The following is a 72,089-nucleotide window of genomic DNA, read 5'->3' as shown; positions in this document are numbered from 1 at the left end:
AATTCATTCTAATAAGGCCATCATTACCCTAATACCAAAGCCAAATAGCAGTATCTGAAGCATAGAAAATTACAGAGCAATAAACCCTAAGAATATAGATGCAAAATCCTCAACAAAGTACTATCAAGTAGTATTCAACTGCACATCAAAAGGATTATACATCATGATCAAGTGGGATTAATCAAAGGAACAGAAATATTTTCAATATAGGAAAATCAATTGATGTGATACATCACATTTATAGAATGAAAGAGAAAAAACACGTAATTATTTCAACTGACATATAGTGGTTTGACGCTGTATGTACACTTTAGAGACATGTTCTTAAATCTAATTCATTCCTGTGGGTGTAAACTCATTGTAAGGAGAACCTTTCAGTGAGGTTACTTCAGTTATGATGTGTCCCACCTCAATCAGGATGAGTCTTTTTTTAGCAAATTTTTTTGTCTTTTTTTTTTAAAGATTCGTAGATCACACAAAATGTTACATTAAAAAATATAAGAGGTTCCCATACACCCCAATCCCCACCGTCCCCCTATCCTCCCATATCAACAACCTCTTTCATCAGTGTGGAGCATTCATTGCCTTTGATTAATGCATTTTGGAGCACTGCTACACAGCATGGATTATAGTTTTCATTGTAGTTTACACTCTCTCCCAGTCCATTCAGTGGGTTATGGCAGGATATATAATGTCCAGCATCTGTCCTTGCAATATCATTCAGGACAAGTCCTGAAAATGCTCCCATATCATACCTCTTCTTCCCTCTCCCTGCCCTCAGCAACTCCCCTGGCTACTGTCTCCACATCAATGATATAATTTCTTCCATTGTTAGAGTTACAATAGTTCTATAGTAGAGTACCAGTAAGTTCACTCTAATCCATATTTTATTCCTCCATCCTGTGGACCCTGGGATGGCGATGTCCACTCTACCTCTAAATGAAGAAGGGGCTTAGATCCCACATGGCTGATGAATGTGATTCTTCTGCTTGCAGTTGTAGACTCTCTTGGGTGAGTCTTAATCATATTAATGGAGTCCTTTATAAGAGAATGAAATTCAGACACAGAGATAGAAAACCATGGAAGCAAGAAGCTGAAATTAATGAAACCTGGAAGAGAAGGAAGAGATCAGTAGATGCTGCCATGTGGCTTGCCATGGCAGAGGAACCAAATACTGCTAGCAATTGATCTTCAGGAAGCGAGCATTACCTTAATGATGCCTTGATTTGGACATTTTCCACTGTGAGTGAATAAATTTTCTTTGTTTAGGGAAACGGACTTTGGCCCAGTGGTTAGGGCATCCGTCTACCACATGAGAGGTCCGTGGTTCAAACCCCGGGCCTCCTTGACCCGTGTGGAGCTGGCCCATGCGCAGTGCTGATGCGCGCAAGGAGTGCCCTGCCACGCAGGGGTGTCCCCCGCGTAGGGGAGTCCCGCGCGCAAGGAGTGCACCAGTAAGGAGAGTTGCCCAGCGGGAAGGAGGGAGAAGCCTGCTGAGGAATGGCACTGCCCACACTTCCTGTGCTGCTGACGACAACAGAAGCAGACAAAGAAACAAGACGCAGCAAAAAGACACAGAAAACAGACAACCGGGGGAGGGGAGGGGAATTAAATAAAAAAAAAATTCTCTTTGTTTAAGCTAATCCATTTCATGTTATTTGCTATGAACAGCCTAGAAATTAAAACAATACACAAAAGACTATTTACAAAATTCAGCATCTTTCCCTGATAAAACACTTATAAAACTAGGATAGAAAGGAACTTCCTAGTAGAACTAGGAATTAGCAGGGCATATATGAAAAACCCAGAGCTAAAATCACACTCAGTGGTGAAAAATGGAAACTTTCCCTTGAAGACCAAGAACAAGACAAGGATACTCACTTTCAGTGTTGCTGTTCAACACTGTACTTGTGAATATGCCTGTCCTTTTGCCAGTGCCATGCTGTTCTGATGTCTGTGGCTTCATAAAAGTTTTAAGAATGGGAAGCTTGAGTCCTCCAACTTTATTTTCCTTTTTCAAAGTATTTTTGGCTATTCAGGGCCCCATATAAGTTTGATGATTGACTTTTCCATTTTTGCATGAAGGCTGTTGGAATTTTGATTGGGATTGCATTGAATTTGTAAATCATTTTGCATAGAATTGATATCTTAATGATATTTAATGTCCCAATTCATGAACATGGAAAGTCCTTCTCTTTATTTAAGTCTTCTTTGATTTCTTGTAGTAATGTTTTGAAGTTTTCTGTGTACAGGTCCTTAATGTCTTTGGTTAAATATATTACTCATAGATTGCTCATTAATAGTGTTAAGAAACATACTGATTTTTACATGTTGATCTTGTATCCCACCACTTTGATTTATTTATTTATTAGCTATTGTTGCTTTGTTCTAGATTTTTTGGGGGGACTTTCTATATGTTAAGATCATGTCATCTGCAAATATTGAAAGTTTTATTCTTCCTTTCCAATTTAGATGGCTTTTATTTTTTTCTTGCCAAACTGCTCTGGCTAAAGCTTCTAGCACAATGTTGAATGACGATGATGACAGTGGGCATCCTTGTCTTGTTCCAGATCTTAGAGGGAAAACGTTTAGTCTTTCACCATTGAGTATGATGTTAGCTGTGGATTTTTCATATACGCCTGTGATGGTTAGGCTATTGTGTCAACTCAGCCAGGTAATTGTGCCCAATTGTTTTGTCAAGAAAGCACTGGGCTAACTGTAATACAAGGGCATTTATGGACTTTAGTCACTATTGATTTTACTGCAGTGGTAAATCATCTATAGCTGATTAAATTACATCAATCAGGGAGATTGCCATCAGCAGTGAGTGAAGCTTAACCCAATCAGCTGAATGCCTTAAAAGGGGAAGTGATTCCAGCATTGAGTGAGAATTTCCCAGCTCATCTTTGGATAGTCAACGTCTCCCAGAACTCATTAAGATCCTTCATTGGACTTTCATTGGAGCCCCGGTTGCAGCCTGCCTGTGCAACCTGGACTTGTGCATCCCCAGGGTCACGTGAGAGACTCTTATAAAATCACATATTATTGACAGATAATCTCTTGTTGATTCTGTTTCCCTAGAGAACCCTGACTAATACAATGCCCTTTATCATGCCGAGGAAGTTTCCTTCTATTCTTATTTTTCTAAGTGTGTTTTTTTTTTTAAATCAAGAAAGCATGGTGGATTTTGTCAAATGCCTTTTCTGCATCAAAGGAGATGATCATGTCTTTTTTCTCCCTTTGTTTTGTTAATGTAGTATATTAATTGACTTTCTTATTCAACCACCTTTGCATACCTGAGATAAAACCCAGTTGATCATGCTGTATAATTATTTTAATGTGCTGTTGGATTCAGTTTGCTAGTATTTTGTTGGAGATTTTTACATCCATATTTGACCCAACCTGTGGATCAGTCAAACCAAGACCTGAGGGAGGGAGTGGGAATGAAAAGGGACAAGAGACACAAAGAATGGAGACAAGACAGGATTCTGATCAAGTCTCGTTTATTGAGGGTCAATCAGGGGTATTTATAGCCAGGGATGAATGAGGTTTTGCGCCACAGATCTGATTGGTCCACGTCACGAAGTCTTTTCAAGGACGTTTCAAAACAACCGTCTGAGTGGCATGAGGATAGAAACTTAATTACGACAGCGAGGGTGGGGAAGCGGAAACTTAACCGGGTTAGTATCTAAAAATAGCGCTTAGCAACAAGATTGCCAATACAACACCAGTGCCAGAGGCAGCTTCCCACAGGTCCCCCTTTTCTTTAATATTTTTAGCAGAAAAGGAAGACTGACAAGATGGCCCATTCTGGGGGGACTGTGCCTGTCTTAGGTCAGGGCTGGCAAACAGATGATCGCATTAGACCTTACCCGTCATTGAGAATCGTGGCAGCTAAAGGCCACGTCTCTGTCTTAGGTGGTTGTTATCATGAGAATGCCTTGCCCAGTTGCCTGTCATTGACTAACCAGTCCAGTGCCTCAGAAGATACTGACGAGATATTCATGGCCTGGGATCAGGCCTATTGGCTGGATCCATTTGCAAGTAATGGTCAGACCCCTCGTCATAGTCGGCCATGTCCAGTCTATGATAATGGACCTGGATGGGCTGCATTTTTATGGCATCCAGTTGTTGCTTTAAAAAGGCCATAATCTTGTTAAAGAGAATAGGTCCTAGTGATAGAAGTATTAGTAAGTCAAGCAGAGGTCCCAAGAAAGGGAGTAGATAGGGCAATAGTCCATTCATCCCATTCCACAGGGGGTTGTCGGCCAGCTCCTTTCTTCTTTTCTCCAGGTCTTCTTGAAGCTTCTTAACTTTATCTTGAACAATGGCAGACTTGTTGGCATAAAAGCAGCACTGTTCAAAGAAAGTAAGTAGAAGGGATCTGTCCAGCGTGGTCCAGTCACTCGGAGTGCCGGCGTATAACAGAAGTGCTCCCACGATGGTGATGAAGCTGCATAGAAGGATTCCAGGGGAGCTGCACAGCTGCATTGGTTTTAGCGTTGGTTACTTTCCTGCAAGAAAACAGTATTCATCTCAGGCAGAGTCCTCTACCCTGGATAGATTGTTATTATTCATTTGTTTAACCAATCATTCCGGCAGCCACCTGGCTGCATCTAGTTCTTTTGAATAGATGCATACTGATCCTCTGCCCCATATTAGGATGGGATCGGGTCCATGCCAGGTATTATCCATTGGGTCTTTCCACAGAACTGTGGCATGGTTAGTGCCAGGGTTAGAGTGCCAGAAGCGCTTGGCTGCAGAGTGTCCCTTTTGGTCTAAGCTTAAAAAATTTAAAATGAAAAGAGAGTGGGATAATAGATTTTAGGGGGATCCTCTGGCAGGATACCACTCCCCCTTTTTAATTTTTTCAATGGTATTTTTTAGAGACAGATGCGCTCTTTCGACTATACCTTGCCCTTGGGGGTTATATGGAATGCCTGTGATGTGTTTTATGCCTAAACGCTGGCAAAATGTGGTGAATACATGGCCAGTATATCCGGGGCCATTATCTGTCTTTATCTGTTGTGGGGTTCCTAATACTGACATGGCAGTTAACACATGTGCGATAACGTTTTTTCCTGCTTCCCCTGTTTGTGGGGTGGTGAAGATAAAGCCGCTAAAGGTGTCAACTGTGACATGCACATATTTTAGATTACCAAATTCAGGAATATGAGTTATGTCCATTTGCCAGAGGGCATTAGGTATCAGACCACGGGGGTTTACTCCTAGATGAGGTGTAGGTAAAAGGGTTACACAGGAAGAGCATCCTTTAACAATCTGATGAGCTTGTTCTCTGGTAATTCTGAAAATGAGCCTTAAAGTATGTGCATTAATATGATGTAGGTGATGGGCTTTAATTGCCTTGTTAACGTTTTCTTGATTACCTGAATTGGGCGAACCTTGGTCAACAAAGCACATTAGCCATGTGGCCTGATCAGCTAAATGATTCCCTTGGGTGAGGGGACCCGGAAGATTGGAATGAGCTCTGAGGTGACTAATAAAAAAAGGGTGATTCCTTTTATCAATAAGAGATTGCAGTTGAGTGAACGAAATAGCTGCCTCCGAGACGTTTTTTATTTGAGCGGCCATTTCAAGTAAAGGGACTGACTGAGCTATATAAGCGCTATCCGAAGCGAGGCACTTCGGAATGCAGAGAACACAGCTATGACAGCTTGTAGTTCTGTAAGCTGTGCAGATTTTGAATGAGTTTGAAACCGGACAATTTTGTCATTAAAGACGTAAGCAGCCATTCCCGAGGAGGACCCGTCAGTAAATACTAACAGGGCATTAGCAATGGGTTGCATAGATGTTCTTGTAGGGAATACAAAATCATGGGGACTTAAAAAATGAAGAAGCTTGTCAGTGGGGTAATGGCTGTCTATTTTCCCTGTATATGACGCACAGGTGATGGGCCAACAGTCGGTGGTTTGGAAAAGCCAATCGACCTGGTGCTTAGTATACAGCTGGATAATAGTATCAGGTTCTTTGCCAAAGTAGCGTTTACTTTGATCCCTACTTAGTATAATAATGTCTGCAATCGCCTGATAATAGGGGTAGATTATTTTGGCAGGCAATGCGTGTAGGTGAACCCACATTATGGGAGCAGCTTGCCAGAACACTGCAGTGGGTGTTAGGAAGTTTGACATATGACTAGAAGCAGGGGCTGATCATAGTTTATGGCAGTGACGAATTGCGATTGAATAGCCTGTTCCACTATTTTGAGGGCTTGACGTCCGTCTGGGGTAATATTTCTTGGGGAGTTAGGGTTGGGATCTCCCTGTAGGACGTTAAATAATGGTTTTAGATCTCCCGTAGTTAATTTTAAATATGGGCTGAGCCAATTTATGTCTCCCAGGAGCCTTTGAAAATCATTAAGGGTTTTTAATTTATCTAGTCGAAGCTCTACCTTTTGATTCGTAATTCTGTTCCCCGATATTTGGAATCCCAAGTAAGTATAGGGATTTGTCAGCTCTACCTTATCAGGGGCAATTTGAAGCCTGTGTACTTTCAAAGTTACCTCTATATCATGGTAGCACTTCAGGACGTCCTGCCCATCTCTGCCAGCCATCAGAATGTCATCCATATAATGTATGATATAAAGATTTTTCCATTTAGTCCTAACATTTCGTATGGCTATGTCTACAAATTTTTGGCATATGGTGGGGCTATTGGCCATGCCCTGAGGTAAAACTCTCCACTGGAATCTTTTCATAGGCTCCTTAAAATTGACAGAGGGAAGGCTAAATGTGAAAAGTTTCTGATCATTTAGGTGTAATGGGATGGTAAAGAAGCAATCCTTCAGATCTATAATGATTTTATAATAGCCAAAAGGAATAGCAGCAGGAGATGGAAGACCAGGTTGCAGAGTTCCCATATGTACCATGGTTTTGTTCACTGCCCGTAAGTCCTGCAATAAACGCCATTTTCCAGATTTTTTCTTAATGACAAAGATAGGTGCATTCCAGGGTGAAATTACTCTCTAAAATATGTCCTGCCACCAGCTGTTCCTGTACTAACTGCTGTGCAGCTTGTAGTTTTTCAAAAGATAAAGGCCATTGATCGACCCATACAGGTTCATCTGAAAGCCAGGTGATTTGGTCTGCATGGGGTACAGGAAGATCAACGACCCCTAGGCTAAATTTCCCAGGCCCCTTTTGCTGTTTTGTCCCTTTATAGATAGGGGTTGAGCAATGCCTGATTCGGATTTTCCTAAACCTTTTCCCGGTTTAAACCTTTGTGAGAGCATTTGAGCTGTGACTATATTGTTGGGACTACACATGAGAAGCCCTATTTGAGAAAGCAAATCCCTTCCCCAAAGGTTAATGGGGAGTCCCGATATCACATAGGGTTGTATAGTTCCCTGATTGCCTTCTTGTAAAATTTCCTCACTCTTCTTAATAACATTTGCCATCACCGTGTCCCTATGGCGAATACTTAAAATATCATTAATGAGATTCCAATATGAGAATGCGGTTACTGGGATTCTTTCAGGGCCAAAAGTTTTGTAAAAGTCCTGTAAAGCATCCCCTACTCTTTTCCATCTTCTCTCATCAATAGTTCCTTCTTGAGGAAACCATGGACATACTTCCTTCAAAAACTCAAAAAACCTCAATAACTGTTTTACTTTCACCTTTACTCCTCGTGTCTTTAATGCCTCTTGGAGACCCTCTACAAATGTCTCATGCTGGCTCATTTCTTGCCCCATGATCTCCGATCACTTACCGAGGCTTCAACCGAGAGGCAGGTTCCCTCGAGGCGTCCTCCGATTCTCACGTCCTGGCTGGCTCCTCGATCGGCATTCCTCGCTTGATCCCTCGCACTCAGGTCCCTGTTTGGGCGCCACTTGACCCAACCCGCAGATCAGTCAAACCAAGACCTGAGGGAGGGAGTGGGAATGAAAAGGGAAAAGAGACACAAAGAATGGAGACAAGACAGGATTCTGATCAAGTCTCGTTTATTGAGGGTCAATCAGGGGTATTTATAGCCAGGGATGAATGAGGTTTCGCACCACAGATCTGATTGGTCCACGTCACGAAGTCTTTTCACGGACGTTTCAAAACAACCGTCTGAGTGGCATGAGGATAGAAACTTAATTACGACAGCGAGGGTGGGGAAGCAGAAACTTAACCGGGTTAGTATCTAAAAATAGCACTTAGCAACAAGATTGCCAATACAGCACCAGTGCCAGAGGCAGCTTCCCATGCATATTCATTAAAGAAATTAATTAGTCTGCAGTTTTCTTTTTTTCCCTAAAAGCAGTGACTTTTATTTATTAATGTTAAGTCACTTAAAATGATATCTGGTACATTTAAATGCTCATTAGTGATCAAATCCATATCAACAGATACCCAATACCTCACAAATGTAAGTCACTTAGTCACAGCCTCATGACAACTCCCACACCAAAACAATACTTTATTTTATAATTTTGACCTATTATTACTCCTATGTTATGATTGTATCATCTGCAAGTGCACAATTTTGAAGAAAAATTTTAACCAGGGGTTGCTCCTAGAAAATAAATTTTTTTAAACGCCATATACATGTTTCAAAACTCCTGGATCCCAAGTCCATCTTTGAACTCTAGGGCTGCTGGTATCATGTGCACTACACTATCTGATTAGCTTATTAATTCTGCATAAATCAGGTCAATCAATGTGTCAACTTGTAACAGACTGTGCACTTTAAGTGAACATTGCAAAATATTTCCTTTTCATTATCTGATGTCAAACAATGAAGTAAATCTCAAAAGTATATACTGAAAAACAACTTTACATTTACAAAAGATTGTTTCCAAAATTTATTAATCCAGGTAGCTAACTCATGGATTTATGCAACTTTATTGAAGAAAAAAAATCACTTACTAGCAGAGCTGTTTGTTGATCATCCACTAACAACTTGCATTGTTTATTCAGTGCTATATTAAACAGTGTATTGGAAGACAGATTGATACCTCCAAGCTTCCCAACAATTTAAGAGAAAATTATGAAATGTTTGAGACCATATTTTGGAATCAAAAGGTGTTTGATTTCCAATTTCCTTTCTCTATAGAACAAGAACAGGCCATTCCTTTGTTGATACGCATAAACTGCATCACATATTCTGTCTGCTGATGCTATAAATTCAACACCAGTTCTCCAGCCACATCAGTTATGAGCATAAAATATATCATGTAACCTCAAATCTCTAACAGTGGAAAGTGTAAACAAGAATGGATGCTGCTAGAATAATGCTGCTTTGATTTCATAACTGAATATCCATCTCCCTCTGCCTCAGATGACTTCTTCAGCATGTTAGAGCTGAATGGTTTTAGTCTCACAATCATGATAGAGTAAAGACATTGGTCATGTAATACACATGTTCCATTAAAAAATTTTTTTTGAATGTTGGCAATCTGTTCTCTTGTAAATTTACAGTTTCTAGAAGCAGTTATTGTCCAAAGCTGGATGAACTTAAGTCTTCTCAGATGAGCATGTCAATGAATGGAGGGAGATAAACAAAAATAAAATAAAAAAAGATGAGGTCTGATAAGGTAGCAAATAAAAAGGAACAGCTATAATGCTGGTTTTTCTGACTTTAAGGTAGCACCACATGGCATACTTCTGAGTTCATTCCTGAGATATTCTGTGATACTTATGTTTGTCTGCTTTATAGGTCTGACAATCTCTGGCATGGCTTTGGGTTTGGATCATATAGCAGTGAATAAATGGATAAAAAGTTGTCAGGAAGTTTTTGATGACTGATTTAATCTCTCAATTTTTTTACTTGTAATTTTTTTTTTTTACAATTAAAAACATTTTATTGTGGTAATACATATACAATTCAAAATTTCTCATTTATCCACCTTCAAACATTCAATTTAGTGTTATTAGTTACATAATACATACATTGTTCTACCATCTCCACCACACATTACCCAAATTTTTTATCACCTCAAACAGAAACTCTGTACCCTTTAAACAAAGACTCCTAGAATATCTAGAATATTTGCTTATTCTAGGTATTTCATGTAATTGAAATCATACAATATTTATTCTTTTGTTTCTTGCTCATTTCACTAAACATGATGTCTCATCTAGAGTCAGTATAGGTTGTTCATGTGTTTATGGGAAACTGTCCATTTCATCTAGGTTGTATAATTTGTTGGCATTTGGATGTTCATTGCATCCTCTTATGATCCTTCTTATTTCTGTGGGGTAAGTAGTAATGTTTCCCCTCTCTTTTCTGACTTTATTTGCCTCTTCTCTCTTTTTTCTTTGTCATTCTAGCTAAGAGATTGTCAGTTTTATTGATCTTTTGAAAGAACCAACTTCTAGTTTTGTTAATGTTCACTATTTTTTTTTTTAAGATTTATTTATTTCTCTCCCCTTTCCCCCACCTCCCACCTGGTTGTCTGTTTTCTGTGTCTATTTGTTGCGTCTTCTTTGTCCACTTCTATTTTTGTGAACAGCACAGGAATCTGTGTTTCTTTTTGTTGCATCATCTTGGTGTGTCAGCTCTCCGTGTGTGCAGCACCATTCCTGGGCAGGCTGCACTTTCTTTTGCACTGGGTGGCTCTCCTTACGGGGTGCACTCCTTGCGCATGGGGCTCCCCTATGCGGGGGACACCCCTGCGTGGCACAGCACTCCTTGTGCATATCAGCACTGCGCATGAGCCAGCTCCATATGGGTCAAGGAGGCCTGGGGTTTGAACCACGGACCTCCCATGTGTTAGATGATCACCCTAACCACTGGGCCAAGTGCGCCGCCCCCACTATTGTTTTTTATTCTTTATTTCATTTATTTCTGCTCTAATGTTTTTTTCTTCTTGCTTTGGATCTAGCTTGCTGCTCTTTTTCTAATTCCTCCAGGCGTGCACTTAGGTCTTTGATTTTAGCTCTTTTTTCTTTTTTAATGTAAGTATTAAGGGATATAAATTTACCTCTCACCACTGCTTTTGCTGCATCCTATAAATTCTGATAAATTGGGTTCTCTTTTTCATTCATCTCAAGATATTTACTGCTTTCCCTTGTAATTTCTTCTTTGACCCACTGATTGTTTAAGAACGTGTTGTTTACCTTCCATATACTTGTGGATTTTCCAGTTCACTGCAGGTTATTGATTTCCAACTTCATTCCATTATGATCAGAGAAGATGCTTTGTATAATTTTAATCTTTTAAAATTTATTGAGAATTGTTTTGTGATCAAACATATGGTCTATCCTGGAGAACTCTCTATGTGCACCTGAGAAGAATGTATATCCTGCTGTTTTGAGGTGCAATGCTCCAGTTTTGGCAGTTTGTCTCTTGTATTTTGCACCAAGGTTAGGTTCATAAATATTTATGTTTGTTATTTCTTCTTGGGGGATTGCCCCTTTTATGAATATGTTATGTCTTTCCTTGTCTCATATAAATGTGCCAAGTCCACTCAATGGGGAAGAAATAGTCTCTTCAACAAATAGTTCTGGGAAAACTGAACATACACATGTGAGAAAGTAAGTGGGCCCCAAATTCACATGGTACACTAAAATAAACTCAAAATGGATCAAGGACCAAAGCATAAGAGCTAAAACTATAGAACTCTTAGAAGAAAACGGAATAACTGGAGGACCTTGTATTAGGCAATGGATTCTTACACTTTACACAAAAAGTATAAGCAATGAAAGAAAAAAATAGATAAATTGGACTTCATCAAATAATCTTTGGGCATCAAAGATTATCAAGAAATTGAAAGACAATCTACAAAATGAGAGAAAATAGTTGGTTAGCAGATATCTGAGAAGTATTTAATATCAAGAATATAAAAAGACTCCTACAATACAATAAAAACATAAAAATCCATCAATAGATGAATGGATAAACAAATTGTGGTATGCATATACATACAATGGACTAATACTCAGCTGGAAGAAGGAATACAGTATTAATATAAATGATAAAATGGATGAATCTTGAAGATCTTCTGTTGAGTGAAGCAAGCCAGGCACTGAAGGACAAATATTATATGACCTCAGTGATATGAATTAAGCAAATAGAGCAAACTCACAGAGCTAGAGTCTGGAAGAGAGGATTACAGGAGACAGAAAGGGAAAAGAAAGTTGTGAGTCAATGCCTGTATGGGCAAAATCTATGATAAGGTGGAAGGGTGTAATTGTACAGTGGATGGGCATAACAGTGGTGCAGTGATGCTATTGGGTTGGGTGGGGCTGGCCTGTGAGGGAGGTAGGGTAGGGAGGGTGGGTTGAACTGTTCATGGCACTGGGGGGAGGATTGGAGGAAGGAGCAGATTAACTGTGGGGATTTGTGGGTATGTGGTTGAAACTACAACTTTAGGAATGTTCTTTTGGCAAATATGGCAGGGGAGGGTTGTGGGTTTAAAGTGTTGGATGTAGGGGACATGTGGGACAGGGTACACATGGGTAAGGCTTCTAGGGAGTATGTAGTGTTCATCTCGTCATTGTGAGTTGTATCAGTGGGTGGAGACTCACATAATGAGCAGGAAGGTGTTGGACTCTCATCTTGGGGAGTCCTGCTATGATCTCAAATAGAGAGGCAGGAGTCTCTTGAGAGCATAGGCAGTGTCTAATAGGGGATGACAGGCCAGTATGTCAAGCCCTCAATATTGTTGCAAGTAACTATGAATCTTGTCCTTCAATGAATTAATCTTGGTGGTTACCATGAGTCCTGAAGGAAGGAGGAGGGATGCGGCGGCTTGCTCGGTCGGTAGAGGTGGGGTCTGGCTGCGGACGAGGGGTCGGTCCAGCTTTGGACGAGGGGTCGGTCCCGCTTGGGACGAGGGGTCGGTCCCACTTGGGACGAGGGGTCGGTCCGGCAGCAGACAAGGGGTCGGTCTCACAGGGGTTGCGCGGTTCAGCTGACGGGGTCGCCCAGCAAAGCCGGCGACGAAGGGGTCGAGAAGCAGGCGATGAAGGGGTCACCCGGAGAAGCAGGCGACGAACTGGGGACAAGGGAGGCCAGGCCCTTGTCGGGGGCTCTCAGGACAGGAGGGCGCACGGCAGAAGAACTACCATGGAGACAAGGTAAACATGCAAGTCCACTTTATTGAGGGAGAGGCAACAGTTTTATAGGGGCTGGGGAAGGCTGATTGGTCGAAGCCACGCCCTGTTCTGATTGGTTGCCGGCAAAAGGTCAGTAGGCGGTACTGGACAGGGGAGGGGTGGTGATTAGGGATTGGCTGTCGCTGTTGCTGGGGGAAGGGGCAGGGTTTAGGGATTGGTGGCTGCTGTTGCTGGGGTGGAGGGCAGACTTGAATTTCCCGCCCATGCCTGGCTGTTGCTGCTGTCGGGGGAGGGGAAAAGGGTAGACTGGAATTTTCCGCCCTGCACCTGCGCAGGGAGAAAGAAGAAGAAGGGTGGCACCCCACAGGCATCGTGTGGCGCCATCCGGGAGGAGGGGCGGCCACGGAAGCATGGCTGCCGAGAAGGGGAGACCCGAAGGCACTCTGCGCCCATGCCGAGCTCCCTTCAGGGGTGGCGGTGAGTCCGACCAGCCACCCTATTATGGGGGCAGCGGCTTGGCCTGCCGCGGCTGCTCCCCCGCCAGGCCAGCAAACCACACTTCAGCCCGAGGGGTGACTGCAGAGGGAGGTATAGAATAGAAGGAACATGGGACATTTTTGGGGTGATGGAATTATTCTACATGATCTTGCAATGATGCATACAGACCATGTTAAATTTCATCAATATCTATAAAAGTGTATCATCCAAAATGTAAACCATAATGTAAATCATTGACCATGGTAAGTAGCAATGTTTCAATATTTGTGTATCAATTGTAACAAATTTACCATCCACAGGTAAAATGTTATTAGTAGGAGAAAGGGGAAAAGGGGGAGGATGTTGGGTATATGGGAATCACCTATATTCTGTACATGATATTTCTGTAACCTAAAGCTTCTTTGAAGACAAAATGAAAAAAACTAAGACACTGGGAGAATAAACAGAAGAAAATGTCACTGTACCTAAAATACAACAGATCTTAGTAATGAAAGATATAATATGTCAACAAATTTTTCAAATTTTATATTTTTAAATTATTTCAAATTAAATTTTTTTGTATGTTATTCATTATTTTAAAAACTATCATTATTATATCATTTTCCTATTAATTGTATTTGGTTATTTTATTGGCTTCAATTTTGAAGAATTTTTTAAAAAAGATTTATTTTTTATTTATTTCTCTCCCCTTTCCCCTACTCCTGTTTTCTGTACTCTGTGTCCATTTGCTGTGTATTCTTCTGTGCCCACTTGCATTCTTGTCAGTGGCACCAGAAATCTGTGTCTCTTTGTTGTGTCATCTTGCTGCATCAGCTGTCTGTGTGCACAGTGCCTCTCCTGTCTCCTGGGCAGGCTGTGCTTTTTTTGCAAGCGGCTGCTCTCCTTGCAGGGCGTACTCCTTGTGCATGGGGCTCCCCTATGTGGGGGACACCCCTGTGTGGCATGGCACTCCTTGCATGCATCAGCACTGCATGTGGGCCAGCTCACCACATGGGCCAGGAGGCCCAGCGTTTGAACCCTGGACCTCCCATGTGGTAGGCAGACGCTCTATCAGTAGAGCCAAATTCTCTTTCCTTGAAGAAGTTTTGGATCACAGAAAGGTTACAATTGAGGCAGGGGAAGATCATTGGTGCTGGGTGTCAGTGATGGGGGTTGCATGGGAAAAGGTTCACCTGGAGCATATCTATAAGGCATATGAATGTGTTCAAGTGTTTGTGGGGAATTGTCACAGTGGGTGGAGATTCACACAATAACCAAAAGAATATAGAATTCCCATCCTGTGGAGCTCTGCCACATTCTCTAATGGGACAGCAAGAATCCCCCAAGTACATGGGCAGTGACTAGTGAAGGAGGATGGATCATTGACGAGCCCTTAATAATGATGACTGTACTTAGTAACTTTTACTTTTGAAATTGAAACTTAGACTAGTATTATAGGGTGCCTAAGAGTTACTGCCTGAGAACTTCCTTGTTAAGCCAATTTCAGCATACAAATGCTCTACCTTCCCCCCAGTATGGGACATGACTCTGACACGGGAGGGATTATTATCAAGCACCAACTAGCAAAGCAATTGGAAAAAGACTTTGACCAAAAGGAGGAAAGGGTAAAGACAAATGAATTTTTTTTAAAAAGATCTATTTATTTATTTATTTCTCTCCCCTCACCCCCCCCACCCCGGTTGTCTGTTCTGTGTCTATTTGCTGTGTCTTCTTAGTCCGCTTCTGTTGTTGTCAGCGGCATGGGAATCTGTGTTTCTTTTGGTTGCGTCATCTTGTTGTGTCAGCTCTCCATGTGTGCAGCGCCATTCCTGGGCAGGTTGCACTTTCTTTCGCGCTGGGCGGCTCTCCTTACGGGGTGCACTCCTTGCATGTGGGGCTCCCCTATGCGGGGACACCCCTGTGTGGCATGGCACTCCTTGAGTGCATCAGCACTGCGCATGGGCCAGCTGCACACGGGTCAAGGAGGCCTGGGGTTTGAACCGCGGACCTCCCATGTGGTAGACGAATGCCCTAACCACTGGGCCAAGTCCGCCGCCCCCAAATGAATTTATGTGACTAAAAAACTTCACAGTGAGTCAGGAGGACATTCCAGAGGTTATGCTTATGCACATCTCAGCAGGATTTCATTCACTGCGAAAGTAAATATTGCCTCAAGTAGCAGGGCTCCTGAGGCCTCTGAAAACACCCAGAAACATATAGGCAGGGCTGATAGCTCAGGAACTTGGCACCCTGCCAGTGGGCCCTACTTTGGAATTTATGCTCCCTAGAGTGACAGAGTTGGACATAGTTGTGATTTTCCTACACATGCCTCTTCTGCCCCTTCTATTGAACCTATAGTTAGTACTAGAGTGGATATGTGTAGGTCAAAGAGACTTACATCTTTGGGCTTTCCATGTGACAGTTGGGCTTTGAATCTCAACAGTGTTGCAACACATACTCACCAGTTCATTGGTCTCATCCAGGGCAACTAACAAGGAAATGATGATGGACAATCATCATCCCAAGGAACAGAGAGTTTCTGCAACTGCAAGCAAGATAGTCCCCTCCATCACCCCCGTGGGATCTAAGCCCCCTCTCAATTAGAGGCAGAGTAGGCATCAGCATCCCAGAATCCTCAGGATTGGGGAATGAATAACGTACTAGAGTAGACTTACTATTATTCTAATGATACTAACAATAGTAGAACTGTTATTGATGTGGAGACAGTGGCCACTGGAGGTTCTGAGGGGAGAGAGAGGGAAAAATAGGTGCAATATGGGGCATTTTTGGGACTTGGGAACTGTCCTGAATGACATTGCAATGACAGACACAGGCCTCTATATATCTTACCTTAACTTACAAAATTGTGCAGGAGAGAGTGTGAACTACAGTGTAAACAATAATCCATGCTTAGTGGCAATGCTCCAAAATGTGTTCCTCAATTGTAACAAGTGTACCACACTAATGAAGGATGTTGTTAATGTGGGGAAATGTATGAGGGGTAGGAAGCAGGGCACATGGGAATCCCTCATATTTTTTATGTAACATTTATGTGAGCTAGGTGTCTTTAAAAAAATAAAGTATACTATAAAAATGGGTAAAGTACTTGAATAGAGGTTTCTTTAAGAAGATATACAAATTGTCAATAAGCACATGAAGAGATTCTTAACTTCAGTATTCATTAGGGAAGGGCAAATTAAAACCACAATGAAATACAAACTTATACCCATAAGAGTGGCTATTATTTACAAAAGGAAAATATTTAGTGCTAGAGAGCTTGCAGAGAAATAGGAACCCTCATACATTGTTGGTGGAATGCAAAATGGTGCATGGAATGTTAAGTCATTCCTCAATAAGTAAAACAGAATTACCATATGACCTGGGAATCCTACCCAAAAGAATATTTCCAAAAGAAATGGAAACAAGGATTCTGACAGATATTTGTATGTTGGTGTTCATAGCAGCATTATGTGCAATAGCTGAAAGGTGGAGGTAAATGAAAGGATAAAAAAAGGTGGTATATGCATACACTGCAATATTACTCAGCTTTAAAAAAGGAATGAAATTCTGATGCATGCCAACACATGGATGAATTTTGAATACATCCTGTTGCATGAAATAAGTGATACACAAAGGGATAGATATTGTGTAATTCCACTTACATGAAATAGCTCAAATATGCAGACTCATAAAAATAGAAAGTAGGGTATAGGATTCCAAGGGTGGGGAAGGAGGAATAGGTGTTTATGCATAATGGGCGTAAGGAGAAAGTTCTGGTAGTGTGTGATGGTGAGCATAGCACAACATTATGAATGTGATTAATTCCATGAATGGTTTGCTTGAGAGTGGTAGAGATGGTAAGTTTATGTTGTGTATATGTTTCCACAATTTAAAAAGAGCAAATTATAACTCTAACAAAGAACACAAAAGAAGAAAGAAATGGAAGCACATGTCATGTTTCTGGAAGGGAAGACGCCACATCACTAAGATGTCAACTCATTCTAAAGAAATTTATCAATATAAGGTGACTTCAATCAAAATAATAACAGGGTTTTCTGGGGGCGATAAGGGGACAGAGAGAGAGTAAAACTAATTTTACAGTTTGTGTGGAAAAGCAAGATCCAGGAGAATTTTGACAATGAAGAGAAATGAGAAGAAACTAGCTCACCAGATAATAAATATGCCATAAAACATAAAAAATAAGAAATGGTGTAGTATTGGCTGTTCCAGAAGCCATAGAAGATGCTTATGATGGTAATTAACTACATAAAAAGCAAAACTTTTGTATGTCAAGAAACCATCATTAACAAAGTCAAAATGACAAATGAAAACACAGGGTGAAATATTTACAATTCACATCAGAAAGGACTCATCTTTTTATAAAAATAGTTTTTAGAACACAATGAATAGAAACAAAACAGAAATATGGGAAAATTACAGGAACAGACAGTTCACAGATAATACAAACAGACTTAAATATATGAAAAGATGTCCAACCTCATACAAAATAATGGACATAAAAATGAAAATTATTGACCTGCCATTTTTAACTGATCAGATTAGCAAAATCCCAAAATTCAACAAATTTTGCTGGAAATACAAAGTTCCTGGTGAGAGTGCAAATTTGTACTTTTACTATGGAGGACAATTTGGAAATATCTATTGAAACTGGAAAGAAATATTTACATTTGATCAAGCAATTCTATTTTTGAAAAATTACCCTGCAGCTCAGTAGCACACATTTTAAGCAAGGTTATTCACTGCAGCTCTATTAGAAAACAATCATGACTTCTGGGAAGATGGCAGACTAGAAAGACATGGGACTCTCTTCTCCTCCAGAAAAATAGCTAGAGAACAGGCAGAAACAGCCTAGAAAAAGATCTTCTAGGGCTTAGGACACCAAGCAAAGGCTGGACACTGCCCAGAGGAGAGAGGGACAAAGGAGGAAAATTTGACTACAGCACTGTGAGTTGAAACCAGGGCTGCTGCTGCTGGCACTTTAGAATTTTCAGGCCTCTGAGCCTGCAGCTACAGACAAAGGGGGCTCCAGGGATCTAGCACCCCAGGAAAGGGGAGAGAGAGGGACACAGCCTAAGGCTGACTCAGCTTCTGACCCACAAATTTGGTCTGCTGTGTCCCCCCATCCCTTCCAGGCTGGGTGGGACCACACCATGGTTTGCCCTGGTGTGGAGAAATCCGACCCTTTCAATCTCTCTAGCAGAGATTGTTTGTTGAGGATGCACCTCCCAAGAGAAGTTACAATTGACCCCACAGAATTAAAAAGACTCATAAGAGGATATATCCTCTCCCCTTTCATTTCTGATTGTATTTATTTGCATCTTCTCCCATTTTGTCTTTGTTAGTCTTGCTATGGGTTTGTCAATATTATTGAAATTCTCAAAGAATCAGCTTTTGGATTTGTTGATTTTTCTCTATTTTTTTTCTCAATTTTATTTATTTCTGCTCTAATCTTTATTGTTTCTTTCCTTCTGCTTGCTTTGGGAATGGTTTGCTGTTCTTTTTCTAGTTTCTCTAGTTGTTCAGTTAAATCTTTGAGTTTAGCTCTTTCTTCTCATTTAATGTAGACATTTAGGGTTATAAAAATACACCAGATACAAGATATGGGCTCTAGTTAGTATTAATATTTTAACAATGCTCTTTGATAATTTGTAACAAATGCTTCACAGCAATGTAAGTGTTTGGTGGTGGGAGATGAATGGGAGCCTTGTATGATGCTATATGCATGCTTGTTTTGTAAATTCACAAATTTTACTATACATTTTTATTGATGTATGTTCATGTATAAATGATACACTTCAATAAAATTTTATTTAAAAAAAGAGGATATTATGAGAAACTGTATGCCAAAAACTAAACCTAGATGAAATGGAAAAATTCCTAGAAATGCACAAACAACCTAAACTGATGCTAAAAGAAATACAAGAACTTAATAAACCAATTGCATTTAAAGAGATTGAATGCATCATCAAAAATCTCCCAGCAAAGAATAGTACAGGACCAGAGGGCTTCACGGGTGAATTCTACCAAGCATTTCGAAAAGAATTAACACCAATCCTGTTTAAATTCTTCCAAAAAATTAACGAGGAGGGAAAATTATCCAACACATTTTATGATGCCAACATCACCCTAATACAAAAGCCACATAAAGATACTACAAGAAAAGAAAATTACTGACCAATTTCTCAAATGAACATAGATGCAAAAATGCTCAATAAAATACTTGCAAATCAAATCCAACAGCATATCAAAAGACTTATACATCACAACCAAGTGGGATTTATTCCTGTTATGCAAGGTTGGTTCACCATAAGGTCAATCAATGTAATACACCATATTAACAAACTGAAGGAAAAAACCACGTGATCATCTCCATCAACACAGAAAAGGCATTTGACAAAATTCAGCATCCTTTATTGATGAAAACAATTCAAAAGACAGGAATAGAAGGAAAATTCCTCAATCTGATAAACGGCATATATGAAAAACCCACAGCCAACATTGTACTCAGTGGGGAAAGGTTGCAAGTTTTCCTTCTAAGATTGGGAACAAGAAAAGGATGCTCACTGTCACCATCGTTATTCAGTGTTGTATTAAAAGTTCTAGCTAGGGCAATTTTAGAAGAAAAAAATTTAAATACATCCAAATAGGAAAGGAGGAAGTAAAACTCTCACTGTGGATGACATGGTCCTGTACTTAGAAAGTTCTGAAGTATCCATGACAAAGCTACTTGAGCTGATAAATGAGTTTGGCAAAGTGGCAGTATACAGGATCAACATGCAAAAATTGGTAATGTTTTTGTATACTGGTACTGAACAATCTGAGGAAGAAATCTGGGGAAAAATTTCATTTACAATAGCAACAAAAAGACTCAAATACCTAGGAATTAATTTAATTAAAGAAGTACAGGGTCTATATGCAGAAAACTACAAAACAATGCTAAAGGAAATTTAAAAAGATCTAAACAAATGGAAAGACATTCCGTATTCATTGATTGGACAAATAAATATTGTGAAGACATCAATCTTACCCAAACTGATTTATAGATTCAATGCAATAGCAATCAAAATCCCAAAAGCTTACTTTACAGAATTAGAAAAGACAATTACCAAATTCATTTGGAAAGGAAAATGCACCCAAGTAGCCAAAACATTCTAAAAAAGAAGAGCAACATAGGAGGAATTTCACTGCCTGACCTTGAAATATATTACCAAGCTAGAGTGGTGAAAACAGTATGGTACTGGCATAAAGATAAACACATCAATCAGTGGAATAGAATTGAGAATCCAGAAATAAACCCTCACTTATAGAGTCAACTGGCTTTTGACAAACCTATTAAGTTAATGTTTTTTTTAATTGATTTTGTAAAAATATTACATTAAAAAAACAATATGAGGTCCCATTCAACCCTACCACCCCCACCCCACTACTCCCCCCCCCAGCAACACTCACTCCCATCATCATGATACATCCATTGCATTTGGTAAGTACATCTCTGGGCGTCTCTGCACCTCATGGTCAATGGTCCACATCATGGCCCATACTCTCCCACATTCCATCCAGTGGGCCCTGGGAGGATTTACAATGTCCGGTGATTGCCCCTGCAGCACCATCCAGGTCAACTCTAAGTCCCAAAGGCACCTCCACATCTCATCTCTTCCTGCCATTCCCCATACCCATATCAGCCACCATGTCCACTTTTACCACTCCACTCCAATGCCACCTTTTCTCTGTGGACCTTGGATTGGTTATGTCCGTGGCATCTCTATGTCAAGAGGAGGCTCAGATTCCACATGGATACTGGATGCAATCCTCCTGCTTTCAGTTGTAGGCACTCTAGGCTCCATGGTGTGGTGGTTGTCCTTCTTCAACTCCATCTTAGCTGAGTGAGGTGAGTCCAATAAATCAGATTGTAGGAGCTGAAGTCTGTTGAGGCTCAGGGCCTGGCTATCATATTGTCAGTCCAGAGATTCAAATCCCCTAAATATATCTTAAATCCCAACACCAACTACAATTCCAGTAAAGTAGCGTGAAAGTCTTATGAACTGGACTCAGATGGAATCTCTTTTCATAAGTTAATGTTAATGGGACAAAAACAGTTTCTTCAACAAATAGTCCTGGAGAACTGGATATCTATAACCAAAAGATTTAAAGAGGACCCCATCTCACTCAAGATTCTACTCAAAATGGATCAAGGACCTAAATATAAAAGCCAGAACCATAAAGCTACTAGAAGAAAATGTAGGCAAACATCTTCAACACCTTGTAGTAGGTGGTGGTTTCTTGTACCTTACACCCAAATCACATGCAAGCTAAGAAAAAATAGATAAATGGAACCTCCTCAAAAGTATAAACACTTTTGTACTTTACAGGACTTTGTCAAAATGGTGAAAAGACAGCCAACTCAATGGGAGAAAATATTTGGAAATCACATATCCGATAAGGTTTACTATCCAGGATATATAAATAGATGTTACAACTCAACAACAGAAAGACAAATGACCCAATTAAAAAATGGGCAAAAGTCTTGACATTTTGGACATTTGTCCAAAGAAGAAATACAAATGACAAAAAACACATGAAGAAATGTTCAACATCACTAATGATTAGGGCAATGTAAATCAAAACTATAATGATACATCATTTCACACCTATCAGAATGACCACTTTTAAAAAGACAGAGAACTGCAAGTGTTGGAGAGGATGTGGAGAGATAATAACACTTATTCACTGTTGGTGGGAATGCAGAATAGTACAGCCACTGTGGGGGACTATATGGCAGTTCCTAAAGAAGTTGAATGTAGACTTGCCATGTGACGCTGCAATACCACTACTGGGTATATACCCAGAAGAACTGAGAGCAGTGACATGAAGACACATATGTACACCAATATTCATAGCAGCATTATTCATGATAGCCAAAAGTTGGAGACAATCCCGGAGTCCGTCAACCAAAGAATGGATAAGCAAACTGTGCTGTATTCACACCATGGGATATCATGCAGCTGTAAGAAGAAATGAAGTCATAAAGTATATGACAACATCAATGAACCTGGAGGACATTATGTTGAGTGAAGCAAGGCAGACACAAAAGGACAAATACTGTGTGATTGTGTTACTATGAACCAAATATATGGTATGACTAAAAAAATTTTGTATTTTTCCAGTACATTTAATTGAGAAATGGGATAAAAAAAGAAAACAATCCCCAATTATCTATCAGTAAAAGACTGGTTAAATAAATGGGGGCACATCCATTCAAAATAGCACCAAATTGTAAATAATGAATAAAGAAAGTCTCCTTATACTAATATAAAAAATCTGCAAGACATGATTATTAACTAAGGAAGCAAGTTTCAAATCCTATTAAATAGTATGCTGGAGAACAGATGTGGCTCAAGTGGCTGAATGTCTGTTTCTCACATAGGAAGTCCCAGGTTCATTTCCCAGTCCCGCCTAAAAACAAAAAAAGAAACAACAAGCAAAAATGAAAAAAACGACTCAGGGGAGCTGATGTGCCTCAGTGGTTGAGCTCTGACTTCCCACATACAAGGTCCCAGGTTCAATCCCTGGCCCCTGGTACCTCAAAAAAAAAAAAAAAAAAAAAAAAAAAAAGGAGTAAGCTATTGATGTAAAAAGGAGAGATGATAAGAATACATATGCACACACACTTGTATTTGCTTAAAGAAACTCTGAAAGGAAAATAGAAACAGTTTTTCTGGTGGTAACATGAGAGAGGAAATAAGGAACGGGGAAGGAAGGGAATGAAACTTTTCACCAGGTACCTTTTTATTTTGTTGCTTTTTTTGAAATCTTATGAATGCATTATCAGTTCACATAAACAAATAAAATTTTAAGTAATTTTTAAAACTAAAAAATGTAACTAACAGTTTAGGATATTCTAAACAGAAAATTAATGGAAGGAATCAATAGGAAAAACTGATAGATTTTACTATGTAAACATGTAAAGCATTTGTACATTGAAAATGTTGTAAAGTGACTCAAAGTCAATTATATAAGAAAACATCCATCCTCACAAAACATGACAAAAGTGAAAATTAAACAATGGCAAATATAAAATTTGGAAAACATTAACTTTTTATTTTAAAATAATCTTTGATTTATAAAAAGAGTTGAAATAATAGTACAAATAATTTTAATATACCCTTAGTCCAATTCATGAGAAGTTAATATTTTGCCACATTTTCTTTATCATTCATTCTCTCAATGGATAGATATTTTTTTCTGAATTTATTGAGAATAAGTTGCAGAGATGATGATTCTTTACCTCTAGATACTTCAGTGAGTAATTCCTAAAACCAAGTACTTCTCTGATGTGTGCACAGTACAGTTATCAAAGCAGGAAGTTAACAATGATAAAATTCAGAAGAGATGTAATGTGGGGGCATTTTTGGGACTTGGAGTTGTCCTAAATGATGTTGCAGGGACAGATGCTGGACATTATATGTCCTTCCATAACCCACTGAATGGACTGGGGGAGAGTGTAAACTACAATGTAAATCCATGTGGTGCAGCAGTGCTTCAAAATGTATTCACCAGATGCAATGAATGTGCCACAATGATGACAGAGGTTGTTGATGTGGGAGGAATATGTGTGTGTGTGTATGTGTGGGGTATATGGAAACCTCATATTTTTAAATGTAACATTTTTTCTAATCTATGTATCTTAAAAAAAAAGACAAAAATGTCAGAAAAATTCTATTATTTAATCTACAGATGTTTTGCCCCATTAATGTCCTTAATCTAGTCCAGGATCCAATCCAGAATCACATACTGCATTTAGTGATCATGCATTTTTAATCTCCTTTAATCTGGAACAGTTCCTCATTCTTTGTCTTACATGAACTTGAAACTTCTGAAGAGTCTAGGATCAATCTTTTGTAGAACGCCTTTCAGTTTGCGTCTCCTTGATGTTTTTTTTTTTTTCATGATTAGACTCAGTTCTGTTGGAAATACCACAGACATGATACTGTATGCCTCTCAAGTGCATCATACAAGGAAGCACATGCCATCAATTTGTCCTATTATTGGATGTTAACTTTGATCAGTTGTTTAAGGGGTTATTTTCCAGGCTTCTCCACTTGAAAGTTACATTTTTCCTTTATAATTACACAGGAAGATAATTTGATATTATGTAAATACCTTATTTCTCACAAAAAATGTTTAATGATAGTGTTCCATTCTCTCATGGGGAAGATGACTGCATACAGAATTTCTGGAGATCAACCTGACATTACGCATCAAAAGTCCTTATACCCACTCAGGGGACCTGAGTCTCTGGACTGACCATGTGATAGCCAGGCCCTGAGCCTCAACGGACCTGCAACTCCTACACTCTGGTTTATTGGACTTACCCCACTCATCTAACATGGAGGTGAAGAAGGTCAACCACCACACCATGGAGCCAAGAGTGCCTGCAACTGAAAGCAGAAGAATTGCATCCATGTGGAATCTAAGCCCCCTCTTGACATAGATGTGGAGTGGACACAACCATTCTAAGGTCCACAGGATGGAGGAATATAGTATGGAGTAGAGTGGACTTACTGATATTCTATTCATGAACTATTGTGATAACTGATTGAAGGAAATGTGGCATTGGTGTGGAGAAAGTGGCCATGGTGCCTGCTGTGGGTAGGGAGTGGGAAGAAGAGATGAGATGTGGGGGTGTTTTCGGGACTTGGAGTTGTCCTGGGTGGTGCTGCAGGGACAGTTACCAGACATTGTATATCCTCCCATGGCCCACTGGGTGGAATGTGGGAGAGTGTGGCTATGATGTGGACCATGAGGTGCAGCGGTGCTCAGATGTATTCACCAAGTGCAATGAATGTCTCATGATGATGGAGGAGGTTGTTGTTATGGGGGGAGGAGTGGGGTGAGACGGGTGGGGGGTATATGGGGACCTCATATTTTTTGAATGTAATATTAAAAAAATAAAGACAAAAAAAGTCCTTATACCCTATAACACAGTAAATTTGCTATAGGAAGCAGTCTAAAAGAAAATTCAGAAATATAGCTAAACTTTCTATTCAAGAATATTTACCACAATTTTATTTATAGTAGTTAAAAATTAGAAAAAACCTAAATATCTAAAAAGAAAAATGGTTATTAAAGTTATACTACAATATATCCATAAAAGGATATGTTTTATAGTCATTTATAATGGGGTGTTGGAATATGTGCATCACTTAAAATAACTTTAGAAATAACACATGCTGTGAATTTTCCATCAACCCACATGTCTTCTGTCAGGGATTAGATTTGAACCCACCTGCATTCTAAATTCAAGGATCCAATACTCAGCCCCTATCTCTCATCTGGTTTCATTGTCCTGATCCATAGCCTCTTCAGGGCCTTCTTCACCTCAGCATTTCTCAGGGAGTAGATGACAGGGTTGAGGAGGGGAGTGACCACCGTGTAGAACACAGCCACCATCTTGTCCACAGACAGAGTGGCAGAAGGTCTCAGATAGATGAAGATGATGGGCCCAAAGAACAAGACAACCACTGTGATATGGGAGCCACAGGTGGAGAGGGCCTTGCGCCGCCCTTCAGAGCTTTGTGTCCTCAGATGAAGCAAGATGACCACATAGGAGGCTAGGAGGACCACAAAGCTGATCACAGACAGGGTTCCCCCATTAGCAACAATCAGCAGACCGATGAGGAAGGTGTCAGAGCAGGCAAGTTTGAGCAGGGGAAGCACATCACAGAAATAGTGGTCGATCACATTGGGGCCACAAAAGGGCAAGTGGAAGGTGAGAAGGATTTGGGCAAAAGAATGAACAAAGCCCCCCAGCCATGCGATTCCCACCAGGACAGCACACACTTGCTGGGTCATGATGGTGGTATAGTTGAGGGGCTTGCAGATGGCCACGTAGCGGTCATAGGCCATAACAGTGAGCAGGAATATCTCAGTACCACCAAAGAAGTGGATGAAAAAAAGCTGTGTCAGGCAGCCCCACAGAGATATAGCTTTCCTTTCAGCCAGCAAGTCCGAGATGAGTTTGGGGGCTGTAGTAGAGGAGTAGCAGATCTCCACAAAGGACAGGTAGCTGAGGAAGAAGTACATGGGAGAACCAAGACTTCTGCTGGTCATCACTGTGAGCACAATGAGGAAATTCCCCAGCACAATTGCCATGTACAAGAGCAGAAATATCACAAAGTAAACTCTCTGTATTTCGTGGTTGGAAGAAAGTCCCAGAAAAATGAATTCAGTTACATTGTATGTGTAAGCCATAAGTCACCACCAGCAGACAGTAATTTGGGTGGGGTGGTCTGAAATGATACAAAGCAAGAGACTGTTCATTGGCATGAGTGTGTGAATTTTATAATAAACCCTGGCATATCTGAGAAGCTTGTGAGCCAGACGTCAAAAAGATGAGTAGGGGTTAGTTATGTGTAGAAGAGAAGAAAATTCCAAGAAGGCAGAAGAACAAAGACAAAACTGTGAAAATTCAATGTGTATGGCTGGAGTAAAGGGGATAATAGCAAAAGAAAAATCTTAAGTTTGTGACCAGTTTATGAAAAACTGTTATGGGCTTTGGAGTTTATCCTGCAGATAGTGGAGAATCACCAGGAATGTTAGTCACCCAGAAAGTAAAACCTCTAATGGAAACAGACCCAGGAGTGCAGCCTTTGAGATTAGTGCCTCATTTGGAACTAACCTCATTTGGGAGGAAACACATGGAGCAGCAATTTTTAGGTATCTTTGAATGTTTTTAATTGTCTTCCACCTGCAGTTTTCCCTCATCTCCCTTCCCTTTTCTCCCTTATCATCCTCTGTTGTCGGAACTGCACTCACAACCTCTCCACCCCCCTCTTCAGAGTTTTCAGAAGATATGTCATGTCTGCACCACCCTTGATACTCAGTGCTCCCTTTACCTCTGCTTTACCCCTGAATTATTTCCATCTACAATTGGTCAATGGATAAGTTTTTCCCCTCACAAGGGTCTTGCTCATTCCCTGCTAAGTTCTTCTCCAAACTGGTACCTTCATATCTTCCAATCATGTGCCCCTAGTTGTGACAAAGGTCTGAACCACTCTTTCTGACTGTCACTTAGGCTCTGACTTATCCTTCTTCCCAGTCCAGTCCTCCAGACACTCAGGGCATCACCATGACTTCTCACTGACTGGTGTGAAGCTGTCCCCATCCATGCTAGACTCTGTCCAAGGTGGCTGAGGTCTGTGTGTGTCAACACAGCCCCTCACACAGCTTCTGGGATGAGAAGCCAGATGACTTCCTCTCATACCACAAAGCTCCTTCCCTTGGCTATTAGGACAAGGTCAGGTGATTCAGGACCATGAGCCAGAAGGAAATCACTGGTAAAATTTAAACCACAGAGGCAAAGAATAGTAATAGAGACCAGCCTTACCTTCTCAGATCAATAGGGGGTTTTTACCAAGAGGTTAGGCTGTTCATGGAAGAAAGGACTGCTAGGAGCCTGGGCTCCTGAGTTCACATCCAGGGTTCTTCAGGTAATATCTATGTGATATCTAGAAAGTTATTTTACCTCACTGTAACATGGAAATAGTAATACCTACCTTACACAAAGTCCTCACTGTAACATGGAAATAACAATGCCTACCTTAGAGATAGATGCCTTAAATCTAGTCCCAACCCTATCCGAGGATATGTTAGGTCCCTTCCTCTGTGCTGACTTGGGTTATTCTGGAGATGAGAATCCAACCCCCCAATCCATAAACACCAACAATCAGTGGCATCTATTTTCTCAGGGCATTTTGGGATTACAGCACTTACTATAAATTATCATTGTATTATATGGCAATCTGCCCCATTGAACAGTGAGCTTCCTGAGGATAGGGCTTATATTTTGCTTGCCATTCAATCTTCAGTGCCTACTGAGGTGCCTGCCAAAATAGCATCCAATAAATGTAATTAAAATGAATAAATTAGCTACAGGAGATATATTTCTTCTTTAACCGTCTTAGCAGAGAACTAGATACATTGCAATTGTTTCATAAATACTGAAGGAACAAAGTTCCCCAAGGACTGAGACCATGTTCTCTCCATGCAGATTCCCAGTGCCTATACTGTGCCTATTTCAGGGTAGGTGTTCAGTCAATTACCTGACTATGGGGAGAACACTTTTTAAGATGCTGTATGCTTCACATAACATTCACTTTACTTGCAAAGTGGAATCATAATGTTCAATGCAAAAGAACAGATGGTCACAAAACAAACTTACGCCAGTGTTTCTATGGCTATGCTGTTCTCAGCTCAATTACTTTTTCTGTTCCAACCACAGAAATACAGATAACACCATGAGGGGACATGAATGTGGCTCGAGTGATTGAGTTCTCACCTACCACATGGGAGGTCCGGGGTTTAGTGCCTGGTGCCTCCTGGAGAAGATGAGCAAGACAGTGAGCTGGCACGATGGGCAGGTGCAGTGAGCTGATGCAACAAGATGATGCAACAATGAGATACAAAGAGGAAAGACAATGAGAGACACAAAAAGCAGGGAGATGAAGTGGCTCAAGCAATTGAGCCTCTCTCTCACATGGGAGGTCCCAGGTTTGGTTCCCAGTACCTCCTGAAGAGAAGACTGAGCAGTCATAGATAGCACGTAGTGAATGGACACAGAGCAGACAGCAAGCACAAACAAGGAGGGGGAGGATAAATGATTAAAAAAATAAATCTTAAAAAAACCCAAATAACATCATGAGGACAGCCCTCAATTCACCCAGGTTTCCCAACTTAGCCAACTGAGAAGCATAGTATCTAAGATACCAACCAGTATTCCTACCTTGCTGAGTCAGAAAGCTGTGAATCTGCAATCCCTGCAGCCTCAGCTAAATCAATTCTACCCAATTTAAACATCTATCTCTTCTGCTTCCCAGGTGTTCAAAAGAGAAATAAGAACCCTGGCAGCTTAGCCTTGAGTTCAACTGCTCAAGAGACACCAGGGAGAGCCATGATGATCACTGAGACAGGGTTGGTCCCCAGTGAGCCATACTCTTTCTCCTTTCTAATCAGGGAGACTGCCTCATGGGAAGCAGGACTAGCTACAAAAACCTCAAACTTCCTTTTGGAAACAGTTTTAGAACCAACAGGAAATGTGAACAAATGAAATCCACCTATGTTCACAGGTACCTGCTCTGGATGAGGCTCATGCTGCTCAGTAGTTAATTAGATACAGCTTCTGCTGACCATGAGTTCAGTCATGTGAATATAAATGAAATGACACCACTCAAAAGGATAGGTCAAAGGAATAGAGGATACAAGTGTCAGGAAATGGAAATTGCATTGCTTTGGTGTGGACAAGGGTGTAAATCAGCAGTTCTAAACCAGGGGCAGTTTTGTTTGGTTGTCACCACCTAGGGAGGGAGGAGTGCTACTGTCATCTAGTGGTACAAGATCAGGGATGCTGCAAAACACCTCCCAACGTACAGGGCAGTCTCCCACAGCAAAGAATTATCGGCGTCAAATGTCAATAGTGCTGTTGTTGAAGTAGCCTGGTATAGATGAAACAAAATTAGTCTTGAATTGATAATCATTGAAACTGGGTTTTGGGTTATTACACTGCTCTGATCACATGTATATATGTTTGAAAATTTCTGTAATAAAAGATTTTTCAAATGCCATAAGCACTCTTTGTAAAATGCAATGTACTCTATTGTCAATGCTATTCACACATATCACTAATTCAGACTTGATTAAAATTAGAGTTGAAATAAGATGCCAAGGTTTCTACTAATGATTAATAAGAAAATTTGGATGAGTCGTTTGAAGATAAAAGTGGTTTTGGCACAATTGCTTTAGAAAAGGCAAATACTGATTTAGCCATTATCCTGTGTTTAGAAAGAAACAGGAAAAAAGTTTAGCAAATATTTCCATTCTGTCACATGTTATCATGAAGTTGAATTTCTGTGAAACCATTTCAGCCAAAATGTTTTATATATTGAACATTTGGTCTAATAAATCTAAGGTAGATAGATTTTTAAACATGAGTCAGTAAGCATTTGTTAAAGGAAACTACATCTGTTCAAATGTTATGGTAGAAGATTGCATTTGTTCACCTAAAGTTATAAATTCAGTTTGTCATAAGATGATTTTATTTCCTCACCTTGTGACAAGTAAGCTTTTGAGTATACCCTTACTTCTCTAGTTTTAGTAGATTCTTTTAGAATTAGAAAGGTATCAATACACTTTCCTTGTAAAAAGTTATTTTGCAGGTAGAATAAAAAAGTAACTATCAGTTCATACTTTAAAAATATTAATGTGTACAAGACCTCTCAAAGAAGATTTTATACATAATAGATAAAAATGAGAATCGACCCAAATGTCCATTAACAAGAGAATGTGGGGAGTGGACGTAGCTCAAGTGGTTGAGCATCTGCTTCCCATGTATGAGGTCCTGTGTTCAGTCTCCGGCACCTCTTAAATAAAAAAAACCAAACCACACATACAGTGGAATACTTCTCAGCAAATAAAAGGAACAGACTACTGCAACCTGAAACATGGATGAATCCTCAAAAACAAGTTGAACATTCAGGAGCAATTACCGGACATTGTAAATCCTCCCAGGGCCCACTGGATGGAATGGGGGAGAGTATGGGCCATGATGTAGACCATTGACCATGGGGTGCAGAGATGCCCAGAGATGTACTTACCAGGTGCAATGGATGTGTCATGATGATGGGAGTGAGGGTTGCTGGGGGGGGGAGTGGTGGGGTGGAGGTGGTAGGGTCGAATGGGACCTCATATTTTTTTAATGTAATATTTTTACAAAATCAATAAAAAAAAACCAAAACATGTTGAACAAAAGAAAGCAGCCACAAAGGGTACACACTTTGTGATTTCATTTATATGAGTTCAAAAGCAGGTTAAACTAATTAATATTAATAGAAATTAGATCAGTAATTGTCTGTAGGGAAAGAGGATTGCCTAGAAGAGATCATGACAGAGGTTTCTGGAGTGGTAGAATTATTCCACATCTTGGTTGGGCTGTTGGTTATATGGATGTATGCATTTGTGAAAACATATAGGATTGTACGCTGAAGGTCTGTGCAGCTTATTTAGCTGAGGTGGGAAGTCACAAAGAAGTGAGCACTTGGCTGAGAGAATACCTAAATTTGTACCCAGGCTTTGTACTTTATTTATTGGTGCCGAGATTGCTGGTGTTTCTCAATACTTCCTTCTTACATCCACCTGGAATAAAATTACATTACCCAGCCTCCTTTGCAACTTCAAAGGAGGGAATATCAAACTTTTTTTTAGTCTCTTCCTCCTACCCGATACTGACTAGTAATGGCCAGTAAGAAAAAAATGAGAGGACTTGTCATGGGGGAATTTCTGGGAAGTATTTCCCCAAATAAAAAGAGTCCTACCCATGTGAGGATATGATGCCTGGAGATTTGGTACCCATCTTGAAACCATGAGGGGGCAGTCAAGATAAATGAAAAGGCAGTAACCCAGAGTGCTGCCATCACAGAGTTAATAAACCAACCCTGGATATATTGGCCTCTAAACTTCTTGTTGAACAAGCAATAAATATCGTTACGGCTTAAGCCAGGGATCAGGAAACTTTTTCTGTAAAGTGTTAGATAGAAAATATTCTAGAATTTGCAGGCCATACAGTCTCTGTCACAACTAATCTACTCTACCATTATAGCAAGCAAGCTGCCTTAGATAATACGTAAATTATCGGGTGTGACTGTAGTAGCTTAAAACTTTATTATGGACATTGAAATTTGAATTTCATAACATTTTCATGTGTCACAAATTCTTTTTTCTTTTTTTAACAATTTAAAATGTAAAAAACATTCTTAGGTCGCTTGCCATGTAAATCAGGAAGCGGGCAAGATTTTGCTTAAGGCACTGTTCATCTGATTGTATTATAACTGTATTCCTAGTAAATGTATTTCTTTTTTTTTTTCTTTTTTTTTATTGACTTTGTAATAATATTACATTAAAAATATATATGTGAGGTCCCATTCAACCCCAGCCCCCCACCCCACCTGTCCCCCCCCCCCCCCCCCAGCAACACTCCCTCCCATCATCATGACACATCCATTGGATTTGGTAAGTACATCTTTGGGCACCTCTGCACCTCATAGTCAATGGTCCACATCATGGCCCATACTCTCCCCCATTCCATCCAGTGGGCCCTGTGAGGATATACAATGTCCGGTGATTGCCTCTGAAGCACCATCCAGGGCAGCTCCATGTTCCAAAGACGCCTCCACCTCTCATCTCTTCCTGCCTTTCCCCATACCCATCAGCCACCATGTCCACTTTTCCCAATCCAATGCCACCTCTTCTATGTGGACATTGGATTGGTTGTGTCCATTGCACCTCTATGTCAAGAGGAGGCTCAGATTCCACATGGATGCTGGATGCAATCCTCCCACTTTCAGTTGTAATCACTCTACGCTATATGGTGTGGTGGTTGTCCTTCTTCAACTCCATCTTAGCTGAGTGTGGTAAGTCCAATAAAACAGATTGTAGGTGCTGGAGTCTGTTGAGGCTCAGGACCTGGCTATCACATTGTCAGTCCAGAGATTCAAATCCCCTAAATATATCTTAAACCCCAACATTAACTGCACCTCCAGCACATTAGCATGAAAGTCTTATGAAGGGAGATCCCATCTGAGTCCAGATTCATCACACATAAACACCATTTCCAAAGAGGGGCCATCTGACCTGGTAGTTAACCCCATCGGCCATGACCATAACTCCCATGGGTCTCTTTAGCCCTCAAAGGAACCAATATCTGGGGGTTGTATCTGCTTTATCTGTCTCTCTGACTCTGCTCAGTTGTGCATGAGGGCAAACCTTCTGCCAGCCTCCAGACTCTTTTTTAGAAACTCGTAGCCATATAAACTCATTTCTCCTTTCCATTTCCCCCTTACTTTAGGTCAAACAGCATTTTAAAGTCATGTTATTTTATGTAGACAGGGATATTCTGCTGATCCACATTGAACCTTCCGTATAAGGTCATTTTCCAGTTGCATCATCAGTTGGTAGTTGATAGTGGTCCCTCGGTGCCAGGGAGGCTCATCCCCGGGTGTCATGTCCCACGCTGGGGGGAAGGCATTGCATTTACATGCTGAGTTTGGCTTCGAGACTGGCCACATTTGAGTAACATGAAGGCTGACAGAAGGAAATTCCCAGGCACAATGTTGCTCTAGGCCTTGTTCTTATTTTAGGCTTATCAGCTCACAAGCATAGTCATTAGCATCAGGGGCTCACTGTTGAACCCTCACTCCCTCCCGGTCCCCGCCGCTGCACCTGGGAGACTGTCGCTGCTCCCCTAGGGACCACGACAGAGCACCACTGGCCAGGAACCCAGTAACCCCCCTGCTGTGGTTTTTAATTGTTACCACTATGAGTATATCCAAACATTACCATGCACCCTGGACATATGTTCTGTACAGCTCCCTGTCAGCCATATATCACCTGTCAATGGCATCCCATAGCAGTATCCATCCATTGCCATTGTTGAAACACTCTGTGATCCAGAACTCCCCGAAATTTGAAGCCCAATATAATGTCAGGGTCCCTTACTAAGGAATGGCATATAGCGATGGGTTTAAAGGTTAGATAAAGAACACGTGTTTACTTGGAAAAAATTCTACATCTTATCTTTTTCTTTCCCCCCCCCCCTAATTATTCAGCTTCTCTTCACAGGAGCCCTAGACCACAGCAATGCATATATATAATGTACAGCACTCCCATACATCCACCACAAAACCTTTTCCCTTCCACAGTGCTACTCTTACACCCTATTCACATCATATTTACTTAACGTGATGTATAGAGTCTGAGACACTAGCTTTCTAACAAGGTGACATCTGTGCTTACATTATGGTGTATACTTTAGGATACACAGTTTTTTACATTCTTAGTTATCCTATGTTTTACATTATGGTTTACATTATCAGTCTGTTATCTCCTATATGTTATGGTGTAATATTACATGTTTTATATCCATCCTTGTGTACTCTCAAGAAACTCCTCTCTTACCCCCCATTTACCTTGGTTCCACACATTTAACGTCCATTTTCCCTTCCACCTTGGTGCCCACAGTGACAGCCAACCTCCGTTTCCTGAGGAGCCACTTCCAGATATAGATGGAATAGTGTTCAGGGCCTAACTTGCTCAACTGCCCCAATGCCCTGGGAGCCACCCTTTCTCTCGAGGGATACAGTTCCCTCTATTGGATGGCATTAGTCCTCCCCAGGATGTGGGTCCACCCCCACTCTCACTACTTGGGTTTCTACCCCATGGTGTCACTCACTCTGGCAGAATGAGCATTTAGACATTCCTCAGGAGCCCGTCCTGCATCAGACCCTCCCCTCCGAGCATTCTAAACAGGTAACCCTCTTTATTATATTTTGATATGATTTTCTCGGCATTTTACTCTCCACCAACACCTGACCCTCTCCTGTGTTCGTATGCAACCCCTCCCTCCCCCCACTTTTGGGCAATGTTACCCATCCGTGCCTCCCCAGCCACCCTCAAAACCGCAAAGCCCCAACCAAAGGCAACCCCTTGCCCCCCTTTTATCTCTTCTTTGTGTTCATACTTACCACCATCTCGTCTTAAATTCCACCCCTGCAGACATCGGCTCACATCCTTCCTCCACCCTCCGATTTCCTGTAAGCCTATCGTTCAGTCTCTTGCTATCTAGGGCAGCTTGGTTATTTCATATCATTGAGGTCATGTAGTATTTGTCCTTCAATGCCTGGGTTGCTTCACTCAACATAAGGTTCTCAAGATTCATCCATGTTATCACATGTGTTTGTAGTGTGTTTGTTCTTACAGCCAAGTAGTATTCCATTGTGTGTATATACCACATTTTATTGATCCACTCATCTGTTGATGGGCATTTGGGTTGATTCCAACTTTTGGCAATAGTGAACAATGCTGCTATGAACATTGGTGTACATATATTGGTTTGTGTCCTTGTTTTCAATTCTGCTGGGTATATACCCAGCAGTGGTATTGCTGGGTCATATGGCAAATCTATGGCTAGTTTTTTTGAGAAACTGCCATACTGACCTCCAGAATGGTTGGATCCTTCTGCATTCCCACCAGCAGTGGATGAGTGTTCCCCTTCCTTCACATCCTCTCCAGCACTTGTATTCTTCTGTTTTTTTCATAGCTGCCAATCTTATGGGTGTAAGATGGTATCTCATTGTAGTTTTGATTTGCATTTCCCTGATAGCTAGAGATTTGGAACATTTTTTCATGTGCTTTTTTGCCATTTGTATTTCTTCTTCGGAGAAGTGTCTATTTAAGTCTTTTTCCCATTTTTTAAATGGGTTGTTTATCTTTTTATTTTCAAGATATAGGAGTTCTTTATATATGCAAGTTATAAGTTTCTTATCAGATATATGATTGCCAAATATTTTCTCCCACTGTGTGGGCTCCCTTTTTACTTTCTTGACAAACTCCTTTGAGTTGCAGAAGGCTTTAATTTTGAGGAAGTCCCATTTATCTATTTGTTCTTTTGCTGCTCGTGCTTTTGGTGAGATATTAATAAATCCATTTCCTATTACAAGGTCCTGTAGATGTTTCCCTACACTGCTTTCTAAGGTTTTTATGGTCTTGGCTCTTATATTTAGGTCTTTGATCCATCTTGAGTTGATCTTTGTATAAGGTGTGAGATGGTAATCCTCTTTCATTCTTCTACATATGGCTATCCAGTTCTCCAGACACCATTTGTTGAATAGGCCACTCTCTCCCAGTTGAGAGGGTTTGGTGGCTTTATCGAATATTATGTGGCTGTATATGTGAGGTTCTATATCAGAGCTTTCAATTCGATTCCATTGGTCTATGTGTCTCTCCTTATGCCAATACCATGCTGTTTTCACCACCGTAGCTTTGTAGTATGTTTTGAAGTCAGGTAGTGTGGTTCCTCCAATTTCGTTTTTCTTTTTCAGTATGTCTTTGGCTATTCGGAGTCTCTTTCCTTTCCAAATAAATTTCATAGTTAGTTTTTCTAGTTCCTTAAAGAAGGCTGCGTTGATTTTTATTGGGATTGCATTGAATGTGTAGATCAGTTTTGGTAGGATAGATATCTTATTAATGTTCAGTCTTCCTATCCATGAACAAGGAATAGTCTTCCATTTATTCAGGTCTTCTTTGATTTCCTTGAACAATCTTGTATAGTTCTCGGTGTATAAGTTCTTTACCTCTTTAGTTAAATTTATTCCTAAGTATTTGATTTTTTTATTTACTATTGTGAATGGTATTTGTTTCTTGATTTCCTCCTGATCTTGCTCATTATTGGTGTACAGAAATGCTACTGATTTTTGCGCATTGATCTTAAAACCTGCGACTTTACTAAACTCATTTATGAGTTCTAGAATCTTCGTTGTAGATCTCTCAGGGTTTTCTATGTATAGGATCATGTCATCTGCAAATAATGAAATTTTGACTTCTTCCTTTCCAGTTTGAATGCCTTTTATTTCTGGTTCTTGCCTCAGTGCTCGAGCAAGTACTTCTAAGACAATGTTAAATAGGAGCGGAGACAGTGGGCATCCTTGTCTTGTTCCTGAGTTTAGAGGGAAGGAGTCTAGGATTTCTCCATTGTAAACAATATTGGCTTTAGGTTTTTCATATATACTCTTTGTCATGTTCAAAAAATTTCCTTGTATTCCAATCTTTTGGAGTGTTTTTATCAAGAAAGGGTGCTGTATTTCGTCAAATGCTTTTTCTGCATCAATAGATATAATCATGTGATTTTTTTCCTTCAATCTGTTTATATGGTGTATTACGTTGATTGATTTTCTTATGTTGAACCATCCTTGCATACCTGGGATGAATCCCACTTGGTCGTGGTGTATAATTCGTTTAATGTGTTGTTGAATACGATTAGCAAGTATTTTGTTAAGTATTTTTGCGTCTAGGTTCATTAGAGAAATTGGTCTGTAATTTTCCTTTCTTGTGATGTCTTTGTTTGGCTTTGGTACTAGGGTAATGTTGGCATTATAGAAGGAGTTGGATAATGTTCTTTCTGTTTCGATGTTTTGGAATAGTTTCAGCAGGATTGGTGTCAGTTCTTTCCGGAATGTTTTGTAGAATTCACCTGTGAAGCCATCTGGCCCTGGACTCTTCTTAGTTGGGAGATTTTTAATAACTGATTCTATCTCTGTGCTTGTGATTGGTTTGTTAAGATCATCAATTTCTTCTTTTGTCAATATGGGCTGCTTATGTGTTTCTAGGAATTTGTCCATTTCCTCTAGATTGTCATTTTTGTTGGCATATAGTTTTTCAAAATATCCTCTTATGATAGTCTTTATTTCTGTGGGGTCAGTGGTGATATTGCCTTTCTCATTTCTTATTTTGTGTATTTGCATCTTCTCTCTTTTTTTCTTTGTTAGTGTCACTAAAGGTTTGTCAATTTTGTTAATCTTCTCAAAAAACCAGCTCTTGGTCTTGTTTATCTGTTTAAGTGCTTTCTTATTTTCTATTTCATTTAGTTCTGCTCTTATCTTTGTTATTTCCTTCCTTCTTCTTCCTGTTGGGTTACTTTGCTGTTGTTTTTCTAATTCCTTCAAATGTGCAGTTAGTTCTTCAATTTTTGCTCTTTCTTCTTTTTTGATATATGAATTTATGGCTATAAACTTCCCTCTCAGTACTGCTTTTGCTGCATCCCATAAATTTTGGTATGTTGTATTATCATTATCATTTGTTTCAAGGTAGTCATTGAGGCGGCGGGAGGGGTTGCTGCTGCTGAGGCGGCGGTGGCGTCTTGGAGGCGGTGGCGGCCCCGCCGGCCCCAGGCCGCTCGGCCTCTCGGCTCGCTTCCCACCCTTGTCTGAGCCCGCCGGAGCCCGCGCCGGCCAACGCCTGCCCTATGAGTGTGTCACTGGTTGTCATCCGACTGGAGCTCGCGGAACACTCGCCCTTCCCCTCCGGCTTCGGCTTCAGCGCCGACGCTGGGGAAATGTCTGATGAGGTGATTAAAAAGAAGACACTAGCTTCAGCTGTAGCCTGTTTAGAAGGAAAGTCACCAGGAGAGAAAGCAGCAGTCATACATCAGCATCTTGGCCGTCGAGAAATGACAGATGTAATCATTGAGACCATGAATTCCAACCCAGATGAATTAAAAGCTTCAATGGAAGAAGAAAAGTCTTCAGAAGCATCCTCCACTGCAGAGAAGAGTAGAGATCATAGTAAAGAATGCATAAATGCTACTCCCGATTCTCCATCCAAACAGCTTCCCGACCAGATTTCATTCTTCAGTGGAAATCCATCAGTTGAAATAGTTCATGGTATTATGCATCTATACAAGACAAATAAGATGACCTCCTTAAAAGAAGATGTGAGGCGCAGTGCCATGCTGTGTATTCTCACAGTCCCTGCTACAATGACCAGTCATGACCTTATGAAGTTTGTCGCCCCATTTAATGAAGTAATTGAACAAATGAAAATCATCAGAGACTCTACTCCAAACCAATATATGGTGCTGATAAAGTTTAGTGCACAGGCTGATGCAGATAGTTTTTATATGGCATGCAATGGCCGCCAATTTAACTCAATAGAAGACGATGTTTGCCAGCTCGTCTATGTGGAAAGGGCTGAAGTGCTGAAATCTGAAGATGGTGCCAGCCTCCCAGTGATGGACCTAACCGAGCTCCCCAAGTGCACAGTATGTCTGGAGCGCATGGATGAGTCCGTGAATGGCATTCTCACCACACTTTGTAACCACAGCTTCCACAGCCAGTGTCTGCAGCGCTGGGACGACACCACGTGTCCCGTTTGCCGGTACTGTCAAACTCCAGAGCCAGTAGAAGAAAATAAGTGTTTTGAGTGTGGTGTTCAGGAAAACCTTTGGATTTGTTTAATATGTGGGCACATAGGATGTGGACGATATGTTAGTCGACATGCTTACAAGCACTTTGAGGAGACCCAGCACACGTACGCCATGCAGCTCACCAACCATCGAGTCTGGGACTATGCTGGAGATAATTATGTACATCGACTGGTTGCAAGTAAAACAGATGGAAAAATAGTACAGTATGAATGTGAGGGAGATACATGCCAGGAAGAGAAAATAGATGCCTTACAATTAGAGGTGCACTCAGCTAAACACAAAAGTGGCCAAACTTACCACAGAGCTCAAAGAAGAGCAGGAAATGAACAAATGTTTGCGAGCCAACCAAGTCCTCCTGCAGAATAAGCTGAAGGAAGAGGAGAGGGTGTTGAAGGAGACCTGCGACCAAAAAGATATGCAGATCACCGAAATCCAGGAGCAGCTGCGTGATGTCATGTTCTACCTGGAAGCACAGCAGAAGATTAACCATCTGCCTGCTGAGACCCGGCAGGAAATTCAGGAGGGACAGATCAACATTGCCATGGCCTCAGCCGCAAGCCCCGCCTCTTCCGGAGGCAGCGGGAAGCTGCCTTCCAGGAAGGGCCGCAGCAAGAGGGGCAAGTGACCTTCCGAGAAACAGATATCCCTGAGGCTGTTTTCCCTGGCACTAAGGGGGTGTGCTGGAACCTATGGCTAAATGTAAGGGCGCACTCTAAATAAGTACATCAAGTGAGGATCGACCCACAGTTGTTTGGATCTTTTATTTCCTAGTGTGTGATTTAATGAATGTAGAGGGATGATGACTAGAAGAGCTGATGGAAATGGGCAGTTTTTAAAAGGTGGCTGCTTTTTCAACCATAATAGTTCACTAACCTCAAACATTCTAATGACCATTTTGCCTTCCTACTTGATAGATGCCCCAATTCTGCTGTACATTTTTCTGTTGTATTTTTTGAATTGGTATGTTTGACCCTGAGTTCTGGGGTCAGTTTAAGACATTACATTTTTTTTGTAACCGCAAAGGTAATGTTAGCATGAGAACACCAAGCCTCCCTGTGATCATAGCGGCACTATAAGAGAGCTTCCCATTGGCTCCTGAGGATTTATGAAAACACCCTAATGTTAGTCTCATGTCTTTGTCATCCACCTCTTCCTCTGGGGGATCAAAGAATTTGTTTGAATGTTATATGAAAAGAGGCTGGGCCTGTACCAAGCACTGGCTTGTCACCAACAGCCATCTCTTCCTGCTCTAGGGCTAGCCAGGAAAAACAAATGACCCAGGGCAGAATAAGTAGACCTAGTGTAGGAAAAATGGTGGTGTTGCCACTTTACTTTTGGTGATTCCACACTTTGTTTTGAACTTCAAATAAGAAGGTTCAGATCTCAAAGTGGATTACCTACCATCTAGCAAGAAAAGGAGGCAGATTTATAATCCACTTGAAAATGTAGAGTGAGGCCTCTGACCAGCTGATAGTTTATTTTGCTGGGATCAGTGTTTTCTGAATGTTTACAGAAGATTGGGCTGCATGTTCAGGTTGCGGTCAGAAGGAGCTTGGGCAGATTTTCAATTATGCTTTCAAGATATAGCCAGAGGGTGTTTATAAATCTGAAAATTAGAATGTAAACAGAGCCGCCTTTAAAACTGCCATGTAATGCTTGTGGCCCAACAGAGGGGCTGTGTGCCATTAACATCAAATAATTTGTAATATGTAGTAACTGAGCAAAATTAAAGTAAGATCCATGTTGGAATTTAGTTTTAAGAAAAGAGATAACAACATACTGTTATATGATGGATTTTTTTTTTCTTCCTCGTAATTAGCCAAAGTGTTCAAATTATCATATTTTGGAATTGGTTTTTAGCCTGAAATTAGACTTCACCCCTAAACAGTTTGATATAGCAACTGTATATTAATCACCATTTTTGTGGGATGTGCTGCAGCATTTCCTGAATAACCTTATGTGTAACTTTGCGAAACGAATGTACTTACACATTCTCAATTTTTACTTAGGGCAGACCAACTCTGTAAGTCCACCTTGGACTTAGATACAGGTATCTTAAAGCAAGAGTGGGAAAGTAAAGCATAACCTAATTCTCTTTCCTATAGAGATTCTATTTTATTTAAAATCTATTTTTACACTAGTTAAAATCCTGCTTTTTTGGCCAAGTACTCGTCTTGCATGTCTGACCTTGCAGAAGCTGGGGTGGATTGTAGCATACTAATTAAGAGAATTAGAAGTGGTTTATAAAGCTTGCTGGCTCCTCATTTCTCTATGATCTCCTCCATTAAAGCAGCCATGGCACCAGCTGGGAGAGCAGAGGTTTTTAGCAAAGGTGGGATAAATGCTTTGAAAGACTATGCCCAGAGGAATGAGCAAATAGGCAAATGTTTCCAAATTACTTGAAGGTTAAAAAAAAAAAAACAGGAAAAACAAAATCTTATCAAGATATGTAAAGACTGTTTTTTAAAACAGAGTCATGTGTTTTGAATTTGAGAAAATTACTAAGATAGGAGCTGTTAGTGTTTTGTTCAGGTTGGAATGAACCACTTAACATATCTGTAAGACTTTAAATGATGAAGTTGCATTAAAATAACCAAACTTTGAAATTAAAAAAAAAAAAAAAAAAAGTTAGTCATTGATTTCTTTTGAGATTTCCTCTTTGACCCTCTGTTTTTCTAAGAGTGTGCTGTTTAATTTCCAAATCATGGTGTGAAATCTGGGCTTCTGTCCCTTGCAAATCTCCAGCTTGACTCCACTGTGGTCAGAGATAATGTTTTGTATGATTTCAATCTTTCTGAATTCGTTCAGCCTTTCTTTGTGGCCTAGCATATGATCTATCTTGGAGAATGATCCATGTGCGCTTGAGAAAAATGTATATCCTGCTGTGTTTGGGTGTAGCGATCTATATATGTCTATTAGATCCAGCTCCTCTAATATACTATTCAGATGTTTTGTTTCTTTGGTGATTCTCTTTTGAGATGTTCTGTCCAGAGTTGATACTGGTGTATTAAAATCCCCCGCTATAATTGTAGATGTATCTATTCTTTCACTTAGTTTTTCCAGCGTTTGCCTGACATATTTAGAGGCACCCTTGTTAGGGGCATAGATATTTATGATTGTTCGATCTTCTTGACAGATTTTCCCTTTCACTAAAATGTAGTATCCTTCTTTGTCTCTCACAATTGTTTCACATTTAAAGTCTATTTTGTCTGATATTAATATAGCTACTCCTGCCTTTTTTTGGTTATTGTTAGCTTGTATGATTGTTTTCCAGCCATTCACTTTCAATCTCCATGCGTCTCTGGGTCTAAGATGTGTCTCTTGTAGACAGCATACGGATGGGTCATATTTCCTTATCCAATGTCCCAGTCTGAATCTTTTGATAGGTGAGTTTAATCCATTGACAGTCAGTGTTATTACTATCAAGGAATTATTTGTGTTAGCCATATTTTGATTGGATTTGTGTTTGTCATATTTTGTTTGTATATATATTTTTTGTCTTTTTTTTTGTTGTTGTTGGTCTTATACTCTCCTCCAACTCTGCCTTTCCTGTTTTTTCCTTTCTTCCTGCAGAACTCCCTTTAGAATTTCTTGAAGGGGAGGTTTCTTGTTGGTATACTCTTTCAGTTTCTGTTTGTCTGCGAATATTTTGAACTCTCCATCATGTTTGAATGCTAGTTTAGCTGGATAGAGTATTCTTGGTTGGAAATTTTTTTCCTTTAGTACCTTGACTATATCATACCACTGCCTTCTTGCCTCCATGGTTTCAGATGAGAAATCAGCACTTAATCTAATTGAGCTTCCCTTGTATGTGATGGTTTTCTTTTCTCTTGGGCTTTTAGGATTTTCTCTTTGTCTTGAGCATTGGATAATTTGACAAATATATGTCTTGCGGTGGGCCTGTTGGGGTTTATGACTAGTGGAGTGCGCTGTGCTTCTTGGATATGTACATCTGTCTCTTTCAGTAGATTTGGGAAGTTTTCAGCCATTATTTCCTGCAACACTCTTTCTGACCCCTTTCCCTTCTCTTCACCTTCTGGAATGCCTATAATACGTATGTTTGAGCGTTTCGCATTGTCATTCAGGTCCCTAAGTCCTAATTGGATTTTTTCTATCTTCTTATTGACCCCTTCTACTATCTGTTTGATTTCTGATGTACTGTCTTCCACATCACTAATTCTCTGCTCTGTCTCTTCTAGTCTGCTGATATTTGCTGCAAGTGTATTTTTGATTTCTTGAACTGTGGTGTTCATTCCCATCATATCTGTTATGTTTTTGCGTATGTCTGCAATTTCCCCTCCAAGTGATGTCTTCATGTTGTTAGCCTCTTTCATTACTTCGTCAAATTTGTCGGTGATAAATGTTCTGAGATCTTTCATTGCTTGTGCCAAGTTTTGCTCCCCTTCGTGATTATTGGTTTGTTGATTGGATTCAGCCATGTTTTCCTGATTACTGGTTTGGTGTAGATTTTTGTTGCTTTCTGGTCATCTCTTTATCTTGACGGATTTAATCAGTTCCTTAGCTTCTTTGTCTGCTCTTGGAGGTTAATTAGCTGTTATTTTTGCATAGGTGTTATATCTTCTCTTTGTCCCTTTTTTCTTCTTATTCTAGTTTCTTGTTGTTGGTTAAGTTCACTTTAAAGGAAAGTATTAGTGTTGGGGAAAGGCAATTGTGTAAGCTAGGGAAAAGTGTAAAGTAGTATTGGTGATATATGTTAACAAAGCAAGAATATGAGATCTGGGAGGATGGAGGTTAGATTCATGTAAATTGTGTAGAGTTATAGCAGTAGGTAGAGTACCTATTATGAGGTAGATGATTGAATATGGGAGGAATATGGTATGAGGTAAAAAGCTATTGATTTCGTGAGAGAGGGAAAGAGAAAAGAAAGGTAATAGTTTCAAGAGTGGATAACAGACAGAAAACAAAACATAGGTATTAGAAATTAAGACTTAGACCCTTCGTGGATCGAAGAAAGGGAGGTGGGAGGTGTAATATAGGAGAGCCAGTAGATGGTGACGGATATCAAGATGTAGGGGAAAGAGGATAGTGTAGGTAGCCTAAATCAGTTCACACAGAAATGAGGCAGTGAAGGATGAGCAAACCCAGCGAATGTGAGGTGTTTCCTGCCGCACCTATTGTATAATTGAGTTAAAATAAACTAAGTAGAATATGAGGGACAAGAGGGAGAGAGACAACAGAAAAAAAGGGAGAGGAAAAAAAGGGGGGGAGGAAGGGACGAGAGGAAGAAAGGAAAAGAGGGTGGACAAGGGGTGGGGAACAGGTAGGGGAAAGAAAGAAAAAAAAAAAAAACCAAAACAGAGATACACGAACCAGAATTAAAACACCCACTACACAGCACCTACCACACACAAAAAAAACCCTTAAATAACTGAGTAAAAAAAGACTTTGGGGGCTACGCTGTGAGAGAAGACACGGGGATAATGCGGTGTTAGCAATCAGGAAATTGAAAAAAGTAAAGAATAAGTCACAATGAAAATAAAAACAAAACAAAATGAAACGATAAAGAAAAAATGCCAACGTTGAAGGCTAGGGCATTTAAGGACCTCAGATGGACCTCAGTGCGTGATGGATTCAGGGATGGAAAGTCTGAGATAATGAGGACTCAAGAGGTGTGAGTCTCTGTAGTGTGGGCCACCAGAATTTAGGGAATTCAGACCTGGCAGCCTCCAATCTGGTCAACAGGAAGACTGGGAGCCCCGCAGTGTAACACAGCCCTCAGGGATCCCCCCAGCTGGGTGCCAACCCTATGGGGGAAGTCAGATCTGCAAACTCTATATTGTGACTGAACCCTGCAATTCACTTACTTTGCTGGACTCCTTAGTATGTTATCTTTCACTTCAGCTTTTGGACAGCTCCCGTCCTGTGATTCCAAACCACTACCACTAGAGGGCGCCTCTACACCGCAGCCACTTTACTAGTACAGATCCGAAGCCCGGCCTGTGACCCCGAAAACAGATTCGAAAACTGGATTTCTCAAGCTTCGCAGAATATTCCCTAATCGGCTTCCAGACGTGTCCCCCCGCCCCTTGCCGCAGCCTAGAACAATTTTCCAATTACTTCTCTTTATTGCCTACAGCCTATTTGGGTTGGAGAACGGTTGCCGGGCTTTTGGGGGCGGGGCTTCAGGCGGAAGGGCTGTTTATATTCTCACTCAAAAGTTTCTCCCGCCTCACAACAAAACACCGTCTATCTTCCCAAATCGATCCACAAAGGCGATCTGTCACATCAATCTGTCAACAGTTTGCCCAGAGCTTGCGAACTCATTAGCCCTTCAGAGCCATCCAAAAGCGGAACCCCAGGACAGGACCGCGGTTCCCCCCACCCCCAACAGGGAGGAGCCCGTGCGCGGGTCTCACCTGCGGGCAATAGAACCCAAATTATATCTACTAGACCAATCCTCTCCGTTACCTTTCCACCCGATCGATGTCCCGGCACTTCTGCCCTGCAAAAATCCCGAAAAAGCCTCGCCTTGGAGAACCTGCCGCCGCGCCCAGCCGTCTCTTCCCGGGACAGACCACAAAGGCAAGTTCACTCAGTGACCATCTTGTCTCCTCTCAAATGTATTTCTAACTACATCATTCACCTTGTCTCAGTTCCCAGATCAATTGTAGAGAAAGAGAAGGATCATATAAAATTTTTGGATAAATAGTTCAATGACAGCTTTATTACATTTCACCTTCCAGATATATTTGCATTCTAACAATGACACTTTCCCATGAAATGAAATTCCTAACATGGAATGTCAGGCATTAGAATCAGGTTAATGGGGTGATGGGACCAAGTGAGGTAGAAAAGCCTTCCTGGGACTCTGCCAAGGACTCACTCTAAGGAGAGAAAAAGACAAAACATGAGTCTCTATCTCCAACTGCCACAATCTTTACACCATACCACAGCAGGCTAACACAGAGAAGTGATATGAATGGACCCAAGGTCACATGGCTAGCAGATGACAGAAGGGAGAATTCAGTCCCGGTGATTTCTCTCTAAAATCTTTGTATTACACTAGAGATCACTAAAGAAGAAAAGGAAAGTAGCCCATTTTTAGCACTTCTGAAGTGCTTACAACTGTGAGAGGGTGTTGATTGGTATCATACTGGAATACTGTAAACCATAATGGACCCATGGTTTGTAGCTATATTTCAATATCTGTACATCAGTTGCACCAAATGTGACATCCACATGTAAAAAGATCCTTTCTGGGGAAGGGGGAAAGGATTTGATGTTGGGTATATGGGAGTTCCCTATATTCTATATGTGACTTTACTGTGACCTAAAACTTTTTTGAAGACACACAAAAAAAGGATGTAGACATTGAAGAAGAAATGGAAGAGATTGCTTTGCTACTATATATACAGGACAACACCTATTTCAGTGATGAAGGGCAAAATATAAAAAAAAATTTTTTAAATGATATTTTGCATTTTTTATACCCCAATTTATTTTTTACTCTATTTTAGTTTTTCTAAATTATTATGTATTCTATTTCTAATCTTTAAACCTATCATTACTATTTCATTTTCCTATTAATTTAATTTGACAATATGTTAGACTTCATTTTTGAAGAAATTTTGGGTCACAGAGGGGGTCAACTATGGCAGGGGAGGAGCATTGATGGGGGATGCATGGGTGGGAGGGAGTTCTCCAGGGGATGAATATAGGGTATATAGAAATGTTTGGATGTTCGTTGGGTACTGATATAGTGGGTAGGGTTTCACATGACAACTGAGAAAGTGCTGAGTTCCCATCCTGGGAGGCTCTGTTGCATTCCCCAATGGAACAGCAACAATTTCCCAAGTGCAAGGGCAAATACCAGTGAAGAAGGATGGTCCAATGATGGGCTCTCAATACTGATGGCTATGCTTATGAACCTGTGTGATTGATTGAAATTTCAACTAGCCTAGGGCTGCAGGGTGCCTAAGAGTTACCTCTTCAGAACCTCCATGTTGCTCAATGTGGCCACTCTCTAAGCCAATTTCAGCATGTAAATGCATTACCTTCCACCCAGTGTGGGATGTGACTCCTGGGGATGAGCCTCACTGGTGCTCAAATATTACTACCAGTCATCAGCTGGTGATGCAACTAGAAAAAGACCTTGAATAAAAGGGGGAAATGGTAAAGACAAATGAGTCTGTATGGTTAAGAGACTTCAAAATGAATTGGGAGGTCATCAGAAGGGTCATGCTTCTGCAATTTCAGGAGGATCTCAGAGACAGCCAAAGATACAACCCCAGGTAGTGGTGCTCTTTAGGGCTACAGAGACACCCAGGTGCTATGGTCATGACGGATGGCTCTGGAGTTCAGTGCCTTGCCAGTGGGCCTTACTTTGGAATTCGTGCTCCTGAGTGTGATGGAGTTGGACTCAGATGTGACCTTTCTATGCATGCCTCTTCTGTCACTTTTACTGAACTTGTGGTTGGTGCTGGGGTTGGTGTATGCTCAGGAGACTTGAATCTCTGTACTGTTTATGTGCCAGCTGGGACCTGAGCGTCAGCAGTGTTGCAGTACCTACTCTCCAATGCATTGGACTTACCAAGGTCAGCTGGCAGGGAGGTGAGGATGGACAGCACCACACCAAGGAACTGAGAAAGTCTACAGCTGCAGACACAGGAGTCCCATCCACCAGCCATGTGCATCAAAACCCCCTCTCAACTGAGTGGTGGAGTGGGCATTGCCACCCCAGGGTCTTCAGGATGGAGGAACAAAATATGGATTAGAGTGGACTTACTGGTATTCTACTATAGAATTATTGTAACTCTAGCAATGGAAGAAATTATATCATTGATGTGGAGACAGTGGCTGTGGGAGTTGCTGAAGGCAGGGAGAGGGAAAAAGAGGTGTGATATTGGGGCATTTTCAGGACTTGGAGTTGTCCTTAATGATATTGCATGGACAGATGCAGGGCATTATATATCCTGCCATAACCCACTGAATGGAATGGGTGAGAGTTTAAACTACAACATAAACTATAATCCATGCTGTGTAGCAATGCTCCAAAATGTACTCATCAAATGAAATGAATGTACCAAACTAATTAAAGAAGTTGTTGATGTGGGAGGAGTGGGGGGTGTGGGAGTGGCGTATATGGGAACCTCATATATATATATATTTTAATATGTTTTTTATTTATTTGCCCCTCCCTCCTTGTGACTTGTTGTCTGCTCTCTGTGTCCATTCACTGTGTACTCTTCTGTGTTTTTACTTGTCTCCCTTATTGTTTGTCACCTTTCTGAGTCGGCTCTCTGCAGCGCTTGTGGGCTGGTGGCACTCTGCATCATGTAGGCAACACTGCCTTCACAAGGAGGCCCTGGAATGCAAACCCAGGGCTGCCCATATGGTAGACAGAAGCCCACCTGATTGAGCCACAGCTGCTTCCCTTATATTTTTTAATGTAACATTTTGTGTGATTTGTGTATCTTTAAAAAAGATAATAAAATATGAATATTAAAAAATAAAATACAAAAAACAAAACAAAACAAAAAAACTACGACTAGGTTAACTTTTACTCCATTCAAGGTTGACTAAAATTGCGGTCACCCCTCGGGCTGAAGTGTGGTTTGCTGGCCTGGTGGGGGAGCAGCCGCGGCAGGCCAAGCCGCTGCCCCCATAATAGGGTGGCTGGTCAGACTCACCGCCACCCCTGAAGGGAGCTCGGCATGGGCGCAGAGTGCCCTCGGGTCTCCCCTTCTCGGCAGCCATGCTTCCACGGCCGCCCCTCCTCCCGGATGGCACCACACGATGCCTGTGGGGCGGCACCCTTCTTCTTCTTTCTCCCTGCGGCGGAAAATTCCAGTCTGCCCTTTTCCCTCCCCCCGACAGCAGCAACAGCCAGGCGTGGGTGGGAAACTCAAGTCTGCCCTCTACCCCAGCAACAGCAGCCACCAATCCCTAAACCCTGCCACTTCCCCCAGCAACAGCAACAGCCAATCCCTAATCACCACCCCTCCCCTGTCCAGTACCTCCCACTGACCTTTCTCTGGCAACCAATCAGAACAGGGCTTGGCTTCGACCAATCAGCCTTCCCCAGCCCCTATAAAACTGTTGCCTCTCCCTCAAAAAAGTTGGACTTGCGTGTTTACCTTGTCTCCGTGGTAGTTCTTCTGCCGTGCGCCCTCCAGTCCTGAGAGCCCCCAACAAGGGCCTGGCCTCCCTTGTCCCCAGTTCATCGCCTGCTTCTCCGGGTGACCCCCTTGTCACCGGCTTCGCTGGGCGACCCCATCAGCCGAACCGCACAACCCCTGTGAGACCGACCCCTCGTCTGCTGCCGGACCGACCCCTCGTCCCAAGTGGGACCGACCCCTCGTCCTAAGCTGAACTGACCCCTCGTCCGCAGCCAGACCCCACCTCTACCGACCGAGCAAGCCGCCGCATAAAATGACATTGCATATTCTGTTACTCTGTTCATTCTATTTTATTTTTCATATTTTCATTTTTATCCCACCCCTGAGTTTCCTTCTTAACCCACAAACTCCTATGGCATTTTCCACCTTTGCATTTCTGAGTGTGTAGATGATGGGGTTCAGCATGGGGGTGAATACTATGTAGAACACGGCCACCCGTTTGTCCTCAGTGAAGGTGGAGGAGGGCCGCATGTAGAGGAAGAGGGCAGGTTCCAAGAACAAGATAACCACCACGATGTAGGAGGCACAAGAACTTTGCACCTCCCCTCTGCAGAATGATGATGTGGGAGGACACCAAGATGAGGTGGGAGAAGGCAGTGATTAAGCCGCTATTGGCCAACACAATAACCCCCTCCACAAAGGTGTCAGTGCAGGCAAGATTGAAAAGGGTATACAGATTACAGAAGTAGTGATCAGTCACATTGGACCACAGCAGGCAATTGGACAGTGACAAGGATATGAAGCATGGAATGATTTATGCCCCGCCCCCCTCCCAGATATAAACCGGTCACCAGAAAGTGAGACATAGCCCAACTTATGATGGTTTTGTAGTGCAGGGACCTGCAGATGGCCACATAGCAGTCATAGGCCATTACTGTGAGCAGGATCATCTCAGTGACCCTGAAGGAGTGGGAAAAGAAGATCTGAACCAGACAGCCTTCCAGGAACATGGACTTGCTCATTGCGAGTAAGTTTGTGATGAATTTAGGGATGATAATAGAGGACTACCTGATCTCCACAGGGACAGGAAGCTAAGAAAGAAGTACAAGAGGTGTGCAGACTCTTGCTGACAGTGACTGTCAGGAAAATGAGGCTATTGTCCACTACCATGGCCAGGTGTTTGTTGGGAGGCTTTTGATGATGGGAAAAACACCACAAAGCATACTCTCTGTACCCCTGCATCCTAGAAAATTTTGGTGATAGTTACCTCAGTCATATTATTTGACCTGACCATGGACTCCATTCAGTTGTTCTATATGCCAGGGAGTGAGAGGCCTGCAATAAAAAAAACAATTATAATACCAACTCAACTTGTTAATAACACTTTAGAGGCTATAAAACTTCTTTTAGTTAATATATACTCATTGAGAAGAAGTTAGTATTAATCACCTAACAACAGTGCACAGATTAGAAAATTAAGAGAAATAGTTATTTACTCAAGATCAAACAAAAAAAAAAAGGTCATTTTTTAACTCAGCACTAGGCTTTCTGACTTTCAATCTAGGGTTCTTTCTATTTCATCACAGGATACTGTGAATTTGGGGTGCCATTCATAATATTCTATATTTTGGAAATTTGATTGGGATTGCATTGAATCTATTAAATACTTTGGGTTGTATTGATATCTTAACAATATTTACTCTTCCAATCCATGAACGTGGAATGCCTTTCCATTTATTCAGATCTTTGATTTCTTTCAGCAATGTTTCATAGTTTTCTATGTATAAGTGCTTTACATTCTGGGTCGAATTTATTCCTAGGTGTTTTGATTCTTTTAGTTGCTATTGTAAATGGAATTTTTTTCTTGATTTCCTCTCAGATTGCTCATTACTGGTGTATAGAAACACTACTGATATTTGTGTGTTTATCTTGTACCTCACCACTTTGCTGAATTCCTTTATTAGCTCTAATACCTTTGTTATATATATATTTTGGACTTTTATATATATAGGATCATGTCATCTGCAAATACTGAAAGTTTTATTTCTTCCTTTGCTATTTGGATGCCTTTTATTTCTTTTTCTTGCCTAATTGCTCAGCTAGAACTTGTAGACAATTTTGAATAATAGTGGTGACAGTGGTATCCTTGTCTTGTTCTAGATCTTAGAGGGAAAGCTTTCAGTCTTTCCCCCCTTGAGTATGATATTACTAGATGTTTTTTCATATATGCCCTTTATCATGTTGAAGAAGTTTCCTTCTATTCCTTTTTTTCTAAGTGCTTTTGTCAAGAAAGGATGCTGGATTTTGCCAAATGTCTTTTCTGTGTCAATAGAGATGATCATGTTTTTTTTTTCCCCCTCAAGATAGTGTATTACCTTAATTGATTTTCTTATGTTCAACTATCCCTGCATACCTGGGATAAATCACACCTGATCATGATGTATAATTCTTTTAATTTGCTGTTGATTTAAATTTGCAAGCAATTTGTTGAGGGTTTTTGCATCTGTATGCATAAAAAAAATATGTCTGTAGTTTTCTTGTAGTGTCTTTATTTGACTTTGATATTAGAGCAATGTTGGCCTCATAGTTTGAGGTAGGTAGTTTTCCCTCCTCTTCAATTTTTTTGGAAGAGTTTAAGCAGGATTGTTATAATTTTTCTTGGAATGTTTGGTAGAATTTATCTGTGAAGTTATCTGTTCCTGGGCTTTTCTTTGTTGGAGGCTTTTGATGACTGCTTCAATCTCTTTACTTATAATTTGTCTGTTGAGATCTTCTATATCTTCTAGAGTCAGTGTAGGTTGTTCATGTGTTTCTAGGAATCTGTCCATTTCATCTAGGTTGTCTAATTTGTTGGCATGCAGTTGTTCATAGTATCTTATAATTCTTTTTATTTCTGTGGTTAGGCATAATGTCCCGTGCTCCCCGCCCCCATTTCTGATTTTATTTATTGTCTCTTCTCTCTCTCTTTTTTCTTTGTCATTCCAGCTAAAGAGTTGTCAATTTTATCAATATTTTTAGAGAACCAACTTTTGGTTTTGTTAATATTCTCTATTTCATTTCTTTCTGCTCTAATCTTTGTTATTTCTTTTCTTCTTCTTGCTTTGGGTTTTATTTGCTGTTCTTTTCTAGTTCCCTAAGAAGTGCAGTTTAGGTCTTGATTTTAGCTCTTTCTTCTTTTTTAATGTAAGCATTTAGGACTATAAATTCCCCTCTCAGCACTGCCTTCACTGCGTCTTATATATTAATATTTTGATATGGTGTGTTGTTTCATTAGTCTTAAGATATTTATTGATTTCCCTTGCATTTTCTTGTCTGACCCACTGATAAGTTAAGAGAGTGTTATTTAACTTCCATTTATTTGTGGATTTTCAGTTCTCTAAAGGTTATTGATTTCCACCTTCATTCCATTATGGTCAGAGACGATGCTTTGTATAATTTCAATCTTTTAAAATTTATTTAGAGGGGAAATGGACTTTGGCCCAGTGGTTAGGGCGTCCGTCTACCAGATGGGAGGTCCGCGGTTCAAGCCCCGGGCCTCCTTGACCCGTGTGGAGCTGGCCCATGCACAGCGCTGATGCACGCAAGGAGTGCCGTGCCACACAGGGTGTCCCCTGCGTAGGGGAGCCCCACGCGCAAGGAGTGCACCCATAAGGAGAGCCTCCCAGCGCGAAGGAGGGAGCAGCCTGCCGAGGAATGGCTCTGCCCACACTTCCTGTGCCACTGACGACAACAGAAGCGGACAAAGAAACAAGACGCAGCAAAAAGACACAGGAAACAGACAACCAGGGGAGGGGAGGGGAATTAAATAAATAAAAATAAATCTTTAAAAAAAAATTATTGAGAATTGTTTTGTGATCAAACAAAACAGTTTGTGACTTATCCTGGAGAACACTTCATGTACACTTGAGATGAATGTATATCCTACTGTTTTTGGGGTGCAATGTTCTGTATATGTCTATTAGGCCTGGTTCATTTATCATATTTACATTCTCTGTTTACCTATTGTTCTCCTGTCTAGATGTTCTGTCTGTTGATGAGAATGGTGTATTGAAGTCTCTAACTATTATTGCAGAGGTTTCTATTTTTCCCTCCAGTTTTGCCAGTGTTTGTCTCATGCATTTTTGGGTATTGTGGTTAGGTGTATAAATATTTGTGATTGTTATTTCTTCTTGGTGAATTGACCTTTATTAACATATAATGTATGTTTTTGTCTCTTGGAACTGCTTTTGACTTAATGTTTATTTTGTGTCATATTATATAGTTACCCCAGCTCTTTTTGGTTACTATTTGCATGGCATAGCCTTTTCCATCCTTTCATTTTCAACCTATTTGTGTCTTTGGGTCTAAGGTGAGTCTCTTTTAAACATAGAGTTGGATTGTGCTATTTTATCCATTCTGCAAATCTGTGTCTTTTCACTGAGGAGTTTAATCAATCAACAGTCACTGTTATTACCATAAAGGCAGCACTTACTTAAACCATTTTCTTCTTTAGTTTTTATATGACATATCTTTTTTTGGTCTTTTTCCCTCTTTTTTCACAGGCTTCTTTTCTGTATAGTTGATCTTTTGTGATGTATTTGTCTGAGTCCTTTCTTATTTCAGTTTCTCTCTTTGTGGCTAAAATAATCTCTTTGTGGTCACCCTAGGGTTTGTATTATACAACCTACATCTAAAACCTATTAATTTGAGAATATTCCAGCTTAGCTTCACTAGCAGACATGTTCTTTGCTCCTGTATCACTCCATTTCCTCTCTTTATATTGTTTTTGTCCCACATTACATAAATATATATTGCATATTCATTATCAAGAAACATGACTTTTTTTTCTGTTCAATTGTATTTTGACTCTTACAGGAATTAAAGAGTAGAGTTATATATTGAGGAAACAGTACAATTGGGTTTTACATTTACCCTTTTAGTTACCTGTATTGGAGATCTTCACTTCTTCACACTACTCCAACCACTATCTTTTGTCTTTTCCTTTTCATGGAAAGCTTCCTTTTGTAATTCTTGAAGGGCAGTTCTTTTGTTAAAAAAAAAAAAAACTCTCTCAGTTTCTGTTTATCTGTGAATATTTTAAATTCTTTCTCATTTTTGAAGGACAATTTTGCTGGATAAAGAATTTTTGACGGGCAGTTTTTGCTTTTCACTACTTTAAATATATCATACTACTGCCTTCTCACCTCCATGGTTTCTGGTGAGAAATCACTACTTAGTCTTATTGTGGATCCTTGGCATGTGATGAATCACTTTTCTTTTTCTTGCTGATTTTAAACTTGACATTCTAATTAGTATATATCTTGGAGTAGGCCTATTAGGACTTAATATGTTTGAGTATGTGGTGCTTCTTGAACATATATATTTATGTCTTTCATAAGAGCTGGTGAATTTTGGGCCATTAGTTCCTCAAACACTCTTTTTCCTCCCTTTCCCTTCTCTTCTCCTTCTGGGGCACCATAACACATATGTGTGTTTGTTTCCTGCTGTTATTCAAATACCTGAGACCCTGTTCAATATTTTTTTCCATTCTTTAATCTATATGTTCTTGTCTGTAAAATTAAAAAAAAAAAATTCCCCTCCCCCCTTGCAGCTTGCTTGCTGTTTGCTCTCTGTGTCCTTCACTGCACTCTTCTGCATTTTTTGCTTGTCTCCCTTTTTGTCGTGTCACCATGCTGAGTCGGCTTTCCATGGCACTTGCAGGCCAGGCTTCACTCTGCGGTGCTGGTGGGCTGCGTGGCACTCCGTGGTGCTTGCAGGCCGGTGGCTTTCCGTGGCATGTGGACAAGCCTCCATTCACAAGGAGGCCCCAGGATATCAACCCGGGGCCTCACATATGGTAGATGGGAGCCCAACTGATTGAGCCACAGCAGCTTCCCTGTGTAAGATTTTGATCATCCTGTCTTCTAGCTCACTGGTTCATTCTTCTGCCTGTTCAAATCTGCTATTATATGCCTTTAGTGTATTTTATTTATTTATTTTTTAATATAATTCTTCAAAAAGATACTTAGATTATACAAAATGTTACACAAAAAATTTAAGGGATTCCCATATGCCCCACTCCCCACACCTCCCACCCTTCCCCACATTAACAACTTTTTCATTAGTGAGGTACATTCATTGCAATTGATGAACAGATTTGGAGCATTGCCACTAAGCATGTATTATAGTTTACATTGTAGTTTACACTCTCTCCCACTCAATTCTGTAGGTTGTGGCAGGATATATAATGGCTTGTATCTGTCATTGCAATGCCATTCAGGATAATTCCAGTCCTGAAAATGCCCCCATATTACACCTTTTTTTCCCCTCTCCCTGCCTTCAGCACCTCCAGTAGCCAATGTCTCAACATCAGTATTATAATTTCTTTCCATTGCTAAAATCACAATAAGTCTAGAATACCAGTAAGTCCAGTCTAGTGCATATTTTATTCCTCAGTCCTGAGGATTCTGGGATGGTGATGCCCAATCCACCTCTAATTGAGAGGGGGCCTCAATCCCATATGGCTAATGGATGGGACTCTCTTGCTTGCAGTTGTAGAGCCCTTGGTTCCTTGGTATGGTGGCTGTCCATCCTCACCTCCTTGTTAATTGTCCTGGGTGAGTCCAATGAACTGAAGAGTAGGTGTTGCCACTCTGCTGAGTCTCAGGGCCCAGCTGGCACATAGACAGTCCAAAGATTCAAGTCTCTTGGATGTACACCTACCAGATCCACCACAAACTATAGGTTCAAATAGAAGGGACAGAAGAAGCATGTGTAGAGAAGTCACAACTGAGTCCAACTCTGACACTCTCAGGAGAACAAACTCCAAAGTAGGGCCCACTGGCAAGGCATCAAACTCTGAAGCTATCTGCCATGACTGTAGGGCCTGGGTGTCTCCAGAGTCCTCAGAAGCCCCCCTATTTGGGGTAGTAACTACTCTGGTAGTCTATGAGATCCTGTCAAGATGTGCATAAGTGTTACCTCTGGGATGACCTCCTGACTCACTTTGAGGTCTCTTAGCCATATAAATTCACTTGTCTTTACCTTTTCCCCCTGTTATTCAAGGTTTTTTCCCAGTTACATTGCTAGATGGTGCCTGGGAGACTCATCCCTGGGAGTCATGTCCCATACTAGGGGGAAGGTAATGCAACTTTCTTCCTTTCTATTTCCTATAAACCTATCTTCCAAACTCTAGCTTTCTGAGTCTGCTCGATTTGCTTAATTGATATCAGTGAGGTCATGTAATATTTGCCCTCTAATGCCTGGCTTACTGAACATAAGGTCCTCAAAACTCAGAGATGTTATACCATGTGGTAGTACTGTAGTCCTTCTTATGGCTGAGTAATATTTCATTGTATGTAGATACTGCATTTTGTTTATCTTTCTTTGTTTTTTTGGGCTTCTGCCCTCAGGCCAGTCGCACTCTCAGGCCCTGGGCCTCAATGGGAGGCCCTTTCCCCTGATCCCTTCCTGTGACCCCTCCACCGACCATTTTCCCCTCCTCTCCCTTCTCCTCCCCTCCTCCCACTTGAGTTAGACTCATCCTATGCAGGGGCTTCCATCTGGCACTGGCTTCTTTCCACTGTGCTAGGATTCTGGGCTTGGCTTGTATACCCTGGACGCCCACTTATTCCATCACCCAGCCCATCTTGTTCCCTGGCCCTGGTTGGTTGAGAACCCAAGTTCTGGGTCATAGGCATCAGGCACAGAGGGAGCTAAGGGCAAGACTTGGCAGCCAGCGCAGATAAGTGTGTTGGGATCAGGATTTGAGAAGTGTGTTTAAGAGATGCTCAAAGGGAAGCTGCCTCCAGGTGGGGATCCAGGTAAGATCAAGTCAGACTTTTCAACTGCCCTGGCAGTCCATGAAGTGTCCTGTGTAATCTACAGGAGCCCTGGCAGAACTCAGCAACTAGATACACTTTTAAACCCAACCATGGCTTTGGAGTCTATAAGTATCCAAATTTCCCATTTGACCTAGGAGAATAGACCAAACCTTTTGAGTTCTGTCTGCTGAGAGGAGTGAAGAGAAGGAGATAGAGGAACAACAACTCTTTTTGCAGCAGGGAAAGAGTGAGAAATGTCTTTGAGTCCATCCCAGTAAGCCTTGGGAGAATATTTCAAAGGAAGGAGTGAAGGTGGGAGGGATGGACTTTGGGAGATACACTGATGTGGGCTGTGGTAGGTGTAGCCCCTCATCCTATATAGCTCTTCCCATAAAATACTCTGTTCTGGCCTCCTGGAGCTTCTATCCTTTTGTGTCAAAGTTGCCTAACACCTGCCCTGAACAAATCACCCTCCTCATCCTGGGTGGGGAGGAGTCAAGGCCACCAGGAGGTATCAACTTTTCATCCCATCCCCACACTCTACTGGAAGAAGGAATTTGCTGTTTCTTTGAAACCCATACCCCAGTGTAGGGCTTGGGATAGTGAGGCATTGTCAATTGTCCCCAAAAGGAATCAGCTGGGTCCTAGAATGAGATCTAGGGCAAATGGGAAGGTGACAGACACATGGGGAGGGTGAACAGAGAGACTATGGTAATGACTGGAAATGAACTAGAAGGGGAGGCCCACATGGGGTTAGAAGAGTAGGATTCAATCAAATTCCCACCTTCTTGCCCTCTCAGGGCCATTTATCCATTCATCTGTTGATGGGCATTTGGGTTGATTTTAACTTTTGCAAAAGTGAATAGTGCTGATATGAACATTGGTGTGCATGTATTTGTTCATATCCTTGCTTTCGATTCTTCTGGGTATATACCCAGGAGTGGACTTGCTGGATATATGGCAGATCTATAGTTAGTTTTTTGAGGAAATCCAAACTGCCTCCACAATGGCTGGACCATTCTACCTTCCCACCAGCAGGGAATGAGGGTTCCCATTCCTCCACATCCTCTTCAACACTGGCAGCCAGTCTAATGGGTGTAAGATGATACCTTATTGAAGTTTTGATTTGCATTTTCTGAATAGTTAGTGATGTTGAGCATCTTTTCATGTGCTTTTCAGACATTTGTATTTTTTCTTTGGCAGTGTCTGTTCAAATCACTTGCCAATTTTTTAAATGGGTTGTTTATCTTGTCATTTTTGAGATATAGGATTTCTTTATATATGCTAGATATTAGGTTTCTATCAGATATATGGTTACCAAATATTTTCTCCTATTGTGTAGGTTGTCTTTTCACTTTCTTGGCAAACTTCTTTGAGGTACAAAAGTTTTTAGTTTTGAGGAGGTCCCATTTATCTATTTTTTCTTTCACTGCTTGTGCTTTGGATGTGTTCATGAAACAATTTCCTATTATAAGGTCCTGTCAATGTTTCCTTACATTATCTTCCAAGGTCTTTATGGTCTTGGTTCTTATATTTATATCTTTGATCCATCTTGAGTTGATTTTTGTGTAAGGTGTGAAATGGTGTTCCTATCTCATTCTTTTGGATTTGGATATCCAGTTCTCCAACCACCATTTGTTGAAGAGGCCATTCCCTCCCAGTTGAGGGGGCTTGGTGCTCTTGTCGGATATTAAATGACTGTATATTTGAGGTTCTATTTTGGAACTCTATTTGGTTCCATTGGTCGATATGTCTTTCCTTGTGCCAATACCATGCATTTTTTCCTCTATTTTTTTAAAATGTTACATTAAAAAAATTTAAGAGGTCCCCATATACCTCCCACCCCCCTCACCCCACTCCTCCCACATCAACAATCTCTTTCATCATCATGGGATATTCACTGCATTTGGTGAATACATTTTGGAGCACTGCTGCAACATATGGATAATGGTTTACATCGTAGTTTACACTCTTTCCCAGTCCACCCAGTGGACCATGGCAAGACATACAATGTCCAACATCTGTCCCTGCAATACCACCCAGGACAACTTCAAGTCCTGAAAATGCCCCCACATCATATCTCTTCTTCCCTCTCCCTACCTTCAGCAGCTACCGTTGTGGGAGGAGGGGCACCCGGCTTGCCTCACTGGCAAACAGTGCAGCAAGAGGTGACACCGCCTCTGCCCACTGGGCCTAGACAAGGTGACCACGCCTGACTAGGCCTTTGCTGCTAACGGCTAGCCGGCACCGCCCTCCCCCTTCCTATCTCTTGCCTAGCCCAGCTCTCACTTCCCCTCCCCCCTCCCTTAAACCTAATCTCTTAGTACGCTGTTTGCCCAGCAACAGCTTACAACCACCTATCAGCTTAGTAACAGTGTCAGCCTATCAAGAGTTAGCACATACTCTACTGGCCAATCACTAGCCCAATGCCAGAACATTGCCTTATATGGAAACAGCATTTGCCCTAGCCAATCAGAACCCGCCACACCACTCCCCAATCCTATAAATCTGCATCCCCTTCCGCAATAGACCAGACTTGTGCCATCAGCCTGTCTCCGCGACTCCTTCCTGGGTTGTGCGCCCTCCACGCCTTCGGAGCCCCCGAGGGAAGCCTCAGCGGCCATACGAGGCTATCTTCCCCACGCCAGGGACCCCTATTGTCCCACAATGGGACCCCACTCGTCCCGCAACAGGGATCCTGCTCGTCCCATAACAGGGACCCCGTTTCGTCCCTCATACCGTGGCCACTTTCTCCACATCAATGCTACAATTTCTTCCATTACTAATCACAATAGTTCCATAGTAGAACATCAGTAAGTTCACTCTAATCCACACTCTATTCCTCCATCCTGTGGACTCTGGGATGGTTATGTCCACACCACCTCTATATTGAGAGTAATACCATGCATTTTTGACCACTGTAGCTTTGTAGTAGGTTTTAAAGTCAGGTAGTGTGATTCCTCCAATTTCATATTTCTTTTTCAATATGCTTTTGGCTATTCTGGACCTCTTGTCTTTCCAAATAAATTTCATAGTTAGTTTTTCCAATTTGGTAAAAAGCGTTGTGTTGATTTTTATTGGGATTGCATTAGATCTGTAGATTGGTTTGGGTACAATAACCAGCTTAATGATGTTTAGTCTTCCCATCCATGAACAGGGAATATTCTTCCATTTATTTAAGACTTCTTTGATTTCCTTTAACAGTGCTGTGTAGTTTTCTGTGTATAAGTAATTTACATCTTTAGTTACATTTATTAGAAGATATTTGATTCTTTTAGTTGCCATTGTAAATAGTATTTCTTTCTTTCCTTCTTTTTTAAAGATTATTTATTTAATTCCCACCCCTCCCCCTCCCCCTCCCCCCTCCCCCCGCCCCCATTGTCTGTTCTCTGTGTCTATTTGCTGCATCTTGTTTCTTTGTCTGCTTCTGTTGTTGTCAGCGGCATGGGAAGTGTGGGCGGCGCCATTCCTGGGCAGGCTGCACTTTCTTTTGCGCTGGGCGGCTCTCCTTATGGGGTCACTCCTTGCACGTGGGGCTCCCCTACGTGGGGGACACCCCCATGTGGCAGGGCACTCCTTGCGTGCATCAGCACTGTGCATGGGCCAGCTCCACACCGGTCAAGGAGGTCCGGAGTTTGAACCTTGGACCTCCCATGTGGTAGACTGACGCCCTAACCACTGGGCCAAGTCCGTTTCCCAGTATTTTTTTCTTGATTTCCTCCTGAGATAGCTCATTATTGGTGTACAGAAATGCTACTGATTTTTGCATGTTGATCTTACATCCTGTGACTTTACTGAATTCATATATAAGCGCCATAAGTTTTGTTGTAGATTTCTCAGGGCTTTCTATGTATAGGATCATGCCATCTGCAAATAGTGAAATTTTCACTTCTTCCTTTCCAATTTGGATACCTTTTGTATCTCTTTCTTGTCTAAGGGCTTGAGCAAGTACTTCTAAAACAATGTTAAATAGGAGGGATGATAGTGGGCATGCTTGTCTTGTTCCTGATCTTAGAGGTAAAGATTTTATATTTTCACCATTGTAAATGATATTAGCTGTGGGTTTTTCATATATAGCCTTTATCAGTTTTAGAAATTTTCCTTCTATTCCTAACCTTTGCAGTATTTTTATCAGGAAATGGTGCTGTATTTTGTGAAATATTTTCTCTGTTTCTATAGAGATGATCATGTGATTTTTTTCTTTCGATCTGTTAATGTGTTGTGTTACATTGTTTGATTTTCTTTATTTTTAAAAAAGATTTATTTATTTATTTATTTCTCTCCCCTTCCCTCCCCACCATGGTTGTCTGTTCTCTGTGTCTATTTGCTGCGTCTTCTTTGTCTGCTTCTGTTGTTGTCAGCGGCATGGGAATCTGTGTTTCTTTTTGTTGTGTCATCTTGTTGTGTCAGCTCTCTGTGTGTGCAGCACCATTCCTGGGCAGGCTGCACTTTTTTTTGCACTGGGCAGCTCTCCATATGGGGCACACTTCTTGCTCATGGGGCTCCCCTACATGGGGGACACCCCTGCATGGCAGGGCACTCCTTGCGTGCATCAGCACTGCGCATGGGCCAGCTCCACACAGGTCAAGGAGGCCTGGGGTTTGAACTGCAGACCTCCCATGTGGTAGATGGATGTCCTAACCACTTGGCCAAGTCCACCACCCTCTGATTTTCTTATGTTGAGCCATCCTTGCATACCAGGGATGAAACCCACTTGGTCATGGTGTATAATTCATTTGATGTGTTGTTGAATATGATTAGCAAGTATTTTTTTTAGGATTTTGGCATCTAGGTTCTTTAGAGAAATTGGTCTGTAATTTTCCTTTCCTGTGGCATCTTTGTTTGGCTTTGGTATTAGGGTTATGTTGGTATCATAGAGCGAGTTAGGCAATATTCCTTCTACTTTTATTTTTTGAAGAGTTTAAGCAGGATTGATGTTAGTTCTTTCTTGAATGTTTGGTAGAATTCACCTGTGAAACTGTCTGGTCCTGAGCTCTCTTAAATGGGAGGGTTTTTGGATGACTGATTCAATCTTGTTATTTGTGACTGGTTTATTGAGTTCATCAATTTCTTCTTTCATCAATGTAGGCTGCTTGCTTGTTTCTAGGAATTTGTCCATTTCCTCTAATTATCCTTTCTGATATATAATTTTTCAAAGTATCCTTTTTTGATACTCTTTATTTTTGTGGGGTCAGTGGTGATATCCCTTTCCTCATTTCTTATTTTGTGTATTTGCATTTTCTCTCTCTTTTTCTTTGTTAGTCTAGCTAAGGTTAGGCCAATTTTATTGCTCTTCTTGAAGAACAAACTTTTGGTTTTGTTTTCTTTCTCTAGTGCTTTTTGATTTTCTATTTCATTTAATTCTGCTCTAATCTTTGTTATTTCCTTCTTTTTACTTCATTTAGGGTTAGTTTGTTGTTCTTTCTAATTTCTCTAGGTGTGCAGTTAAGTCTTCAATTTTAGCTCTTTTTTCTTTTTGACATATGCATTTATGGTTATGAATTTCCTTCCCTCTTGGAAGAGCTTTTGCTGTATATATGGGTTTTGATATGTTGTGTCATCATTTTCATTTGTTCAAAAGTTGTTACTGATTTCTTTTGTAATTTCCTCCTTGAACCACTGTTTGTCTAAGAGTGTGTTGTTTAACTTCTGTATCTTTGTTTCTAATTTGGTTCTCTGGCCCTTACTGATTTCCAGCTCCATTCCATTGTGGTCAGAGAACTTACTTTGTAAAATTTCAATCTTTCTGAATTCATTGAGAGTAGTTCTGTAGCCTAGCATGAGGTCTACTTTGGAGAATGATCCATGTGCACTTGAGAAGAAAGTATACCCCACTGTATTTGGGTATAGTGTTCTTTATATGTCTTTAGGTCCAGATCCTCTAATGTATTATTCAAAGTAACTGTTTCTTTATTGATTCTCTGTTGAGATGTCTGTCTAATGGTGATAACTGAGTATTAAATTCTGCCAATAATTGTAGAGGCATCTATTTCTCCACTTAGTTTTCCCTATGTTTGCCTCATGTATTTTGAGACACCCTGGTTAGGTGCATAAATGTCTAAGGTTGTTCTTTCTTCTTGAAAGATTATCCCTTTTACTAATATATAATGGTCATCTTTGTCTTTTAAAATAGTTTTGCATTTAAGTCTATTTTGTGCAATATTAGTATAGCTACTCCTGCCCTTTTTTGGTTGTTTGCTTGTAAAATTGTTTTCCAGTCATTCACTTTCAGCCTCCTTGGATCCCTTGATTTAAGGTGGGCTTCTTGTAGACAGCATATAGATGAGTCATATTTCCTTATGCATTCTGCCAGTCTATGTTTCTTATCGGTGAGTTTAATCCATTAACATTCAGTGTTATTACTGTCAAGGAATTACTTACATTAGCTATATTTTCTTTGGGTTTATGTATGTCATACATTGTTTTTAATTTTTTGTGTTTTTAAATTTTTTCTTTCTCTCTCTTCCAACTCCCTCACTCCCCCATTTTTTCCTTTCAACCTGCAGCACACACTTTAGTATTTCTTGAGGGGCAGGTTTCTTATTGGCATACTCTCTTAATTTCTGTTTATCTGTGAATATTTTGAATTCTTCATCATTTTTGAATGCTAGCTTTGCTGGCTAGATAATTCTTGGCTGGAAGTTATTTTTTTAGCACCTTAAGTAGGTCACACCACTGCCTTCTTGCCTCCATGGTTTCAAATGAGAGGTCAGCAGTTAATCTATTGAGCTTCCCTTGTATGTGATTGTTCTCTTTCCTCTTGTTTCTTTCAGTATTCTCTCTTTGTCTTGAGCACTGGACAATTTGACAAGTATATGTCTTGGAGTAAGCCTGTTGGGATTTATACTGTTTGGTATAAAAATGTTGGTTTCTGCAGTTCCTGGACATGTACATCCTTTTCCCTCAATAGGATTGGGAAGTTTTGAGCTAATATTTCCTTCAACACTCCTTCAGTCCCTTTTTCCTTTTCTTTTCCCTCTGTGATACCTATAATGTCTATGTTTGTGCATTTTGTGTTGTAGTTTAGACCCCTAAGTCTATGCTGGATTTTTTTCTATCTTTTTTTTAATCTATCTGTTCCACTATCTGCTTGATTTCAGATGTGCTGTCTTCCACATCACTAATTCTTTCCTCTGCCTATTCTAATCTGCTGTTATAAGCTTCCAGTATATTTTCAAAAAGATTTATTTATTTATTTACTTATTTCTCTCCCCTTCCACCTACCCCTGACCCAGTTGTCTGTTCTCTGTGTCTCTTTGCTGTGTGTTCTTCTTTGTCTGCTTCTGTTGTTGTCAGCAGCATGGGAATCTATGTTTCTTTTTTGTTGCATCATCTTGTTGTGTCAGCTCTCCATGTGTGTGGTGCCATTCCTGGGCAGGCTGAACTTTCTTTTGCGCTGGGGAGCTCTCCTTATGGGGCGCACTCCTTGTGCATGGGGCTCCCCTATGCGGGGGACACCCCTGTGTGGCAGGGCACTCCTTGTGCACATCAACACTGCGCATGGGTCAACTCCACATGGGTCAAGGAGGCCCAGAGTTTGAACTGCAGACCTCCCATGTGGTAGATGGATGCCCTAACCACTGGACCACATCCACCTTCCTCCAGTGTATTTTTGATTTCTTGGTTGTCCCTTTCATCACCATTATATCTATTATCTTTTCATGTACATTTATAATTTCTTCAGTATCTTCTCCCAGTGTCTTCTTATAATCCTTAATCTCTTTCTTCACTTTATTAAGTGGGTTAATGATATTTGTCTGAAGCCAAACAAAGACATCACAAGAAAGGAAAATTACAGACCAATTTCTCTAATGAACCTAGACGCAAAAATACTTAACAAAATACTTGCTAATCGTATTCAACAACACATTAAACGAATTATACACCACGACCAAGTGGGATTCATCCCAGGTATGCAAGGATGGTTCAACATAAGAAAATCAATCAACGTAATACACCATATAAACAGATTGAAGGAAAAAAATCACATGATTATATCTATTGATGCAGAAAAAGCATTTGACAAAATACAGCACCCTTTCTTGATAAAAACACTCCAAATGATTGGAATACAAGGAAATTTTTTGAACATGATAAAGAGTATATACGAAAAACCTAAAGCCAATATTGTTTACAATGGAGAAATCCTAGACTCCTTCCCTCTAAACTCAGGAACAAGACAAGGATGCCCACTGTCTCCGCTCCTATTTAACATTGTCTTAGAAGTACTTGCTCGAGCACTGAGGCAAGAACCAGAAATAAAAGGCATTCAAATTGGAAAGGAAGAAGTCAAAATTTCATTATTTGCAGATGACATGATCCTATACATAGAAAACCCTGAGAGATCTACAACGAAGATTCTAGAACTCATAAATGAGTTTAGTAAAGTCGCAGGTTATAAGATCAATGCGCAAAAATCAGTAGCATTTCTGTACACCAATAATGAGCAAGATCAGGAGGAAATCAAGAAACAAATACCATTCACAATAGTAAATAAAAAAATCAAATACTTAGGAATAAATTTAACTAAAGAGGTAAAGAACTTATACACTGAGAACTATACAAGATTGTTCAAGGAAATCAAAGAAGACCTAAATAAATGGAAGACTATTCCTTGTTCATGGATAGGAAGACTGAACATTATTAAGATGTCTATCCTACCAAAATTGATCTACACATTCAATGCAATCCCAATAAAAATCAATGCAGCCTTCTTTAAGGAACTAGAAAAACTAACTATGAAATTTATTTGGAAAGGAAAGAGACCCCGAATAGCCAAGGACGTACTGAAAAAGAAAAACGAAATTGGAGGAATCACACTACCTGACTTCAAAACATACTATAAAGCTACGGTGGTGAAAACAGCATGGTATTGGCATAAGGAGAGACATATAGACCAATGGAATCGAATTGAAAGCTCTGATATAGAACCTCACATATACAACCACATAATATTCGATAAAGCCACCAAACCCTCTCAACTGGGAGAGAGTGGCCTATTCAACAAATGGTGTCTGGAGAACTGGATAGCCATATGTAGAAGAATGAAAGAGGATTACCATCTCACACCTTATACAAAGATTAACTCAAGATGGATCAAAGACCTAAATATAAGAGCCAAGACCATAAAAACCTTAGAAAGCAGTGTAGGGAAACATCTACAGGACCTTGTAATAGGTAATGGATTTATGAATATCTCACCAAAAGCACGAGCAGCAAAAGAACTAATAGATAAATGGGACTTCCTCAAAATTAAAGCCTTCTGCACCTCAAAGGAGTTTGTCAAGAAAGTAAAAAGGGAGCCCACACAGTGGGAGAAAATATTTGGCAATCATATATCTGATAAGAAACTTATAACTTGCATATATAAAGAACTCCTATATCTTGAAAATAAAAAGATAAACAACCCATTTAAAAAATGGGAAAAAGACTTAAACAGACACTTCTCCGAAGAAGAAATACAAATGGCAAGAAAGCACATGAAAAAATGTTCCAAATCTCTAGCTATCAGGGAAATGCAAATCAAAACCACAATGAGATACCATCTTACGCCCATAAGATTGGCAGCTATGAAAAAAACAGAAGAATACAAGTGCTGGAGAGGATGTGAAGGAAGGGGAACACTCATCCACTGCTGGTGGGAATGCAGAAGGATCCAACCATTCTGGAGAACAGTATGGCGGTTTCTCAAAAAACTAGCCATAGATTTGCCATATGACCCAGCAATACCACTGCTGGGAATATACCCAGCAGAACTGAAAACAAGAACACAAACCAATATATGTACACCAATGTTCATAGCAGCATTGTTCACTATTGCCAAAAGTTGGAATCAACCCAAATGCCCATCAACAAACGAGTGGATCAATAAAATGTGGTATATACACACAATGGAATACTACTCGGCTGTAAGAACAAACACACTACAAACACATGTGATAACATGGATGAATCTTGAGAACCTTATGTTGAGTGAAGCAACCCAGACATTGAAGGACAAATACTACATGACCTCAATGATATGAAATAAACAAGCTGCCCTAGATAGCAAGAGACTGAACAATAGGCTTGCAGGAAATCGGAGGGTGGAGGAAGGATATGAGTCGATGTCTGCAGGGGTGGAATTTAAGACGAGATGGTGGTAAGTATGAACACAAAGAAGAGATAAAAGGGGGGCAAGGGGTTGCCTTTGCTTGGGGCTTTGCGGGTTTGAGGGTGGCTGGGGAGGGACGGATGGGTAACGTTGCCCAAAAGTGGGGGGAGGGAGGGGTAGCATACGAACCAGGAGAGGGTCAGGTGTTGGTGGAGAGTAAAATGCCGAGAAAATCATATCAAAATATAATAAAGAGGGTTACCTGTTTAGAATGCTCGGAGGGGAGGGTCTGATGCAGGACGGGCTCCTGGGGATTGTCTAAATGCTCATTCTGCCAGAGTGGGTGACACCATGGGGTAGAAACCCAAGTAGTGAGAGTGGGGGTGGACCCACATCCTGGGGAGGACTAATGCCATCCAATAGAGGGAACTGTATCCCTCGAGAGAAAGGGTGGCTCCCAGGGCATTGGGGCAGTTGAGCAAGTTAGGCCCTGAACACTATTCCATCTATCTCTGGAAGTGGCTCCTCAGGAAACGGAGGTTGGCTATCACTGAGGGCACCAAGGTGGAAGGGAAAATGGACGTTAAATGTGTGGAACCAAAGTAAATGGGGGGTAAGAGAGGAGTTTCTTGAGAGTACACAAGGATGGATATAAAACATGTAATATTACACCATAACATATAGGAGATGACAGACTGATAATGTAAACCATAATGTAAAACATAGGATAACTAAAAATGTAAAGAACTGTGTATCCTAAAGTATGCACCATAATGTAAGCACAGATGTCACCTTGTTAGAAAGCTAATGTCTCAGACTCTGTACATCACTTTAAGTAAATATGATATGAATAGGGCGTAAGAGTATCACTGTGGAAGGGAAAAGGTTTTCTGGTGGATGTGTGGGAGTGCTGTATATTATATATATACATTGCTGTGGTCTAGGACTCCTGTGAAGAAAAGCTGAATAATTAGGGGGGGGGGGGAAAGAAAAAAATAGGATGTGGAATTTTTTCAAGTCAACATTCTTTATCTAAGTTCTTTATCTAACTTTATCCAAGTTCTTTATCTATCCTTTAAACTCATCGCTATATGCCATTCCCTAGTAAGGGACCATGACATTATATTGGGCTTCAAATTTCGGGGAGTTCTGGATCACAGAGTGTTTCAACAATGGCAATGGAGGGATACTGGTATGGGATACCAATGACAGGTGATATATGACTGACAGGGAGCTGTACAGAACATATGTCCAGGGTGCATGGTAATGTTTGGATATACTCATAGTGGCAACAATTAAAAACCACAGTAGGGGGGGTACTGGGTTCCTGGCCAGTGGTGCTCTGTCGTGGTCCCTAGGGGAGCAGCGACAGTCTCCCAGGTACAGTGGTGGGGACCGGGAGGGAGTGAGGGTTCAACAGTGAGCCCCAGATGCTAATGACTATGCTTGTGAGCTGATAAACCCAAAATAAGAACAAGGCCTAGAGCAACTTTGTGCCTGGGAATTTCCTTCTGTCAGCCTTCATGTTACTCAAATGTGGCCAGTCTCGAAGCCAAACTCAGCATGTAAATGCAATGCCTTCCCCCCAGCACGGGACATGACACCCGGGGATGAGCCTCCCTGGCAACGAGGGACCACTATCAACTACCAACTGATGATGCAACTGGAAAATGACCTTATACGGAAGGTTCAATGCGGATCAGCAGAATATCCATGTCTACATAAAATACCATGACTTTAAAATGCTGTTTGACCTAAAGTAAGGGGGAAATGGAAAGGAGAAATGAGTTTATATGGCTACGAGTTTCTAAAAAAGAGTCTGGAGGCTGGCAGAAGGTTTGCCCTCATGCACAACTGAGCAGAGTCAGAGAGACAGATAAAGCAGATACAACCCCCAGATATTGGTTCCTTTGAGGGCTAAAGAGACCCATGGGAGTTATGGTCATGGCCGATGGGGTTAACTACCAGGGCAGATGGCCCCTCTTTGGAAATGGTGTTTATGTGTGATGAATCTGGACTCAGATGGGATCTCCCTTCATAAGACTTTCATGCAAATGTGCTGGAGGTGCAGTTAATGTTGGGGTTTAAGATATATTTAGGGGATTTGAATCTCTGGACTGACAATGTGATAGCCAGATCCTGAGCCTCAACAGACTCCAGCACCTACAATCTGATTTATTGGACTTACCACACTCAGCTAAGATGGAGTTGAAGAAGGACAACCACCACACCATGGAGCCTAGAGTGATTACAACTGAAAATGGGAGGATTGCATCCAGCATCCAGGTGGAATCTGACCCTCCTCTTGACATAGAGGTGCAATGGACACAACCAATCCAATGTCCACATAGAAGAGGTGGCATTGGATTGGGAAAAGTGGACATAATGGACAAAGGGTGTGGGGAAAGGCAGGAAGAGATGAGAGGTGGAGGCGTCTTCGGGACGTGGAGCTGCCCTGGATGGTGCTTCAGAGGTAATCACCGGACATTGTAAATCCTCACAGGACCCACTTGATGGAATAGAGGAGAGTATGGGCCATGATGTGAACCAATGTATATGAGGTGCAGAGGTGCCCAGAGATGTACTTACCGAGTCCAGTGGATGTGTCATGATGATGGGAATGAGTGTTGTTGGGGGGGGGGAGAGGGGGGGTGGGGGGGTGGGGTTGAATGGGACCTCACATATATATTTTTAATGTAATATTATTACAAAGTCAATAAAAAATAAAAAAATTAAAAAAAATGATATTTGTCTGGACAGATCTGATAGTTGTTGCATGTTCTGCATCTCCTCTTGGTTTTTAGTTTGTTCATTGTACTGGGGATATATCTTCCTGTTTCTTAGTATGCTTTACAATATTTTGTTGGTATTTAGGCATCTCTTTATCTTGATGGGTTTATTCAGTTGTTTAGTTTCTCTCTCTACTCTAGGGTTTAATTAAGTTGCTGTTTTTGTGTGTATGGTAACTTTTCTCTTTGACTCTTTGTTTTTGTTATTCTATTTCTTATTGCTGTTGACTATGTTTCCTTGAAAGAAAAAGATTTAGGTCAGAGAAAGGGAAACAGGTAAGAAGAGAAAAAGGATAATAGTAATAGTAAAATAAAAGGTAGACAAGGAACCATATAAGACCTGGGAACATGAATAATTAACTCATGTAAGAAGTGGAGAGGAATAAGAATAAAAAAGTGAGGGTTCCAACGATGAAATGAAAAACCAAATAGAGAAAAATATCTAGAATGAATTAAAATGCCAGAATGTTAAGAGGAGATGAAAAGGGAAAAGAAAGACAATAAGAAAAAAGTTAAAAAAGAAAGAAAACAGAATAGAGGAAATGGAAATAAAAACAAGAAAAATTGAAGACTAAACAAAGAGAGGTGGAGTGTAAGAACAAAAACAGAAAGTAGGAGATTGGAAGATTAAGGAAGGAAAAGAAACAGCATAGGTAGACAAAATTGGTACAAAAAAAAAAGAGGAAACAAAGAAGGGGGAAACACAGCAAATAAGAATCAAGACAGCAGCACCTAATTAAAAAAACAAAAACAAAACAGGGGTGGGGAAGAAAGAGGGAAAAAAAAAAAGAAAAAAGCAAACACTCAAGCAAGTGATGAAACAAAAATGTAGGAAAAACAGCCTTCCCTCTTAGGCCCCCGAGGAGCTTCTCAGGATGCCAGTGTTCATTAATCAATTACCCAGCAGCCTGCCCTCTGCAGGTTTTGAATTGGGTTTTAGTGAGTAAAACTAAGTTACATTTTAAAAAAAGGAACCTTTTCTAAGAAAAATAAGAGACTCAAGAGAAGGTAACACAAAAATAATGTGTATGGGTTCCCTGTCCTAAAGTATCAGCTGGGTGTTTGATAACCTGGTGGATTACTACTCTAAGGAGAGTTGGGAATTGGAGCAAGGACATTGTATATTCCAAGTGGAGACTCCTCCACTGGGTTAAACTTTCTCTTTGATTTGTTAGCTAGAGGGCTACCCATTCACTTTCCTTAGGGCAGGTTTGACTCTGCAGTTTGGTAGATTCTTGCTGATTAGGAGTATGTCTGTCCCTGACCCCTTTCCATTCTTATTGCTTTCTTTCCCAGGGCAGCAGGATGTGATAGCCTGTGTGATAGGATCTCTCCTCACCTCTCCTGGTCAGGTTAAGTTCCCTTCTGAAATTCAAATGGGACCCTGGTATCCAAACTCACCACAGAGAAATGACTCAACCCTCTTCCGGACCTCTCCCTCCTCCCAGAGGACACTAAATCGGCCCTTGGAAGGTTATTAAGCACTTTCTACTGTCAACCTCCCTTAGGGGAGTTGGAATTTTGATAGTTTTCAGCACCAGACCAGTCAATTTCCTGACCTGCCTTCTTCCAGCTCCTTCCTCTTTCCCAGGTCAGCTAAGTAAATCAGGCTGCCTGAGAAGATTTATCTCTCCCCTCTTCCTGGGGACATCTCTTCCTAGCTGGTATGTGAGAATGTTCTTTCCTGCTTGGTGGCTGGTGGGAATCAAGGGTGTTGCAGCAGCTTTTTGCCTTAAGGGTGGGGCTTAGCTGCCCACCTTTTCCAGCCAACAGGGTGAGAAACTCACAGTTTTCCATTGGGCTTTTTTATCTCTTTGTCTTGTTCCCTCTAGATCTATGCCTTGAAGCCTCCTCCTCTGTGGGTTCCCAAAACAGCTCACTCAGGTAGGATCTTGCCCCGTCTCAGCCATTTTTTTGTAAGAGAGGTGGTGAGTGCCCACTTAAACTGTTGCCATCTTGCTGGATCTCTGTGTCTAGTGTATTTTAAATTTCTTCTATTATTTCTTTCTTTCCTATCATTTCT

The 72,089-nt window shown here is 40.9% G+C and overlaps 1 protein-coding gene and 2 pseudogenes across 1 annotated transcript; 1 reads left to right on the top strand and 2 right to left on the bottom strand.

Moving 5' to 3' along the window:
• Positions 1-25,820: 25,820 nt before the first annotated feature.
• On the bottom strand, positions 25,821-26,750 carry LOC101445158 (olfactory receptor 4X2). Its single transcript, XM_004457984.2, has one exon. It carries the CDS (start codon positions 26,748-26,750, stop codon positions 25,821-25,823), a length of 930 nt encoding a protein of 309 aa, XP_004458041.2.
• Positions 26,751-38,229: 11,479 nt separating this feature from the next.
• On the top strand, positions 38,230-40,043 carry LOC101445595 (BRCA1-associated protein pseudogene; annotated as a pseudogene).
• Positions 40,044-49,722: 9,679 nt separating this feature from the next.
• LOC101416541 (olfactory receptor 4B1-like) lies at positions 49,723-50,676 on the bottom strand (annotated as a pseudogene).
• Between the last annotated feature and the right edge of the window lie 21,413 nt (positions 50,677-72,089).

This window comes from Dasypus novemcinctus, chromosome 10 (assembly GCF_030445035.2).
Source record: "Dasypus novemcinctus isolate mDasNov1 chromosome 10, mDasNov1.1.hap2, whole genome shotgun sequence".
NCBI lineage: Eukaryota > Metazoa > Chordata > Mammalia > Cingulata > Dasypodidae > Dasypus > Dasypus novemcinctus.
The sequence above is the reverse complement of the archived record's forward strand: the minus strand, read 5'-3'. Positions and strand labels throughout refer to the sequence as shown.

Bases quoted from the DNA above. Each gene is read 5' to 3' on its own strand.
- LOC101445158 (XM_004457984.2), bottom strand. From the start codon at position 26,750: ATGGCTTACACATACAATGTAACTGAATTCATTTTTCTGGGACTTTCT.